We start from the raw sequence: 72,089 nt of genomic DNA, 5'->3' as shown, positions 1-72,089 counted from the left end.
TTATGTAAGAAAAGATGACCTTGAACTTCTCATCTCCCTTCTCCACCTTCTGTGAGTTGAGATTCTAGCTGTGCCCCCGCCATGCCCAGTTCATGTGGTGCTGGGAATTGAGTCCTGGGGCAGGCTGGCAGGCACACTCTCAATTGAGCTATCGTAATCCACCTTGGTCAGTATCCTTCATCCTGTTAAAACCAGTCAGGATGCATTTTCCGCTGTCCTTTGGCCCTGGGAAGTTGAGCCTGAACGTCTCAGAAGAGCCCTTACCCTCTGGCTTCTGGGAAATGCAGCCTCTGTGTGTCGGGGGGGGGGGTGAGGGGAGTGTTGGGGGACACAGTTGCTGCTTCAAGAGGGCAACATGAAGACACCTGCTTCAGTCTCTGTGAAGGCAGAGCTGTGAGGGCAGCTCCTTAGGGCTCAGCACTCTGGGCTCCCTTCGGCCCTTCAGCCCTAGGGAGCTAACAACTTCCTGTTTTTGCAAGACCCAGGGTGCTTTGACTCCCCAGCCACACCTCAGATAAACCATTTTCAATGTACCTTCTGTTTCCAGCTAGAACTAAGAATGTTGTTTTTTAAAAAATCATGTACAAAGTCTCTATTTGGCCTAAGCCAAAAAAATGAGGCCTTAATCATAGAATTTGGGGCAAAAGAGAGTCTGGAGAGAGAGACAAGTTATTTCGGAAAGGGGAGATGTGTGGGCGTCTCTCGATGCCTTGAAATCCAACATCAAGGGACGGGGAGTTAGCTTCTCCTTAATTTGATCCAGACACACAATGGGAACCTGCTGTGTTCCAGAAACACTGCTCTGGAGTATAGGAACCCAGGACCATCAAGAGCAGATCCGGAGTCTGAGGACCTCACACTCAGTGACACTCAGCCCATGGCAGGATGAAGGCCCTGCATTGCAATTGAACGTGACAGGCAGCCAAGCAAGGCACAGCCAGAAAGATAAGGGCCTAATCAGAGTGCAGACAGAGCAGTGGAAGGGCAGGCTCAGGCTCTCCCATCACTGGGGACCTGGGAGGACCTTGTAGGGTGGGGAAGAAGGTCCTATATGCCTCGAACTACAGCAGGCCCCCTCTACTTCTGGAACCCCCAGAAGTTATATTATATATTGTAATATATTATATATTATGTATAGTACCTGCTCTAGACTGGCATGCATAGTACTTCTCCATCCTACTCCCACTGGCTAGGAGTTGAACACATTCCTTTCCCAAATACACACATATAAACACAGACACAGACACACACAGAGAGAAAGAGAGAGAGAGAGAAAAGAAGAAGAAGAAGAAGAAGAAGAAGAAGAAGAAGAAGAAGAAGAAGAAGAAGAAGAAGAAGAAGAAGAAGAAGAAGAAGAAGAAAAAACTTTAAAAAAAATTTTTTTTGGTTCTTTTTTTAAATTAATAACTTTAGTCAGGCCTGGTGACACAGGCCTGTAATGCCAGCTACTAGCAGGTCATCATTCATCAGGCCTGACAGGATAACTGAGTAAAACTCTATTCTAAAATGAGAGGTTACAGAAAGAAAGGAAGGAAGGGAGGGGGGGACGGAGGGGGAGAGAGAGAGAGAGAGAGAGAGAGAGAGAGAGAGAGAGAGAGAGAGAGAGAGAGAGAGAGAGGAAGGAAGGAAGGAAGAAGAAAGAAAGAAAGAAAAGAAAGAAAGAAAGAAAGAAAGAAAGAAAGAAAGAAAGAAAGAAAGAAAAAAGAAAGGCGGGCTTTTTTCCGGTTTCCCTCGGCAGGAGCAGTCATGAGCAGCAAAGTCTCACGTGACATCCTCTATGAGGTGCGGGAAGTCCTGCACGGGAACCAGTGTAAGTGCCTCAAGTTTCTGGAGATGGTGGAGCTGCAGATCAGCCTGAAGAACTACGACCGACCGTCAGAAGGACAAATGCTTCTCGGGCACCCACAGTCAGGCTTAATTCAACCCATCGCCCCAAGTTCTCAGTGTGCATCCTGGGGGACCAGCAGCACTGTGACGAAGCCAAGGCTGTGGATATCCCCCACATGGACATCAAAGCGCTCAAGAAGCTTAATAAGAACAAGAAGTTTGTCAAAAAACTGGCCAAGAAGTACGATGCCTTTTTGGCCTCTGGGTCTCTGATCAAGCAGATTCCAGGTATCCTGGGCCCCCGGCCTAAACAAGGCTGGCAAGTTCCCCTCCCTGCTGACACACAATGAAAACATGGTGGCCAAAGTGGGTGAGGTGAAATCCACAATCAAGCTCCAGATGAAGAAGGTGCTGTGTCTGGCTGTTGCTGTCGACCACGTAAAGATGACCGATGACGAGCTGGTTTACAACATCCACCTGGCTGTCAATTTCTTGGTGTCCTTGCTCAAGAAAAACTGGCAGAACATCCCGGCTTTGTACATCAAGAGAACAATGGGGGAGCCCCAGCGTGTGTATTAGGATGCTCCAATAAACCTCAGTGCTGCAAAAAAAAAAAAAAAAGAAAGAAAGAAAGAAAGGGAAAGAACAAGAAAAGAAAAGAACAAGAACAAGAAGGGCTAAGAAGACAACCCAGAGGTACAGCATTTGTGTGAGGCGCTATGTTCAATTTCTAGTACTGAAAATAATTGAACCAAAAAAAGTAGCTTGGCCTGGTGTCATCAGTAATCTCCAGCACTTAAAGGCTAAGGCAGGAGGATTATGAGTTCAAGGCCAGTTTGAGTTTCACAGAGAGACTGTCTCAAAAGAGTAATAATAATTATAGCCATAATTATTATTATTAAAATCTTCTCCTCAAGGGATGTCAGAGCTGGGGGTATGAAAACATGAATTTGTTTCCTGGGCTTGGACCCTGGCATCCCTGCCTGTGGTTCCTTGGTGTTGGCTGTTGGTTCTTGGTGAGCTGTTCTTTTTCCTCCATAAGTGGGGGTGATACTGGGGCCTCCCCTGTGTGTGCACTATGAAATGTGCGAGGTGGGGAGACTCAAAACAGAGTGCTGAGTGTTCCCTCTGGCTGGTTGTAAATGCTGCTATTCTAATCAATTTAAAGTCAAGATATGTAAGTGCTTGGTGGTCGATCTGTAAGAGTTCTCATGTGGTTTCTACAAGCATCTGTGTATTTATCCTCAGAGAAGCTTAGACTGAGCCTCAGCTTAGCAATAACAGAGGAGGATGGATCAGGGCATGGATAGGCCTCTCTCTCTCTCTCTCTCTCTCTCTCTCTCTCTCTCTCTCTCTCTCTCTCTCTGTGTGTGCGTGTGTGTGTGTGTGAGTGTGAGTGTATGCGCGTGCGTGCCTGCTCTCTGTGTGTGCAGGAATGCACTTGAACATTCACACACACACACACACACACACACACACACACACACACAGGTTACAGGACAATTCTCAGGGGTCACTTCTCTCCTGCCACTCTGTGTTCTGGGGCTCAAACTCAGGTTGTCAAGCATGTATGGCAAGAGCGTTTACCACAGAGGCCTCTTGGCAGCCTTAAGTTATTAGGCTATTTGAGAATCATTTATTTGGGCTGAAGAGATGGACCAGTGGTTAAGAGCACTGACTGCTGTTCCAGAGGTCCTGAGTTCAATTCCCAGCAACCACATGGTGGCTCACAACCATCTGTAATGAGATCTGATGCCGTCTTCTGGTGTCTTGTACAGCTACAGAGTACTTATATATAATAAATAAAAAATCTGTTTTAAAAATTCATTTGTTTATTATTTCTATGTGTATGTGTGTGGGGGTATGTGCATGTGAGTGCAGGGGACAATCAGACCAGAAGAAGGCATCATATCCCCTAGAACTGGAGTTACAGTCAATTATGGACCATCTGATATGGTGTTGGACCCAAACTCATGAGAGCAGCAAGCACTCTTAACCACTGGTTCCATAAATTACGATTTTTAATAGGTTTCTTATGCAGAACATTTTAGATTTACAGAAGAATTACATACATACTAGATGTCCCAAGCCAAATGATGACATTCCCGTCTTATACTGATACATTTGCTAAGAGTTGTGTACCAAAGTTGATGTAGTATTATCATTCATCCGGATTTCCCAACTTCCTCACCTCCCTTGTGTTCTAGAATCAATCCATCATCATCCAGGTGCCTCATGGACATCGAATCGCTTTGCTCTCCTTGGATTCCTCTTAGCTGTGAAAACTGGTCAGAATGTCCTTATTTTTATTACCTGGACAATTATTGTAGTTTTAAATTAGGAAACTGTTAGTTGTCTTATTTGGTTTGCAGGGCTAGGGCGTTAATAAGAGTTGCACAGGTTGGGATTTAGCTCAGTGGTAGAGGCTTGCCCAGCAAGCGCAAGGCCCCTGGTTGGTCCCCAGCTCAAAAAAAAAAAAAAAAAAAAAAAAAGAGTTGCACAGAGGAGCATGTTTTCAGTAGCCCTGATGTTGAGCAGGAGGAACATGGGGGCTAACACGAGGCCTTTTTATATTGGTATGGGTAAGTGAGTGGAATTTGTTTGCTTCCTCAGGAGAGGTCATGGATGCTCCTGACGATCTGGTCAGTGAAGGCATTCTCCCAATATTGGGCCTGGCAAGGGGCTGTGGGACCTGATCTGATATATTGGAGATAGAGGGGAGCTATTCTTTCCTGTATTGGCGTGGATGAGCAAGGGGGAAAGTGGATTTTTATCTAATTTAATGAAAGAGTAGGCCAGGCATGGGAGCAAAGTAATGGCATAAACACTGTCTGAAAACAAGTTAAAGGATTCCTAACTTCTTCTAGGGCTAGGCAAATGTGTACATCTCTCTGTAGTGAGGGAAATGGTGGAGTAGATAGTCGGGGGTTCATTGTGGCAGTAGTAGATGACCACAAAAGCCCATCTCTTGCCCCCATGGGTATATATCAAGGGAGTTCTGTCGATAGGGTCTGTAGCAAAGAGCCAAGGAGGCAGGCATTGTAGTAGAGGCAAAACAGAGGTCCATTTTTCATTAGGGTAATGATTGTCAATCTGTTCCAGGACCCCCATCAGGCTGATGGAGAGAGGGGAGGGGGTTACAAGGATATCCTGTTCTTTGCCCAATGTATAGTGGGACCAACTCAGACAGACACCCCAGTGATATAAGTGATAACACGAAGGCTTATTAATATTTTAAAGCTAGGCCTTTTGCTAGGCATTCTCCAGACTCCTCTAAGCTGACTAATTCTGGGCCACATGGCCAGGCCTACCTCTCTGCTCCCCTCTGGTCTGCCCATTCACCTCTGTGTCTGCTGGCTGAATCCACCGCTTCTAATTTCTAATCCCAGAGTCCTTCTCTCTGCCCAGAAGTTCTGCCCCTACTTCCTGCCCAGCTATTGGCCGTCAGATCTTTATTACAGCCAATCAGATGAGACGGTCTCTGATACATTCCGAATTGCCTTTAGCCAAGTGAGGGGGAATGAATATTTACAAAATAGAAAACCTGGTGACAGGTCATAGAAACAGCAATACCAAGATCCTGCCAGTATTTAGCTTTCTCCCATAAAGAATTAATAATTGAATATACAGAGACACGGCTTTACACAATGGGCCCCAACATCAAGGTCTGTACGGCTGTATCCCTGACATTTTTTGATCATGGTGGCAAGTGCATCAACCTCAGTCAGGATCCTGGGGGTACTCTCCACAGGGTATGGAACCATTCTAATACTCCTCAGGGCTGATGTAGGGCTCCCTCAAGGGTAGGATAGGGAGGGTAGGGAGGAGATGAAAACAAGAAGTTGCTTGGGCATTGCTGGGTTATATCTAGCAAGTGTCATGGCTTTTAGGACTGTATTGTTGGTTTCTAAAGCTACCTCAGTGGAGATAGTTCATGGAGAGGATGGGTTTTGACTCCTTTTAGGTCAAAGAGGGACTGCAGGGTGGCTAGAATGGGTGAGAGCCAAGGTCAGGGCCAATTAAGGTTCACTAAGAAGCTCTGACAGGAGCCAAGAGTCAAGGCTAAATGGAAGGAAAGGGTAAGTTTAAGGAGGCATGTTGCGGTAAGAGAGATTTCTGTTCCTGGGAATGTAATGGGTAAAATATGCTGTGTTTGAGGGGAGGCTATCTTAAACACTAGGGAGGATAAAGTATCAATTGATCTTTAAGTTAGGAGGGGAATGGGGAGAAGTCTCCCCATACCAGGATGTCAGCCTTGTAATAGTAAATGTGGGGGCCTTTGTCTAAGTAGGGCCTTAATGCATGTAACACCCTCCTGGCAAACTGTTTGCCATCTCCTGCAGAGGGACTGTCCATCCATAATGTGAGGCCATCCCAGAGTTGTTCCTGAGGATGGAGAGGAACAGAAAAGGAATTTCAATATCTATTGCTAGGAGAGGGACGTTGGTGGGAATGGCTGAAGCGAGGGGTAGCCCCCTCTGCGGGGTTCCCAAACCTGCATGGAGTTTATTAATTGCCCTTAAATCTTCAAGTAGCTTCCATTCCTGGAACTCTTCCTCATGGAAAACATGGAGTATTCCATGGACTGTGGGTGTCGGGGGGCAGATATGGTGGAATTGGAGTTGTTCTTTTAATAGTTCTGTGAAGCTTCAGGTTCTCCCTTGACAAAGGCCATTGTTCAATCCAAATGGGATCATCAGAAGGCCGGTCAAGGCAGGGGCTAACAAATTTAACACTGGCCCTTGGAATTAGGGATAACCTGGAGGAGGTTATCTAGTTTTCTGAGTTCTGTGATCTCTACAGGCCCTTCCAGCTATTTTAATGTGGTCTCCTTCTGTCTGTCTAGCAAGTACAACTTCCAGGCTTCCAAAATATCTCTCCCTGGAATGTCGGTGGAAATCTTGGCTATGAGAGGACATATCATGCAAGGACATATCAGCACAGTAGACACTTCAGGTTCTTCCTATTTGTAGGCTTGTCTGGTGGTAAAGGTATGAGAGCAACATCCTACAAACAATAGTTGAGGCCTGGAGATTAGCTCCCAGTCTTTTGAGACCCCTTGATGCCTCAAAATACTCTTGTCTGCTCCTGTATCAATAAGGCATTTGCATGGTTTGCCACCTATGTTGATGATTTTTGGGTGAGATCTTTCTGAAATGTCAGAAACACATCGAGCTCTTATTGGGGTGTTCCTCCTTCTTACTGTCAGGACTGAGAGCTGCTTGGTTTTTATGTTTAAAGGCTCCAGCAGTTTGCCATCTTTGTCATAGCAGGAGCAACAATCTTTTCTCCAGTGGAAGCCCTTACAGCATCAGGGGCAGAGTGTCCTGGGGTAGCAGTATCCACGATGAGGGGATGACTTTAGGGCATTCATTTCTTGGGTGTGGGGAGCATAATCCACCTATCATAATGTTCATGTTTGAGACTTTGGCGGGCAAGCCTGTATTCAGAAGTCATACCCTCCCAAATGATATATTTTTTAAGAAGGATGTCCCTAGACAGCTGGATGGGGATTTTTCTTTCCAAGCTTGTTTTTGTCCTAAGAGTGAAATCAGAAAGGGTCTCTTCTGGTCTTTGGTGAAGGAAGATCAGGGAGGTGGTATTGTCCTAGAGGCCAGAGGTGGGGGTGTGATCCTATCCCAGGCGCACCTGGTCAAATCCTGTGGGAAATGCAGCCTGTTGACCCCAGTAGAGAAGGCTCCCTGGTCAAAATGTTCATCATAGCCCTGATGTCTTTTGTTGGTCATGATTTCACCTGACCTGTTAAAGGCATTCATCTCTATATAGAGCTTCCTACTGTAGAAAGAGTGGGCCAAAGAGGAACAGCAAAGAGGAGTATCCTCCCAATCCTTGGGAGTGTTTAAGATGGCAATTCAACTTAGGAGTCGAGATTTAGTCCATGGGTTATGAATTCCATCTCCTTGACTGCCTGCCTGACCTCCTTCAGGTCTCCAGCCTGATGGGGTGCTGATATAGGGGCCTAGCTCCAGTAGGGTACACACTGACTGGAAACTCCTGGAACTCTGGATTTCTTGCAGAGTTGTTGGGTGATAGAAGAAGGGGTGGAGGGAGCCGTAAATTTATGTGGCATCTTCCTAGGGGTCAAGGGAGGGTAAGGGGAAGTACACAGTGGTTTGAACAGGGTTAGAACATGTTGCAGAGACTGAGGGGACAATAGTCTTGTGTATGTCCTCAGTCACCTTGTTAAGGGCTGCAAGAGCTGCTAAAGGGTGGTCCACGGTGGGATCATCATCAGACTTGTCTGATGTGGAGCAAAGCATACTCTGTGGGTCCCCAGGGGCCCATACATTAATAGATGGCAGCAAGATAGACAGAGGATAGAGGGAAGGGGCTTCTCTTCCTAGGTTCCTTGGTGGTAGATGGGATAAGCAACCCAGGGCCATGTGTTGGGGTCATAAAGATCACCCAGGGGGCCTTTAGGGGACCTCTCTCTAAAAGAGGGGGCTTCCATTGGGTAAACTACATGCCATGTATCTTGAGCAGGGCCACAGCCCTCTAATTTGAGACTTTTGTTGATGTGACATATTGAGGTATTTCCCATGGTAGAGAAGGTACAGAAAAGGCAAGAGCAGAACATTCTGGGGCCTTTTGGCAAAATGGGACATTTCTCCAAAGTCCTAGATGCAAGCCTGCAAGCAGGTTGGTAAATTTCAGTTACATGCTCCCCACCCCTGTCCCCTGCCCCAGGAGAGAAAAAGATAGGTCATTGCCGAGACCTAAACAGACTGTTGGGGTCTGGGCAGAGGGCTGAGGACCTTCTACCAATGACAAGGAGTAGCTTTATCCAGAAGGCATCAGTTGCTCCTTGACTGTGCCCAGTCCCTCCAGACAGTGTAGCCAAAAGTAAAGAAAGAAGAAGAGTCTGCTAGCCCTCCGGATGGGAAAACAAGCTCAAGAAGGCTAATGTCCCTCCGGAGGAGTACTCACCCTCCCCCTAAGCATCACGGGGATCCCTTAGAGACCCACACTGGTTGCCAGATGCGGGCTTGAGTCCCACGTTGTCCTGGAAAAGTCAGACTCCTGCATACTAGATCGATCCCAGAGGGCAAACAGGCCCAGGCATGGCCGGGGATGAAGGGGGTCCTGAGCCGCAGTGATTATGATGGGAAAGAAAGCAGGAGACTGTGTCAGAGATCAGCTCATTTATTGGGAGGGGGCAGAGAATAAATATAACCTAGGGGAAATGGCTGGGTGGGCCCAGGTGGTGATGTTATTGGCTTGGGCAAGAACTTTGATGATGCCGTTTACATACTTGAGAGCAGCAGGGGCCTGGGGAAGGAACCTTATAAGGTCGTATAGAAGGGAAGTCCAGCCTGGGATGTTTCAGGCCTGTGGGTCAGATAAATAGCAACCAGCCCTTGTAACCCTGGAGATGCATGGACTTATCAGTTGCTACATGCACCAGGGTATGTCAGTGCCAGGGGAAATCTATCTGCTGGGGTTTGTTGGTGCCAGAGGGGGAGAGCAGCCAAACTCCTGCCCCTTTCAGGATGAGAAGTTCTGGGGTTTGGGACATGCTTCAACCCCTCCTCAGCTCCAGGCCAGCCCCACAGCCTTGGCTGGCTTGGAACTTGATATGTAGACCAGGCTGCCCTGGAACTCATAGAGATCCATTTGCCTCTGCTTCCTGAGTGTGGGATTAAAGACCTGTTCCACCATGCCTGGTTCTTTCTTTTTCTTAGGTAGGGTTTTTTTTTTTTTAACGTGTGTGTATGTGTGTGTGTGTAAACCAGAAGAGGACAGATCTCCTGGAGTTTTGAGCCATCTGACATTACTGAGCGCTGGTCCTCTGGGAGACTTTAAACACTGAGCCATCTCTCCAGCCCCACCCCTGTCACTTTAATGATATCGTCCTGCTTTGTAATCGACCTAGCTCTTCATACAATTGTGAACATATCCCATGTTGGGAAAGAATTGTATGTGATAACATTCTCAGAGCCAGACTCTGGGCAAATTCACCCATGCTGGCTTCCAACCCCTCCTTTTGCCTCACCCTCCACGAGGATAACCTCTTTTCTTCCTTTTTGTTTTAAATTTGTTTATTTTACAGGTGTGGGTGTTAAGTTCCATGTGTGTCTGAGAGGGCACCTAGACTGTCCGTAACAAGAGTTATAGACAGTTGTGAGTCACTATGTGGCTGCTGGGAATCGAACCCACGTCCTTTGGAAGGGCAGACGGTGCTCTTAACTGCTGAGCCCTTAGGATAATTAGGATAATTTCTATAAGTGGGTTAATTAGTAAGCACACCTATCAGGTTGGAGGAGGCATGGTCACAATGGCATGTGTTCCTACCTCATGTCCCTCTACAATACACAGGAGAATTGCTGGGGCCTTGTTCTTTCCAGCAGCACTCACTGAGCATGACTATGTAAAGTTAATTTAAAGGACATAAATGACCCAGAGCCTCAGTTGCAGTGGGCACATTTTAAGCTCAGTGAGCACACATAGCCAGTGCTTACAGGAACCGGTGGTCGAGAAAATACTCCGTTACCCCGGAAACTGGTCCAGAATAACGTTCACTTGATGTCAACCATCAGGAGAAATTTGAGGTGATTTCTGGGTTCTTTTCTGAGCGTTTATGGATTGTGGCTTAAAAACTGCTTTGAAAGCTTGTGTCTTATGCCTTCCGCCATCTGTAGACAAGCTTGACTGTGCGATTCTTTAGAGCCGTCACCGCGAACCTTGCATTTGAATCCGATTTCCTTCCCAAAGATAGTGCTCGACGAATGTGTATTCAACTCATCTCTAAATAGGGCTGGAGAGAACTGGAGAGAAGATTTAGCAGCTAAGAGTGCTTACAGTGCAAGCATGAAAACCAGAGTTCAGACCCAGCACTGGTATAAAAGCCAGATGTGGTCCTGCATGTGCCAATGGCTCTGGTACTGATACAGGTGGAGAGTGGATTGCTGGGCTTCTAGGCTGCCAGCCTAGGAGCTTAGGGAGAGACCCTGGCACAGAGAAACAGAGAGAGGATAATAAAGGAGGACACAGAGTATCTTCTTGCTTCTGTGCATGAGTGTGCTTGAACACCACACAGGCAACACACACACACACACACACACACACACACACCTCCATAAAAACCTGGCCTGGTGGTCTCCGATACTTCTGGGATTCACAACCCAGTACTTGGACCAAACCCAAAAGCTCCAGTTCAGGCCTTTATTGATGATGGACAGTGGGTGTGTCCAATCACTTTGAGGCCCAGAGGTGGGTCCATCCTCAGAGTCTCTCCCCTTGAGTCAGTGTTTGTCAGGGTGTTTTGTCCTCACTGTGACACAATGCCTAGGAGAAGCAAAGGGTAAAGACATACGCTGGCTCACAGTTCAAAGAGGATCCAGGACATCACGGTGGCAAAGGCTCCGTGGGAGCAGGAGCAAATCCCAGCAGTGAAAGCTTGAGGTGGGTGACTACCATAGCAGTTGGGAAGCAAGACACTGGGCCTAAATTGGATTGACCTATAACCCTCAAGACCCACATTTATAATCCTGGTCATCCACTTAGGCTCCATACCCAAAACAGTGCCACCAACTGGAGGTCCAGTGTTCAGATACCTGGGGTGGGACATTTTACACTCAGCTCTAACACAGGGGTAGGGATGTGGGGGTGATTATTGATGTGTACAGTTCTTTTTGGAGCAATGGGTGTCTGGAATTAGATGGCTATTCTGTACGTAGACTACAAACTACTGAGTCGTCCGCTTTAGAATAGAGTTTGGGATTTGGCCAGATAGCTCAGCAGTTAAGGGCGTCTACTGCTCTTACAGGACCTGGGTTTATACCTCATGTCCTGATTCCTACGGAAGTAAATTCCAGAACCTAATTCTTGAAGGCCTGATCTGAACGCTTCCACTTCTTCATAACAGACTTTATAACTCCTACTGAAATGCATTGTGGGAGGTGCAGGATTTGCCAGTCAACCTGAGTTCATTCACTCACACAGTAAAGACCACACTCTAAGGAGAGGAAGACGGAAGTTAAGAGCCTGCTGGGTAGCAGTAGGCAAATTCACTCTCCAGACAGCTCCGGGCACCCAGGGGGAGAACACAGGTGGGTCATGCTCTTTGGAACCCTAAGTAAAACTGCCATTGCTTGACATTAAGGGCTGGGCTCTTCCTGTGAAAAGTCACTGGGAATGCTGTTCTAGCCCTTTCCTGACACAGTCCTGGCCAGCCAGGTCAGGCCAGCCTTGCAAACGCCACTCCTTTATGGAGTGCTCTCAAGGTTTGTGACACATGAGAGACCCCCTGAGTGGCACACACAGTTCTGGGCGCTAGAATGACTGGCCAGCAGGTCTTGCTAGAATCATGGGTCCCCCTCCCTCAAGCCTTAGTAGGGAGTAATTGTCACCAAGAAGCAGGGCCAGGATTTCACTATTTCTTAGAATTTCTGGAGCTGGAGAAATGGCTCAGCACTTAGGAGGCACACTGTTCTTATAAAGGACTCAAGTTCAGTTCCCAGCACCCATGTTGGGGCAGCACATAACCTCCTGTAACTCCACACCCAGGGCACCCAACACTTCTGGCCTTTGTGGACACTGCACTCATATGCACACACAAACAACACACACAGTCAAAAGTAATGGAAATAAATCTTTTTTGTAGTTTTGTTTTGTTTTTGTTTCTTGAGACAGGGTCTCTCGGTGCAGCCCTGGCTGTCCTGGAACTTGCTGTGCAGATCAGGCTGGCCTCTAACTCAGAGATCTGCTTGCCTCTGCCTCTGCCTCTGCCTCTCTGCCTCTGCCTCTGCCTCTGCCTCTGCCTCTGCCTCTGCCTCTGCCTCTGCCTCTGCCTCTGCCTCTGCCTCTGCCTCTGCCTCTGCCTCTGCCTCCCAAGTGCTGGGATTAAAGGCTTGTGCCACCTCCACCCAGCCATGGAATTAAATCTTAACAAAAATAATAATTTCTTTGTCACCAGGATCTTGGTTCCTGGGTGCTCCTCCATGAAACATTCATAGCCACCATCGGCTTCTCGTGTCAAAAGAGCCCAGACAGATGGCATCAGCTCTGCCCTCAGTCCACACTAATTGATCGCACCCTAGTTTGTTTATTGCTACATAACGAGTCTATTTATCTCAAGACCCACACTCCCTCTTTCGCCTTTAGATTCATGGGCATCATTAAATGTTGTCCTTTTCGGGGAAACCTTACAAAGACACACTGGACCCTGACTATGCTCAACAGACCTTCACAGTTTCAGCAAATCAAAAGACACCCACCCTGCCCCCACCCAAGGAGATCACAGTAGCTAAAACCCAGGGAACCTTGGTGTTCTTAGGTCCCTTTGATGTGCAGAACTGGTCTCACCAGCCTCAACCGATGTGGCAAGACTTAAGACAGACATGGATCCCAGCTCTGTCATTCATTAGTTATGTGACCTTGGGCAATGCATCCACCCTTTCTGACTGTCAAAAACCCTTATCTAAACTGAAAAATCAAACAAAAGATACAAACCACAAGGAACGGATCCAAAGCTAGTGGCCAGAGTTTTGTGTGGTTATTGTAGAATAAGGGGGGATCAAAGGCATGCAGCTAGCACTTATTACGTACGCGTGCACACACACCCCTCCCGCCGCCTTCTGTGGATATTGACGCTGCAGAGACAAGAGCAGCCATGCGCTGGCTCCTCCTGAGGAGTCCTGTCTTTATTTCAACTTCCTTCAGAGAGCAGGAATAGACAGCTTGGACGAGAGAGCTGAGGGTGGTCACTGAAGGCACATCATGCAGGCTTCAGATGTAGCTCAGTTGGTAGACTGCTTGCTTGGTGTGCACAAAGCCCTTTAATCAACCCCCAGTGTGCTGTGACTAGTTATGGAAACCTGCGTTAGCAGTTTCAGAACTTGGGAAGTAGAGGTAGGAGGATCAGAAGTGGAAGTTATCTTTGGCTACATAGTGAGTTTGAGGCCAGCCTGGGCTACATGAGACCCTGTCTCAAAAGAAATAAATGTGTGAGGTGTGGCGGTGCGTGCCTTTAATTCAGCAATTGGAAGGCAAGGAGGGTGCATCTCTGTGAGTTCAAGGCCAGCCTGTTCTACATAGAGTTCTATCTTTTAAATACTGTGGTCTTGGCTCGCCCATGGGAAATATGTCGCAAGACCCACAGAGGAAGCCTAAAGCATCAGATAGCACCAAATCCTACATGTGTTTTTCCTATATGTCCTTATCGATTAAAAGGAATAATTTACGAGACTGATAATAACCATTAGTAAGACAGAACGACCTGTGCAGAACTGTGGCCTCCCTCAGAACATCTGCCAAGGGACCAGCAGGTAGGTAGCATATACATACAGCATAAACACACTGTGCAGAAGCGTGGGTCATGTGCCGGGTGGACAGAGTGGCATTGCATGACATTTTATCATGTTTCTCAGAATAGTACACAATGTAAACATTATAAATTGCCTATTTCTAGAACGTTCCATTTGATTTCTTTCACAGTTGACCTTTAACTGGCTACAGAAAGTGAGGTGGAGAACAGGCAGATAAGCGAGCTTGGTGGCAGGGTCTCTGTCCCAGTGTGGATTCTTAGAGACATTTCTCATCACTTCCCTACCGCGGCCCTGGTCACTCCACACTACATCACTTTCATCTTTGTATTTTCCACTTCCTACAGTTACCAGCGCTTGCGTGTCTCATCACCACATGCCTCCGGGTGCCAAGAACACAGCCTGGTGCACAGCAGGTACACAAGCCTGTCTGCTAATTGACCTACCCCTTCATCTTGCCATGGAAGCGAAAACCAATGACGTCAAGGTCAAAGTCTCGGTTCATCTTAGAGCTTCTAATATGTGAGTGTCTAGACAGTCCTTTTTATTTTTGGCATTTTTGGCAAAGTGACTTTCTGCTGGAATTTAACAAAACCAGACAACGCCTGTCTCCCTAGAACCTCCTCTTCAGACACAGGGCCACCTCTCCTGGAATCCACAGACACCCTGGTCGCCGGCTTCTGTGTGATAGAGAGACAGAGATAAGACAAAAGGCTTACAAACCCCTCTGGAATATCCTGATGCCTGAAAGAGAGGCATAGAGCCTTCACCCAGAGGCGGCCTTAGCTAGAAACGTGCCTAGACACATGGACTGATTCAGACAGGAGCCAAGCAGGATACACTGCCCCAACCAGTGCTAAGAATCTTAAAAAACAGACCGGAAAAAATCTAGGGTAGAATATAGAAGGACAGGAAGACCTTTCCTTATTTTCCTTAATCCAACAGTTTCTCTTTTTTTGTCCCCAAATTGGGACAGAATTCAGGGCCTTGTGCCTGTTGAGCTACACACTGCTGGCCTGTCACCCCAAAGAGTCCTAACCCTCAAGAAGTTGAATACTCAGTTTGTGGCACAGAGGGGAGAGAGAAGAGAGGACCCCTCCTTTCAAACAAGGTTTAATCATGTGTGCGTCAAAAGGTTAAGAACGGTGGTTAAGGAAGGCACGTAATTAGGCTAGCCAGTCACCATCCTAAACATGACCCAAAACTGCCACAATCACGAGAAAGGAAAAGTGTTTCATGCTCCAAAGAAAACAAAGCCACTTCCAACAGGAATTGGCTGTCATAGTCTCTGCACTCGGAAAAAAAAAAAGAAAGAAAGATCAACAGAGCATCCGCCCAGCCTGCCCAAGGCCCATCCCTTAAGCCCAGGTCTCCAGGGAAGGCAGTGTGCCTTTGTTTTCCAGTCTGTGGGCAACTGGCTGGGCATGGAGCCAGAGGTGAGGGACCTGTGTGGAAGAGAATCCTGCAGGGTGCTGAGCCTTGCAGGCTAGAACTGCTCACGGGTGGGCTCGGGCTTTGCCCGGACCGAGATACCCAGAACCCACAAAACAGGGGGGGACAATACTGCAGAGGCAGTGCCCTGGCCCGCTCTCTTCACGCAGCTCCTGCCAGGGATCTGGGCAACTTTCCTGCCCCCCACCCTACCCCCACCCCCACCCGGTGTTCCATCCAGCACCGCAGTCTTACTCATGGGCCTTGGTACTTTTAGAAGTCGTTTGGGGACCTTTCAAAATTGGCACGGCCATGTTTTCTCCCTGGGGCCCCCTCAGCTTTCAGAAGCTGCTTTGCTACGTTGGTATACAGGGACACTCCCTTCCTCTGACCCTTCTTGGCTTTGGAAGAGGAGGACCTGGGAGGTGGCAGATGTCCCAATAAATGCTGGAAAGAGCCCTGTGAGTGCTCAGGCGGAGGAGCCAGAGAGCTGCGCCAGCACTCGGGGTAACCTCCGGGGAGGGCGCAGTCCACACACATCCTGGCTTCTGAGAGCAGACTTTGGGTGTCTGCCCATTATCAGACTCTCCAGCTCAGCCCTAGGCCTTGAGCCCCACTGGGGTGTCCCTCAGCGTGGAGCTGCCCTTCTGTGCTTACATAAAGCTTCTCATTAATACACCCCCCAGGGATGCTTAGTCTCCAGCTCCCAGCTTCCTCATGATCATGAATGGCACCTTCATCACCAGGACTCATCATTGGAGCCCCAACTTACTGTGCACTGTTTAATTGGAAGGACCTTTCTAGACTCCATATCCAAAGTGCTTGCACCCCATGCACCAACTTCCTTTTATTAAAGTCGGCCTCTTTTAGGATCATGTTCTGTCTTCAGTGAACTCAGTGTGAAGTCACGAGGGGTTGGGACGCTACATGGTCTCTTTCTTCTTCACAGGGGCTTGGCAGCCTTCTCTCCTCCACTGGGTGCCTTGGGGAGTGGATGAATGGAGACACTGCCAATCGCCTCTGCAGCCACCAGACTCACGCATGCGCGGTTTGCACTGACGGACCCCATTGCCCAAGCTCCTGTCTCACTGGTGTTGTAATGGGAGGCACACAGAAGAGGGGCAGAGCAGAGGACAGGGTGCAGTAGAGAGCTTGCTCGATGTGGAAATCCCTCTTGGAAGCTCTCTCCCACAGTTCTTTCTGAAGATCACACCTTGCCCCTTTTCAGGTCTGGTGGCTGCCACCAACCCTGAACTGCTTCCTTATGCCTTGAGACCAATTTTCTCTACACTCTGTACTTGGTACCTTCATTAAACTGCCCTTTGAGTGATCCAGTTGTTACTTTCCAGGATCAGTTCGGGGGCCATGTCTGACTCAATGACCGCTGTTAGCCCAACAACACACTGGGCCGTCCTATCTTAGGTATTCAATATGCCTACTTTGATTGGGTGACTTCATTTTTATTTTAGTGAGGTACTGGGTCCTGAGCATCTTGGGTAAGCATGTCATCACTGAGCTGTATCCCAGTCTTGACGCATGAAAGGGAAGGATGCTGGAACCTGGAGAGACGAGATGGTTCAGCAGTTGAGAAGGCTTATTGTAACTGCAGCACCAGGAGACCCAATATTGTCTACCAGCCTCGTCAGGCACCCACACATGTGAGCATACCTGCACACAGACAACATACACAACATTAAATTGTCTTTGAAAAGAAGAATGCTAGCCTGGCGTGGTGGCACCCAACTTTAACCCCAGCACTCAGGAGGCAGAGGCAGGCAGAGCTCTGTGTGTTCAGGGCCAGCCTGGTCTACAGAATGAGTTCCAGGAAACCAGGGCTACATAGACAGACACTGTCTAAAAATAAAGTGCTGTGTTTCTATTTATATTTTATTAAAGTGTGATTTATATACCATAAAATTCACCCTTTTAATAATACAATTTAGGGCCTTTGCTATACTTACAAACAGCCATGACCATGACCACTAACTGAAGCCTTCGTCACCCTATACTCATAGCAATGTGTCCCTTCCATTCCTGGAAAGCCCAGTTTGCCCCAATCTGTGCCTGAACTTGACTATTCTGGACATGTCACCTAAGTTGGATCATACTGTATTGGATTTTTCTTTCGATGTCTGTTTCTTCTCTTTCTTAATGTCATGTTTTCAAAATTCATCCTATATCAGTTTCCTTAATTCTTATTGCTGGATAATTTTCCATTATGCACATGTACATGTGTGCACACACATGCTCACATGCATACACACTATATTTCCTCTCTGGGTATTTGAAAGTGCTACTGTGAATATTGTTGCATATACCTTATATGAACATGTATCTTCTTTATTATTCTTATTCTATGTGCATGAGTTTTTGCCTGCATGTGTCTATGTGCACCATGATCATGCCTGGTACCCACCAAGGTCAGAAGGGGTGTCTGATCCCTGGAGCTGGAGTTCTATATTGTTGTGAGCCATCATGTAGGCACTGGAAATTGAACCTGTGTTCTCTATAAGGACAACAAGTGAGGGGCTGACCATTTCTCCAGCCTCTTGCCACCCACCCCACACTGTTATTTTTGAGACAGGCTCTTGGTGTATAGTCTGGGCTGGCCTCTAACTCATGATCCTCCTGCCTCGGCCTCCTGAGCAATGCAGTTACAAGTATGTGCCACCAGGCCTTGCTAAACATGTTCTCAGTACTCACAGCATGTACGGAGGAGGGGAAATTCCTGGGTCGCACGATCTCTCTTCAGTTATTGTTTTCAGGAAGGATCCCGTGTTTTAGGTTTCTGTGTGTCCCACAACATGCATAGTGCATTCTTTCCCATGTGGCCACAGGTATTGATATCTGCATGATGCAATGCCCATACCAACCAGGGCATGGAACAAAGGACATCTTGACAATTGCAGACCCGCCTTTAGGCACACGTCAGCCGATCAGACTACACAAACAAGAATGCTCACAGTACCGTTGCTGGTTTACAAACTGGAAACAATCCAATGTCCATTGAACATAGATTGCATAAATACCTTGTGGACTGTCCAGCAAAGAAAACTAAGCGAACTGTCACTATTAGGAAGAGCCCAGGGGGACCTCACATAGTGTTGAAAGAACCAAGTCTCAAAAGAATACGTAAGGGGTGGTTTCACTCATGTGAACTTCCAAAACAAAGGAAACGGAATCATGTGGCTTAAGGTTATATGGGTAGGTGGAAAAACTATTAAAATGATTCTAACAAAAAATAAAAAACAAAAAAACCAGGATATCGGTTGTCCCTGGCAGCAAGAGGGAAACTCGTGTCAGGGAAGGGCTCAGGAAATTTCCGCAGATTGCAGACAGGTCTCTCTGAATAATCGCAGCTGGATGGCACCTGCCTCCTTCTCCTCTATTCCGAAGTTTGATTTGATGCCTCAAAGACCAGGCGGAACAGAACCTAGGTCCAGGTGTCGGAGGCCTGGATTCTAGACCAGGTTCACCATCTAGGAGCTATGTGACAGAAGTCGAATGACTTAACCTCTGTCTCAGATTCGGTGTCTCTAAAACAAGATGACAATGACATTAGCCATGACCGTCCTGAGGCTTCCTCTCTCTAGGTGCTACACTCAGGGAGGCTACTGGTGTTATCCAAGGCTGACTGAAGCCACCTTCAGGAGGAAAAAGGATGTTAGCAGCTAGAGCCTACCTAAGGGTACTACATCCAAGTAGGAATGGACCCTGGGACTCCACCTCTCAGTGGGATGTTGCCAATTCCAAAGGCAGTGTCCCCCCACTTCCCCCGCTGGGAATGGCTGTCGCACATCACCATCAAGGTGGGGGGAGCTAACCACAGCTCTCAGATTTGTATCTTCTCCATTTAAGACACCAGGCAACAGAGCCTAGCGTGTCTCAGTACAAACTGACCAGAGTCCCAGGGACAGGATTGGTACTGATCTAAGGTGGATCAAGTGTCCATTCCTGAGCAACTCAGTTGTGGCGAAGGAGCAGAATCATCTGCAAAACGGGACACGAACTGCGAGACCGAGTGGGAGCACAGAGCTGGCTGTGAGTGCACAGAGATCTAATTCTGTAGGGAGCGTGCATGGCCCCGAGTGGGTGGGGAAGGGAGCCCAGAGCCCAGAACAATGGACACCAACTCCTATTTAATCAAATCTCTGTAATACCCATCAAGGCAACGACGTAAGATCTGCCCATTTTACAAAGTGACTAAAAACCATGTGCAGTACCCAGGGTCCTTTTTATTGTTGTTTTTTTTTTTGAGACAGGGTTTCTTTGTATAGTCCTGGCTCTCCTGGAACTCACTCTGTAGAGCAGGCTAGCCTCAAACTCAGAGATCTGCCTGCCTCTGCCTCCTAAGTGCTGGGATTCAAGGCTTGCACCACCACCACCTGGCTGCCCACCGTTCTTTGAGAGCAGCACTGTGAATGTTTTGGGATCCACAATTATCTGTAAGGCAAGGGACCCTCATTTGCAACATGATATGGTTAGCAGCAGCCCTGGCCTCTCTTAACTAGATGTCATTGGCACTCCTCTGGCTGAAACAGTAAAAACGTCTCTAGTGGGGACTGCGGATGCATCAGCAGTGAAGAGCATTCAGGATTCAGTTCCCAGCACCCACATCAGACAGCCTGCAGCATCTTTAACTTCAGATCCAGGGACTCTGACGCCCTCTTCTGACCTTCTAAGGCACCTGCTCATATGGTGCACATTCAGAGAAGCAGACATATGCATAAAGTCAAAATACATAAATCTTCTTTTAAAGATTAGTTTATTTATTATATATGAGTACATTGTAGTTGTCTTCAGATACACCAGAAGAGGGCATCAGATCCCACTACAGATAGTTGTGAGCTTCCATGGGGTTGCTAGGATTCGAACTCAGGACCTCTGGAAGAGCAGTCAGTGCTCTTACCCACTGAGCCATCTCTCCAGCCCTACATAGAGCTTTTAAAGAAATATCTTCAGGGGGCTGGTTGTTCACCATCCTTGATATGTGTAAAGCCCTAAGTCTAATCCATCTGGATTATGTCAAATGTGCCGTGGGGTTGGGAACCACCGAAACAGGCCCTTGAATTGTAACAAAGCCTTTCCACTGCTATCACAGAGCCAGGATCCAAATCCTGGCTGGTCTGACCCCAAAGCCTGTTCTGAGTCATGGTCTCCCTCGTGGTAATGTCTAACTTGCCTCACACAGTTGCGATGCTATCGGTGTGAGCACACCTTGAAGAGTTAGGTGAGACACAGTTTGCCAAGTCTGCAAATTCCTCTCATGTGTCTCATGGGCAGCCGCTCAACAGGACAGGGCTCTCTGTCACCAACCAACCGCATTTCACACTGGGCTTCCTGATGTGGCTGCTTCCTAGGTCCTTTTCTTCATGGGGATTGAGACTTTTTTTTTTAAAAAAAAAAATCATTTACAGTTCATTTACTTCTCTGTGTAACATCTGTGTGTATGGGTGTCCGTGCGTGAGGATACATGTGTACCGTGTTGTGTGTGTACAAATCAAAAGGCAACTTTGAGGAGTCGTTTCTCGACGTCTATCAAGTGGGTCCCAGGAATCGAGCTTGGATTGTCAATGTTGCCTGTAGGTTCCTTTGAGGTGAGCCATCCTGCCAGCCTCTCTCATGATGGCTGCTATATCAGGTTCTTGTCTTTCTGCGTCTCATTCTAACTCTCTATGCTCTGCCTTACTACAGCTGCTCGTGCTAGACTTTCTCCAGAAGAGTTAGAGCTATCTGCAGATAACCTGTTCCTGTACCAGTTCTTTTCTATTACTGTGATGAGACACCATTACCAAGGCAAATTATAAAAGAAGAGTTTCATTGGGCATATGGTCCCACAGAATTAGGATTCACATGGCGGGGCAAAGGGACGGTGGCAGGTGGCTGGAGCAACCTCTGAGAGTTCACGTCTTCATCTACAAGCTGGGCACAGCAGGAATGCACGAGTCTGGAAATCTCATAACCCACCCCCAGTGGCACGCCTCCTCCAAGACCACACCCCCTAATCCTCCCCAAACCAGTCCACTAACTGTATTCAAATATAGGAGCGAGTATTCAGATATGGTTGCTTCCTAGGTCCTTTCTTCTCTGTCCTAATGGGGCTGTTCTCATTCAAACAACAGTCCCCAAAGGCTACTGACAAAATAAATTACACCTCTTCCTTCATGAAAAGGGGCTGCTTTCCTCTAAAGTCCTGTTTCCTTGGAGTGAACTCATCATAACTAAAGCTCCTCCCTGAAACTCCTGCTGGGGAAAAAAAGCCCTCCATGAAGTCTTTAATCTGCTGGGTTTTATTCAGGTTTTTAATTAGTTGTGGCTCAATTCTAGAAACCACGGGGTCCTTCCTGAGGTTTTCCCATCTAAGCCAGAAGGGGAAGCTTCCACAGCTAAGAAAAGGGAGTTGGCACTGCACGACTGACAGGGAACCTGCATCGAGAGCTTTTGGGAGTTTACAGACAAAAGCATATCCTGGGCTGGCAAGATGGCTGACAGCTAAAGGGTTTGCTGCCAAGCTTGACAACCTGAGTTCCATCCGTGGGTCCATGGTGGAAGGGCAGAACACACACACACACACACACACACACACACACACACACACACACACACACACACTTTCCTACTCCCTATTCATAAATAAATGCGATCAAATTTTAAATTTTATTTTATTATTTTTAATTACTGTTCACTGATTTTAGTTATTTTTAATTTTATTTTTTTAATTTTTAAATTTTAATTATTTTTTATTTTAATTCTGTGGGTTTGTGCATATGAGCACTGGTGCCCTTGGAAGCCAGAGGCATTGGATCCACCTGTAAATGTAATAAGCATTTTTTAAATTAAAAAAAAAGAGCCTAGCATGCACAAGGCCCTAGTTTCAGTCCCCAGCTCCGGAAAAAAAAAAAAAAAGAAAGGAAGAAAACAAAAACATATTCCTAGGTTCATGTGACTATCTGGTAAAATGACCATGACCCACCATCCATAGCCTTCCAGTCAAGATCTGAAAATCGAGAAAAATACATAGCCCTTGAGTGTACAGCTCAATGAATTTGCCCAAAGTAAACACCCTCACAAAACACCACCCCAGTCAAGAGATGACTAACATTCCAGAAGCCCCTCTCAGGCCCCCTCCTAGTCAGTCCCCACCCTCTCCCCAAAGGCAGCTACTATAATTTTAATCCTCTGACCTCCATATTTTTATATATCTGATGGCCCAGATAATTATCTCTAGAGGCCAGAGTTAATCAGAAGCTGGGAGCATTCTTTTCCCATGAGTCATTTCTCTTCGGCATAGTTTATCAGTGAGGATGCTTCCAGCTGTAAGCAACAGAGCCCTCAAACAAACAGCCCCGACAACAGGAACATGTATGCCCTCTCCAGCAGTGGAAGCCTGGCTGTACGGCGAGCTTGAGGGTAAGCTGCAGGAACCTACTTGGCCAGCCTCAGCTTCTGTGGATTTCACAAGATGTTCACATTAGTTCTTTCTTGGGGCTTTCTCTTTTAGACAGGAGACAGCTCCCAGATGTCCCCCTCACATCCCAAGAGAGAGAACTGGGTCGCATGTGCAGCCCACCAGACCGGTGGATGGACTCATTTACTCCAGCTGGCTTTGACTTAGCACTTGGGCCGGCGTGGACATTGAGATGTCTACTCCATGGTGCTGTATAAAGAGGAACCACGTCACGAAACTGAAGACGTCTGCTTTGAATTTATCAGCAGGATTCCTATTGCTAAATGGTAACGAGGGCTATAAACAGTGGATTTGTGGCTGAACAGACTGTTGGAGATTCAAGGTTAGGGTAAGTGACTATGAGGAAAGAACAAATTGACCATGACAAAGTAAACACGGCAGCCCTTGCCCTCTCTCTCCTCAGAATGCTAATGATCCCAACTCTCTGAGCTGCCTGTTTAGGCACTGAGTCATGAAGAGATTTTCTGAAACCTATTGGAATGGCGTCTGTTACCAGTTATGCTAAACACGGGACAGAATGTCTCGGTCTACGCTCAGGACAAATTCTACCTCTTTCAAGTCACATGCTGGCCTGACGCACACAAGAGGTATGCCATTTAAATGCTACAAGGTACACCAAAAACAGTCATGCCCCCCTCCAAAGCATTATCGATATGTTCTAGAATATTCTGTCATGCTAAAAAAAAAAAAACAAAAAAAAAACAAAATCCCAACATATTCCTTGAAGAAATTATTAGGAGTCATCTATGACCGTATTTATATTTATTTTTTATATTTATGGGGTGTGTGTGTGTGTGTGTGTGTGTGTGTGTGTGTGTGCGTATGCAGTGCCTTCACAGGTTAGAATGAGACATCGGATCTGTGGAAATTGGATGCTTGTGAGCTGCCATGTTGGTACTAGGAACTGAACTTAGGTCAGCTGCGAGAGCAAGCGTTAACTGCTGAGCCATCTTTCCAGCACCATCGATACTTCTTTTAAAGAGGTAACTGGGAGTTCATTATGTTTTTTCAATTTTAGAGTCATAATCTTATTAAAACAGTGAATGAACCAAGTGTGGTAGCACGTGCCTTTAACCCCAGCACTTGAGGCAGAGGCCAGTGGATCTCTGTGAGTTCAAGGCCAGCCTGGTCTACTGAGGGAGTTCCAGGATAACTAGGGCTACAGAGAGAAACCCTGTCTTGGGGGGAAAAACCCCAAAATAAAAACATAAGCAAACAAACAAATAAAATGCCGAACAAACCTAACTGGAAGATCTGTCACTGAAGATGTGAATGATTGCCATACCCTCGTCAGAAACTAGTAATCAAACGAATGGCAAAGGCAATAGTGATATTTTTGTATTAACCGGCAAAGTTTGGGTATCTATGAATGCGAGTATAAACAGCACATAACTTTTATTGGTGAGGTACTGTGTTATATACATATGTAAGTTTATACAGATGTGTGCATACACACACACACACGGACTGTCTAAGAACCCAGGAGTTGTTCAGTCCACAAGGCTGGATGTCTCAGCTGGTCTTCACTACACCCCAGAATCCTGAAGAAGTAGGCTCTGATGCCAGTGAACGAATGGACATGGCCAAGAGAGTGAGGACGAGCAGGCCAAGAGCAAAAGCTTCCTTCTCCCATGTCCTTTACACAGGCGGCCAGCAGACCATGTGGCCCAGATGGGTGGGTCTTCCCACTTCAGATGATTTGATACAGAAAAACTCCTCAGAGATGTATCCAGCTGACTGGGTTTTAGTTAACTGCATGTGTAGTCAGTCTGACAGCAAGAACAGCCACTGTAGCACATATGTGCTACGTTGTTACATTTGGTTTAAAAAGCTCTAAGGGGCTGGGAAGGCAGTAAACTCTTTCCTGAGCCATCTCCCCAGGCCCAGTCACAAATGTTTTTTAATATTTTTGTTTTTAATTGTACCCCATTTGTAAGGTACCATCAGCACATGTAGCCACTCTGTTCTGTAATATTACCATTATAAGAAAATACATTGATAGCATGCTTTATTTAAGTGTCTATTGTTTCTACTAAAGTGAAAAAGAAAACTGTGGACCTGGAGAGACGCCTCCGTGGTTAAGAGCACTGCCTGCTCTTCCAAAGGACCAGGGTCCAGTTCCCAGCACCACAGACAGCACCACATAAAGGCAGTCTAGGGGGTCAAACACCCCTCTTCTGACCTCCTTGGGCACCAGGCATGTACTGTGGTGCACAGATGTACATGCAGGCAAAACATCTGTGCATAAAAGTAATAAATTTTAAAGGCAAAAAGCATATAAGCATAATGTGATGGCCTTCCTTGTACTCTTACGGTAGCTGCCATTTGAGAGCCTCTGGATGTTTGAATTTGCGTTCTTGTTAGGAGTCTACTCCCTGCTCAGAGTGACCTGAGTCATGTCTTCAATCTTGTGTCAGCTGGGATGTGCCTTTTATTCAGACCTCCAGTCCACCTCCACTTTGCAGTCTCAGGTAAAAGAAGTGAATGATTTCATTTCAAGATGCCCCGCTCCCTTGCAGGAGCCAGAGAGATGATGGTTCAGTGGTTAAGAATATTGGCTGCTCTTGCACAAGTCCCAGCAGCCACATGGTGGCTCACATCCATCTGCCACTCGGGTCCTCTCTTCTCACCTCCACAGGCACTGGGCACACGTGTATGTGCACACAGAAACACTCATACACATAAAAATAAAATACTTCAGTGTAGTCAAGGTTGCTTCTTAAGAACATTCAGGATCCTCTTTACAGTTAAGGAAATGTCATTCGAAAACTCCAAAAGGTCAGGTCAAGGTTGTAGACTTTAACAGGAGTGCTCTTGCCCACCCTGTCAGGAGAGGGTGTATCCTCTGTTTCCGGTTTGGATTTTTAGTTGTTTTGTTTTGTTTTGTTTGTTTTGTTTTGTAGTAAATACCCCATCAACACAACACAACACAATTCCATATTGCCACTAGTCTAGGCACTGGCCTGGGTCTAGCGAGGGAACTCAGAAGAGGAACCCCTGCCAACTTCTGCCCTCAGTGAAACTCCAGTGTAGACGGGAAAACAGAACACACGGCAAGGATGAAAGATGAAGAACTCAGTCAACCTGGACTGGAGTCATTTGAGGTTTCTTGAAGATTGAGAGACTGACGCCAGGGAATACTCAAGTGGGAATAGACTCGGAATCTCCCACTTCTCTCTTCCTGTCTCTGGCAGACATTGCTAATCAATGCTCACACGGATCCACCCGCCATCAGACCCAATACATCTCGACTGGAGGCAGAACTAGCAACAAAATCCATCAGGAGGCAGGTGTAGGGTGTATTGGCTTGCCAGAGAGATCTCTCAAGGAGAAAGAATGAGGAGAAAAAACAGAAGTAGCTGGTGAAACCTGAGAGGAATTTTCCTGCATTCTGCTAATGAACAGCGAGATTTACCCCTAATGACGGACAGGGCGGGAAGACTTTGGCCTCCTGGAGCGGCTTCTTGTCTCCGCACAGCTTCTGCACAGACAGGCAGCTGGGACTGAGCAAAGTCACCCCCATTGCCCATTCAGGTCAGACTTAAACCAGAGACCTCGCTTCGGCCAGTGTTTCACGTAGCCGCTTACAGACTGGGAAAGCACCAGTCATGTGTCTGTCAAAGAAAATCCAAGGTTAGAGAGATGGTTCGGGGTTCACAGCACTTATTGCTCTTGGCAGAGGACCTGGGTTCAGTTTCCAGCACCCACATCAGATCCCCTGGAACTGGAGTTACTGACGACCTCTTCTGACCTCTGTGGGAGCCAGGCATGTACATAATGTGGACAAAATGCTCATACAGATAAAATAAACAAATCTTTAAAAATTAAAAATAACATTTTAGGGCTGGAGAGAAGGCTCAGCGGTTAAGAGCACTGGCTGCTCTTCCAGAGGTCCTGAGTTCAATTCCCAGCAAGCACAAGATGGCTCACAACCATCTGTAATGGGATCTGATGCCCTCTTCTGGTGTGTCTGAAGCCAGAGAGTGTACTCATATACATAAATAAATAAAATTGTAAAAAATAACATTTTAGAAAAAATCTAAATGAAAATATTATTATTATTGACAGGATTTCTTTCTCCGTGAAGGGTTTCTTTTCCTGGCTGTCCTGGATTTTACTATGTAGACCAGGCTAGCCTCAAACTCAGAGATCTGCCTGCCTCTCAAATGCTGGGATTAAAGGGTGTGCACCACCACCCGGCTTTAAACGATGTTTTTACGAAGGAAATGCAGAGCTTTTAAGAAGGCTCTCCAGCTCTGTTAACCTTTGTCTGCTGGGAAGCATGCTGGCTGAGGTCACTGAGAATGCAGATGGTGCTCACAGATAAAGAACGCGCTGGATAAACAACGCTTTTCCTGGGGTTCAGCAGTTAAGACCATGTCCTGCTCTTCCGAGGACTCAGAGGACTCTCAGGACTCGTGTGGAGTGGCTTGCAATCCCCTGTAATTCAAGCTCCGGGGATCTGACACTGTTACAGTAAATGTCAATTGGGACTTTCTACCCCACCTTGATCACTTAGTTCCCAAATAAAAAACACAAAACCTCTATGTTTGTAGTAAGCCTTAAAGCGCTAGGGCTGAGCAGACATCAGTCCTCCGTGCTATTTTATCCACTTCCCTGTCCGTAACCCAGAGGTATCACTGGCCTTGTCCTGCTTAGGCTTCTCCGGCTCCACCAGGCAGGCCCTCATGGCCATGCGTTCAAGATCCACTACCCTGTGGGGACTTCTGCTCTCTCCCTCCTGGTCTCTGACTCTGACCCCAAGCCAGGGAACCATGCCTACTTCTCTTCTGCCAAGCTACAGGCTGTGGGCATTTTTATTCAACCAATACTTTTAAATTAAGGAGCAAGGTTTGCACAACAAAAAGCTGGCATTCGTGAGAATTCACTCTAACACGTGCACTCACTTGCACAATCCCCGACACACACATACATAAGTATGTGCGTACGCAATCAAAAATAATAAACAAAAATCTTAAAGAAAAATAGTTTTCTTGCCCAGCATGTATAGGGCCCTAGCACCACTAAGTAATCAATATGTAAATAATAAAATTAAATAAAAATAGACTGGAAGGAACAAGTCAAAAATGCAAACAGTTATCTAAGTATACTTTCCATTACACTTCTATGCTGTGTACCTGCAGTGTGTGTGCCCCAGCGTGCGGAGACCAGGGGACAAGAAAATTCCCTCCTTCTACCATGAGAGTTCCAGGGGTCAATCTCTGGGTGACAGGTGCCTTCATCTACCAAGCCATTAAAACCATTCATCAATGATTGGGGACACAGATCAGGTGGTAGACTACAGGAAGCCATGGGTTCAGTCCTTAGCACCACACAAATTGGGCGTGGTGGTGCACACCTGGAATTTGCCCAGTCAGATGGCAGAGGCAGGAGGATATTCATTTAAGCTCTCTTTGGCTACACAAGGAGTTTGAAGCCAGCCTGCGCTATAGGACATCCTGTCTCCAAAAAGAAACAAAACAGAGCAAAAAATCACACACTGGAACAGAGAAATATATATATATTATATTATATTATATATATTAATATATTATATATATTATATAAATATATATATTTTTTTTTCTCCTTTGAAGCAGGGTCTCCTTATGTAGCCTAGACTGGCCTTGAACTCATGACTCCCAGACTTCTGAGTGCTATGACTTTTACTATACATCATTCCCTCCTGGCTGCCCTAACTGGTAATTCTTAATTCTTGCGAATAAAGGATGTTTAAAGTTTTATTATATTAATCGATTAGGTTTTGAAAGTGTCTCCATCCACAGCTCTGACAAGCCTGAACTTGTTATACAGAAAAGAGTGCCTCAAATGTGCTGTGACCTTCCTGCCTCTGCCTCCCAGAACTGGGGCTACAGAATTGCCACTACCCCCTGCTTGCACAAAGTGTTCCTTGATAAACTTAGTCTGAAATTCATTTGAAAACAGTGATGCTTCAGAATGATTTTTGCACCGCGGAGTCACAAACATGCGTTGTCAGTACACACCCTCTAAGCTCGGGGTAGCAGCCTCTGCCTCCTAAGGTCTATTAATAACGATATTCAGACACAAATGAAGCACTCAACATAAACGAGACAATACCATATGTGGTACAGGTTGTAGTGCCAAAGCAAGGCGGCCCGGGTGAAGATTCTGACCCATAATTCCCCTTGTAAATGTAAGTCATGTAACCTTTTATACCTGTTTCTCTTTCTATAAGCAGGGGACGATAAAAGAACTTTAGTAGGATTGTTAAAGAGAACCAAATGACGTAATGTGTAGGGTGTCTCATAAGCACTGTGCAAGTGGGAACTTGATTTTAAACAGAGAATTATCACAGCTAATTGTCAATTCAGATGTAGGCCAGACTCCAGTGCGCTGTATACTAAGACAGAAAAGTGGCAAACTGAACTTGACAGATTTTTTTCATTATTTTCATTAATTGTGTGTGTGTGTGTGTGTGTGTGTGTGTGTGTGTGTGTGTGTGTGTGTTTCGAGATTGTATCTCATATAGCTTAGGCTGCCCTCAAACTCACAATGTAGCTCAGAATGGCCTTGAACTTCTCATTCTCTTCTCTCTACCTCCCCAATGATACGACTACAGGCGTGCACCACCATGCCCGGTGTCTTAGTCAGGGCTACCATTGCTGTGATGAAACACCACGGCCGAAGTAACTTGGGGGAGAAAAAAGTTTATTTGGCTTACACTTCCACATCACAGTTCATCATCAAAGGAAGTCAGGGCAGGAACCTGGAGGCAGGGCCTGATGCAGAGGCTGTGGGAGGTGCTGCTTACTGTCTGACTCCTTAAGGCTTGCTCTGCCTATTTTCTTATAGAACCCAGGGCCACCAGCCCAGAGGTGGCCCCCTCCACAACAGTCTGAGACCTCCCCATCAATCACTAATTAAGAAAATGCCCTGCAGGACTGCCTACAGCCTGAACTTATAGAAGCATTTTCTCTTCTAGCTTGTGTCAAATTGACGTAAAACTAGCCAGCCCGCCCGGCTAATGCAACACATGTACATATTTCTAAAGGCTAAATAGTGTCACAGTCTCCTGCTAGAGCAGAATGGCTCTTCAGGCTTTCACATGGACAGCTACACACGAACCTGCCACAAACCCTCTCGCAAACAGCAGGGATTAGAGGATGCGGCACAAGGCTTTTTCGTTTGTTGGTTTGTTTGCTTGCTTCTTTTTAAAAAATTATTTTATTAACAGGCAGTGGTGGTGCATGCCTTTAATCCCAGCACTTGGAAAACAGAGGCAGGTGGATCTCTCTAAATCAGAGGCCAGCCTGGTCTACACAGTGAGTGTCAGGACAGTTAGGGCTACACAGAAAAACCCTGTCTTGAGAAAAAAATTATTATGATTTTATATATGTGAGTATGGCCCTGCACAGGTGTGGGGATTGGAAATTTCCAGAGTCCTTTCTCTCTTTCCACTTTAACATGGGCTTTGGGGATTGAATACATCCTGTCAGACTTGTGTAGCATGGACTTCTGCCCACTAAGCCATTTTTAAAAAGTATTATTATTTTATGTGTATGGGTGTTTTGCTCGCATGCATGTATGTGCACCATGTATGTGCTTGGTGCCCTCGGAGGGTGTCAGAACCCTGGGATTGGAGTTAGATTTGAGCTGCCATGTGTGTGCTGGAAGCTTAAGCTGGTCCCTTGTGAAGAAGGGCCAGTGCTCTCAAACACCCAGCCATCTCTCCTCTCCAGCCCCAAGTTTTCCTTTTCTGAAATGATATATCACATAGACCAGGCTGAACTCCAACATGTTAGACAGCTAGGGATGATCTGCAGCTTTTTTTTTAAGAAGTATTTATTTATTATATATAAGTACACTGTAGCTGTCTTCAGACACACCAGAAGAGGGCATCGGATCTCATTACAGATGGCTGTGAGCCACCATGTGGTTGCTGGGAATTGAACTCAAGACCTCTGGAAGAGCAGTCAGTGCTCTTAACCGCTGGGCCATCTCTCCAGTCCCGATCTTCACCTTTTTATCCTCCAGCCTCCACCTCCTAAATGCTGGGAGTAAAGAGGTGTGACGTCACACCTATGCTACCTCATAGGGAGATGTGATTTTGTGTCAAGTTCACAAGGGTCTGACTTGTGGCTATTGTTGGTGTCAATCTGACTACATCTGGAATTAACTAAAGCAACTGGGTTCATCTGTGGGGGATTTTTTCTGAATTAAATAATTTGAAGTGGGAAGACTCACCTAAATCAAAATCTTTTGCAGTGGGAAGACCCATGTTTAATCTGGGCCTCATCATCTGCTGGCAGCCTATATAAAGGACATGGAAGGAGGAAACTAGCAAGTTCATTCCTTCACTGGCATAGAGCATACTGCCTCAGGATTCTGGTGTACTGAAAACAGCTGAGACATCCAACCTCAAGGACTGAACTACTGGCTTCTTAGACTTTCTGTTAGTAGAAAGCCATTGTGGGATGAGCTGAACCACAGCCTGTAAGCCATTCTAATAAATCCCCATTATATACGTAAAATATATATTCATTCTATCAGTTCTGTCCCTATAGAGAACCTTGACTAATATATTATTTTTTTTCTTTTCTTTTCTTTTTTTTTTTTTTTTTCCGGAGCTGGGGACTGAACCCAGGGCCTTGCGCTCACTAGGCAAGTGCTCTACCGCTGGGCTAAATCCCCAACCCCTTCTTTTCCTTTTTAAAGGCTGGGTCTCACTATGTAGCCCTGGTTGGCCTATTACTTAATATGTAGACCAGGGTAGTCTCAAACTCAACTCCCAGAGATCTGCCTGCTTCTGCCTCCCAGTGCAGGGACCCAGTGACACCACACTCAGCTCTCCTCCCTGCAACCGTTGAGGTACAGCAAAGTTCCTCAGCTGTTAGAGATCCTTCTAATACTTAACTCCTTCTTGAAAAACATGTGGTTTTGTTGTTCTTGTCACCACTTCCTGACATTCTCATTCTAAATAATGAGAATTTAATAATAATAGTTTGCACATTCACACACGGCAATCCCACATGGGCTTCTATAGGTTTTCCTTGAGCGTTTACATTAGGACTATTCTAAGTATAGTTCTAGAGCATATATCCTCCTTTTCTTTTACTTTCCTTTTTTTTTTTTTTTAAATTTCTGGGCTGGCCTCAAAATTCAAGATCTACTTGCCTCAACCCCCCAAGCCCTAAGATTAGATCTTTCACCTGGATAGCCAGAAAGCATTTCCCTGATAGCCGTGTACCTGAATACTTTTTAATCATACACTTGTAAGTATGTGACATTTGGAAGGCTGGGGTAGGAAAGTGGAGTTCTAAGTCAGCCTAAGTACACAGCAGGATTCTCTTAAATAATAAACGTTTTGCAGTGCTACAAATGAAACTGAGTATACAAGACTAGCTTACCATGTATGAACGCCCTGGATGGGATGCCCAGCACCACAAAAAATAAAATAAAATGTTATGCAAGAAAACTGAGCCATCTCAAGCCTATTAGCACTACAGAGCCATGTGGTGGCATCAAGTTATAACCCAGCATCGGGGAAGCTGAGGAAGATGGTGCTTCAGAAAGAATGGAGTTGTCATTTGTCTGTTTTTCTATTCTTATGGGTATGGGCGTTTTGCCTGCATGTGTGTATGCATCACTTATGAACAGTGACCATAGAGGCTAGAAGAGGACGTCAGATTGTTAGTCGTCATATAGGTACTGAGACTTGAACCCAGGTCCATTAGAAGAGCAGTCAGTGCTCTTAGTTTCTAAGTCATCTCTCCAGCCTCAAGAACCAACTTTTCAAAATGCATCTAAACACCTTAGCCAAGCAGCTCTGACTACACAGACTGCGTCTAGCTAAATGCTGTCAGATGGATGCTACCAGATACTTAAACTCTCGTAAGTGGAGTCACGGACCTCCAGATTATTATGAATCAAGATTTGTCACGCAACTATCAAACAGCAGGAAGAGTGCCTTGATAATGAATTCCTATTAGCATCAGAGATTAAACATTAGATTCAAATGCTGGCGTTAAGAATGGGGCTATCCCTTCCTGTGACTAATCCTCGATTCCTGTGGTAGTGGAATCGCCGGGGCCTAATGAGTGATCTACTCTGACCTAATGCTGGTCATGCTAAAAGGCTATCAGTGTGTGATAGAGGTAATTATAAAATGGCCTATTTCCCTTGCTTCACACAATCACTGGACCCTCACCCTCTGTGTATAAATTTCCCCAACAGTTTAGCTAGTTCCAAGAAAAACAATCAGTTGAGGCCCAGCACCATAGACAATAAAACATTATCTCATATAGGCTTTTCTTTACTGATAGAAATAGAACTTCAAACTGTTTTCTGGTTCCTACTTCATATCCCTTAGCTTGGCCAAACCTGATGGCTCTCTCCCAACTACCAAGTGAGAAATCCACTTCCAACAAAGAGCCCTGAGGAGCCACCCCACAGCCTAACTTCGGTTACGAATGTTAGCACTGATGCCGAAGAACGTGGTGCACCCTGTCTTCATCCAGAGCACCTAAGAAGCACAGCACCAACATTTCCTTAAAAACAAGTCTTTTTTTTTTTTTTTTTTTTTAAAGCAACCGTAGTCAGGACGAGAAAAGGAAGGAAAACAGTGTCTTTATTGTGTAGTTCTAGCAAACATTCACTGTGTGCACATTCCAGTAGAAAGAGACAAAGATCTTTGTTCAAAATAAGCTGAAACCACGTAGGTAAACAAACCCCATCGTTGAATTCACAAAAGGAATGTAGTATTAGCCACTCAGTTGAGGGCGCAGGAAAAGGAACTGGAAGGATGTTCTACCCGAGCAGCTGACCTAGACAGCGCGGGCGTGGGCAAGGGGCGGCCCCTGTGAGTAAGACACTGGGCGTAAGGCAGGTGACCGACACATCCCTGCTTCTTCAGCCTCCCTCCTGGACCACTCCCACTGATCCCAAAGCTGGCCAAACGTGACAGAGCTCCCCGTTACTTCTGGATATTTGGCAACTGAATCTCACAGCTTCACCACTTCAGTTTCTTGTTGAGACACGACATGTCTGAGTCCACTTCCCCTGGGGTAGGAGGCAAAGAACAAATTTCTCTTTCATTTCTCACCAGTCACTACCTATATATGTGGCAGCAGCTGGTCACCTCAAGAATAAACAACCAAATCTGCACCTCACCTCCAGGTCAGGAGCTGCTGTCAGTGGACAGGAACTGGCTCCTCTTGGTCTTAATAATGGTTTTCATGACCTTCAAATGTCAAAGCTTCTTTGACAAGTTCAGACTTTTAAAAATGCATTAGTGCACATGTTGTATGCTCTATGCTTCAGTCATCTCAGGTCAACGGCAGCCAGGCGGGGATCACCTGAGACAAGCACTGCCGCCTGTGATGACACACCTGGCTTGTACCTCACTTCTCACTGCTCACCATCAGCACTAAATGAGCCCCGATGGCAACTGCTGGAAGAGCCAGCCAGCTCAAATGACGGCATGGACAGACTTGTCTCTGCCTACGTAACCACACAAGGAGACAGGAACCGTCCTACGCTGTCCTGGTGCTTTCTTTACAAAGGGTGCATCGCCAGCTCCCAGGGCCGGGTAGAGACTTAGAGAATGGGTGTTAACACCGTGTCTGGGTAGCACAAATTTCTCTTTCATTTCTCACCAGTCACTACCTATATATGTGGCAGCAGCTGGTCACCTCAAGAATAAACAACCAAATCTGCACCTCACCTCCAGGTCAGGAGCTGCTGTCAGTGGACAGGAACTGGCTCCTCTTGGTCTTAATAATGGTTTTCATGACCTTCAAATGTCAAAGCTTCTTTGACAAGTTCAGACTTTTAAAAATGCATTAGTGCACATGTTGTATTGCTCTGTTGTTTAGGAAAAGCTTTGACAAACTTCCGCCTAAAACCCACCTTTCGCCTAGCTGTTTATGTAGGCAACAGAATTACAGCAAATAGACCTGAAAGGTTTGGGGTTCTGTTCTGAGACAGAGACTCCTTATGTAGCTTTGGCTGGCCTGGAGCTTGCTCTAAACCAGGCCGGCTGACAACTCAGGATAAATGTCTGCTCTGCCTCCCAAGTGCTGGGGTTAAAGATAAAAAAAAGCAGCATCATTTTCTATAACATAAAATGATATCACATTATCAGTAGTTCAAAAGAGGCCCTGGGTATTGATGGATTTCATGGATAACAAAGGCAGAAGTATGAAATCTTTTCCTCCTGGCTCCCAGGGGAGGAAAAGCTTGGCTATAATAAGCAGGAAAAGAACAAATGTAAAACAGAAAAAATGTTTTTTGTATTGATGTTTATGGTAGAAATATCAAAACACCAATTTTACTTGAAATAGAGTTCTTTTATTTGGTGGAGTGGTTGTGACATGGTCTCTCCATGTAGCCCTGACTGTCCTAGAACTTGCTATGTAGAGCAGGCTGGCAATAACTCAAGAGATTTTCCAGCCCCTGCTTCTCTTATACTGGGATTAAAGGTGTGCATCAACATGCCCAGCCAAAAATGTAGTTCTTCACCTAATTTCCTATGCCAGATGTTTTCACTAGGTACACCATCAGGTTTGGTATTGGCTGGAACGCCCCCGTCCCACACTCAGTGTGTCTTCATCCTTTCCTCTTACCCAGCATACTCCATGTGACTTGGCTATCCTCAAAAGTGGGTCCCAGCCTCCCTGCATACAAGCCTTCCCTGCCTTTAAGTGGAGGTGCGCTGGGCGTGCCACTGCTGTTACAGAGTAACTACGCTGTCAATAAGTGACACAGTATTACAGACGTTTCTAAAGATGAAAGTTAAGTCTTCATCTTCGATGTATAAAAGTCACCTAGAAATCACTCTAAAATATCATATCCAAGTATGCAAGGAAAAGGCTAATGTTATTTTGATAACCTCTGAATTCATTCAACTGCTAAAATCACAGGATACAAGTCCTGGGCTGAACTTTTTTAAAAACGGTTTGCTTGGGCAAACTGGTGTACTGTGTAAGTGTCCTCTCTTGTCAAGCCCCTGGCATGGTAGAAGGGAAGCAGGAGGACACTTCCCAATATCTCTGGTCCCGCTGGGATTCCATGGCTTCCTACTGGATGTGACACCAACTCAGAAGCTGACTAGCAATGAACAAACATGTGAAGGAAAATCATAGAAACTAAGAAACAGCTGGGTACTGTCAGGCACTGCCACAGGGAGAGAGAATACAGTCAGAGATGCCAGGAAAATGCCTGGACCAGTAAGAAAAGGAATTTTAAATGACTGCCTACTTTCCAATGAAATTCATATCCAAGGGGGAAAAAAGCTTCCAGATTTATCATTATCCTCAAAAGTAGGACAAAATCACCAAGCTGGAGCCATGGAGGTAAAGCCCAAATGAAAACAGAAGTCTCTTGGCATGGTCTCCCGATCAGAAATGGTGTGTGGACAATGACATTTACATGTGAGTTATTTACTGAGAGAAACGGAAGATCAAACTTGAGTCTCTTACTTTCAAACAGGGAAACAGAAACTTGCTAATCAGTAAACAGAAAAGCAGCAAGCCTCTTGTGAAGCCCCACGGACCGGACCGGACAGAAGTCCCATGGATACCCACACCTTCAACTTCCACCAGTAAAGACAGCCAGGACGGAAGACGGTCAGGGACCAAGGGCAGACCAGAGAGTGCATGCCAGTCACTTTTTAGACTGCTAGCCTATAAGTAGTGTTTGGTTCTTTTTGTAAACGAGATTATTCTCAAGTTGGCCCTTCTTCAGCTCTTATACCCCTAAGAAATCAAAGGGATGCACAGTTTGGTGACATACTCATGGGAAAAAAGACAGGAGGGGCCATCAGCTACACTATCTGGGAGGAAGACAACCACTGTTGTATTCTATTTTTAAAATTTACATCTGGGGTGTGTGTGTGTGTGTGTGTGTGTGTGTGTGTGTGTGTGTGTGTACACAAAGACCACAGCACACATGTGGAAGTCAGAGGACAACTTTTGGGAACTGGTTCTCTTCCTTCTACCCTGTGGGTACAGGGACTCAAACACAGGTCATTGGTTTTTCTGCAATTGCTTTTATCCAGTGAGCCATTTTGCTGGCCCCTTACTTCTAACAATCATAAGTAAGATCATTTGGCAGCTGTGTTTGAAACAAGAGCTACACAACTTCATGAATTAAATCCCTTATGATGAATGACAAAATTAAATCAGAATTAAAAAAAAAATTTACTTAAAAGAAAAATGGGGAAAGACTCAAAACTAGACCGCTGTTCCCTTAACTATGTCTACTGTGAATTCAAAGTATCAGAAATCATGTACTGTCCCCAAAGGCCATGTCACAACAAAGGAACTCTAAGTCATTGGCATCAACTGTTGAAATGAAGGGAATGAGTGGGAACCGGTGAGAAGAAGCCCTGACAAGGACACAACGTGAGCAGGTGCTTTGGGCGTCAGGCTCAGGCTGATGGACAGACTCTGGTCCTGCATTGAAGGAGGATAGATATCTGGTCAACCATCTTGGCTCCAAGGGGAAAGAAAACAAGTGGCAGGATCCACGGAAGGAGCACCCTGCAGCCTCCACACAAGTCTCCACCTCTCACTCCCAGGACATGTGCTCCCACACTTCAACGTGGCCTCCTCAGGAGGATCTGCTGTCAGCCCAGAAGTGACGATACAGGAGACCTACAAGAATAGCGCCCACGATGGGGACAATCCAATATGCCCAGGAACTAGAAAAGGAGGAAGAAAAAGCAATATGTTAAGAATATTTTATCCCAGTAATTGAATGTTTTTCAGCACTCATGTTTAATACACTTGAGAAAGGAGTCTTGATTTATCTTGATTTCTCTCTTAATTAAAATTGCTTTTACCATACAGTGTTTGAAAGGGAAAACAAACAAACAAAGTCAACTCTACATTTATTTGTGTTTGTGCACACATGTGCCCAGGCATGGCATGATGTACATGTGGAGGTCAGAGGACAACATGTGGGAGTCGGATTCTCTCCTTTCACCACATGAGAGCTTGAACCATCAGACTTGGCGGTGTCTTTTCTTGTTAAGCTAACTTGCAGGGCCCGAAAGACCCCCTTTAAAAAAAAAAAAAGGGTGTAGCTTAGTGGTAGAATACTTATCTACAAAAAGGGGACACACACACACACACACACACACACACACACACACACACACAGCCCATAATCATAGAATTTGGATACTGAGGCAGGAAGATCAAGAATTTTAGGACTAGGAAATAGTTATTTAAAGTTCTTGTTCAGGAAATTAAGTGTGATCCCAGGACTCAAATAAAAATAAAGGGCACAGTGACTATGCCTGAAATGTCAGTACTGGGGGACTAAAGAGGGGCGGATCCCATGTATTTGCCAGTATAGCTAAGCTGGTTGGTGTACTTACTACAGGACAGTGATATACACCCCATTCACACACATGCAGGCAAAGACACATGCATTAAAAAAAGTTTATAGCCACTCTGGTGTTTCAAAAGATAAATAGAATATAAATACATACCATTCTAGTATATAGACATTGTTATTTCTGGGTTATGGAATTATAGCTATTAAAGTTTGCCTTTGTGATTTTTAATCAAATTATCACACTACAATATTGTTATGTGTACAGGGGCAGGACCTTATGAGGAAAATAATCATTCCATATAGATTTTTGTATTATCTATCCTATTACAAGCTCAGGAGCAATAGTGTCGATCATGAACAATCTCTCTTTCCCATCCAGGAAGCACAACGTAATCAATCTCTGCGTCCCAAGTAAGAAGCTGGTAATGGGAATCAGGTGGCCAGACTCTCCATGTCCAGTTTTGTCTTGTTTTAAAATGTATTATTTACTTTATGTCTGAGTGTTTTGCCTGCATGCATTATGTACACCATATGGGTTCATGGTACCCTCAGAGGTCAAATGAGGGAACTGGCGCTGTGGCTGACTATGAGCCACTAGGTGGGTGTTAGGAACTGAACACGGGTCCTCTGTAAGAGCAGCAGTGCTCTGACCACCGAGCCACCTCTCTAGCCCCTTAGTAACATTTTACTATTACACTAGAACTCATAGTGAATAATTGAAATTTTCCCAATGTTTGCATGTGCTGACTAACACTACTATAAACATTCTTTTTGGCATGGTTGTTTTGAGACATGGTCTCACTATGTAGACAAGCTGATCTTGAGCTGATATACACGTCCACCCGCCTCTGCCTCCCACATTCTGGGACTAAAGGCGTGTGCCACCACACTTGAAGATAAACTTAAGAGTTTTGACAACTGATTTAATGTGTATGGATGTTTTGCCTAAATGTATGCATGTGCACCACATGGGTGCCTGGTGCTCTCAAAGGTCAGAAGGTGTTGATTCCCTAGAACTGGAATTACAGCTGACTGTGGGCCGTCATGTGGGTGCCAGAACTAAACCTGAGTCCTCCGTGAGAACAGCCCGAGTTCCTTACCACAGAGCCATCTCCAGCCCGGCTATAAACACTCATATATGTTCCCTTGTGCTTTTCTGTTGGGCAATAGTCTTACTATGTTGCCAAGGTTAGTCTCAAAACTCCTGGGCCAAACAATCCTTTACAGCAACTGAAACCACGAGGCAGGCACACTGTGCCCTGGTTTTTGACGTTTCTATAACAGGTCCCACAGAAATGGAACTGTTAGGTCAACAGCTATTCATATTGTTCATTTTACAAGACAGAGCCAAAATGTTCTCAAAGTGAATGTTCCCATTAACACCCCCGAGGAAGGGTTACGAGTCTTGATAACTCACTTCTTAATAAGTAAGTCTCAGGTGTAGAAATTGTAGTTTTGCCCACCCAGGTGTAAAATAGACCCCTGATTTAATGATAAAGGCATTAAATCTTTTTCCATTTGCTTGTATTTGTATAAAGCATTTAAATGAAAATCTTTGTGCATATCCTATTGAGATATTTTTAATCTCTATGTATTTTGGATAATAATTCTTTTTAAAACACACTGATTCTTGAATATTCATAACTCATATATTTGATGATGCCCTCCATCACCATCCTCCTCCAGCTCTACCTGTCTTTCAGCTTCACATCTTCTGTGTCAAAGGAGTTACTACCTTCCTCCCCCAACCAATCAGTGCCGCCCATATCTGCACAGAAATTCTCTGCTTTGGTTTTCCTTCCCAAAATCTTAGTTACATGGGCACACACCTTTAATCCCAGCACTCTGGAGGCAGAGGCAGGAGGATGTCTGAATCTGAGGGCAGCCAGGGCTACACAGAGAAACCTTGTCTCAAAATAAACAAACAAACATTTATGTGTATGTATATTTTGCCGATATGATATGTCCGTTTGTCTACCACATGCATACCTAGTGCCCACAGAGACTACAAGACGACATAAGACACCCCCCCCACACTCACACACTCACACACTCACCCACTCACACACCCACTCACCCACTCACACACTCACCCACTCACACACCCACTCACACACTCACACACCCACTCACCCACTCACACACCCACCCACTAACCCACACACACACTCACCCACTCACACACTCACACACTCACCCACTCACACACTCACACACCCGTCCCATGCTGAAGTTACCAGGTCCTCTAGAAAAACAGCCAGTGCTCTTCACTGCTGAGCCATCTCTCCAGCCCTGAGACGTGTTTCAAAAGAACCTCTTGCCCGACATTATGTAGGGTATAAGGAAGACCATTAGGGAGATACTAACCTTTGGCATGAATTGTTTTTTGAAGGGTCCTGAAGAAGTCACATGTTCAAAAATAATAAAAAGAAAATATTAGTACAGTGCATGTAAGTCTTCTTGGCTATCTTAGAGAAACTATAGATGGTAACAGAATGTCCTTCATGCATTGATGCCTACCACCTCTAGGCAATGGGTAGACTTGGAATCTTTCACTGCTTATAGCAATTGGTACTTCTTAGTAAAGTCACTAACGGGAACGTTGGAATGACGTGCATGCCAATGGTAAGACTGCTGGAGTGGACTAACACTCTAAGTCACAGTGGCAGGCCTATTAACTTGGCCTGCCATCAGAGAGCTATGCTCCATTGTCTGAAAACATTATAAAGGCCCTCAGCAGTCTTCTCTTGCACAACTATCTGTTGGCTGTCAAAGGCTCCCGGACATGTAGACGGCTGCTTCCTGGCTTACAGTAGTGGCCCAGCTTATTCTTTGAAATTGAAACTAGCGACTTTGGGGATTATTTAACACTTTTTTTTCTTTTTAAGATTTATTTAATGTTATGAGTATAAGTGTTTGCCTTGATGTTTGTTTGCATGTACACCAGGAAAGGGTGTTGGACACCCAGGAACTGGACATAAATACTTATAAATTACGGGTGCTAGGAATCAAGCCTGGTCCTCTTCATGAGCAGGCAATGAGCCATCTCTCCAACCTGGAGAGATGAAACTATGAAAGGGGAAGAGAAAGTAAGGGAAAGAGAATAGCAAGTGAATCTATTTTTTCCAAGACAGATTCACTCTGTCAAGGGTAGCCTGAACTCAAGATCCTTATGCTTGAGCCTTCTAAGTGCTGGGATTGCAAGTATATATCACCATAGCTGCCTCAAAATAATCTTTAAAATCAGAGTCGCGGGATGGGCAGCTGACTTAGCAGGTAAAAGCACTGGCTGCTCTTCTAGAGGATCTGGGTTCAATTCCTAGCACCCGATAGTAGCTCCAATTTTTAACTGCAGTCCCACAGGAATCTGACGCCCTGCCCTCTTCTGACCTCCACAAGCACCAGTGTGCACATGGGGCACTGATATGAAAGCAAACAAAACATCTAAACCCATACACAACATTGGGAATAAAAAGCAATGAATTACTGATCTATGTGACAAGATGGATGAACCTTCAAAACATTACCTAGGCTAGTGAGAAGGGGCAGACAACACAAGACCACCAGTTCTAAGTCCCTTCGTGTGGACAGAGAGTGAGACAGAAAGCTGGGTGACAGGCACAGGGAATATGGCTGCTAAGAGGTCTGGGGTTCTTTGTGGAGAGATCGAGTTGTTCTAAAATTGACTATCTTACAGCACCATGAACTAGAAACACGACCATGCAGATGAATACCTTTCTCAAGCCTAAGAACAGACAGCCGCTACATTTCACCTCCTTTATACCCTTTACAACCGAAGTTCTGAACTCGGACGAGCTGCAGTGAGCCTGGGGCTGCGTCCTCAGGGAAGAGCAGAGCGAAGCCTGCAGTATGCGGACGGCAGTCAACTCTCACAAATAAGAAATCATGGGAAATGCCCTGGCTGCTTGTTTGATTTTTAACTAAGTACCTAAAAAGTACCCCTGTTTTAAGAGCAATTCATTCCTGGAAGGAGTAAAGAAGAAAAACTTGCATAGCACATCGGAAGGAGAAGCGAAAGCACGCACTCCTTCAGGACACTGACAGCACAGCACGTGCTAAGCTGCGGCCCTGTTTTAGTCAGACATAGTGAGTGACAGTTAAGGCACAGCCAGTGACAGTTGTCATTCAGTCAGTTTAGAAAGAAACCACCTAGGTTAAGTTTAATTTTGTTGTTCAATTCTTCCTTAATTTTATAAAACTAAAAAGAAAAAACAATAATTTTTTTTGCCACCTCACACACTTTCCACAGTCTTCATTTCCATGTCTGAACACTGACGAATCTAGTGTGTACTTCAGTGACATTCCCACAGGCTACGATGGACTTAGTTTACCCCTTGGTACTCAGGCACATCAGGCACATGAGAAGTCCATGCCCATGTTAGTGCTCTTCACTAAGGCTTTAGTAGTGGAGGTCAGATCAGATCATACACTCTTCCAGCCAAAACACATAACCAGTGTGCACATTTCTTTTTTTCCAAGGAATACACTTGCAAACACAATGTCTGAGTCTGCTATGATCTTAGTCCAATATTATCAATAACCAAAATCAACTGCTTAGCTGAGCATGGTGACACACCTGTAATTCCAGCACTAGGGAGGTAGAAGTAGGAGGATCAGGAGCATTGGATCTCCTGGAACTGGAGCTACAGATGGTTATGAGCTGCCATGTGGGTTCTGGGAACTGAACCCAGGTCCTCTGAAGGAACAGCCAGCGCTCTTAACCAATCCCAAGTCAACTGTTTCTAAAGCTGCCCATAACTGAAAATATGTGTAGTATCTTCCAGCTCAAGGCTAACTCAGCTTCCTTGTTTGTAGAATGAAGATTCAGATGAACCTGAATTCTAAATCATTATCCCAGCACAACTTTCTGAGTCCGGGCATCTTAGCAAGACCTTTAAGATGGGCATTCTAAAGGGCAGGAGAGGAAACAACATTCGCATATGCCTAGGAAGACTGCAGCTCACTGCCCCACACCATCTCTTTCTCTTTCACTAGCTCCATAAGAGACCATTTCCCCAGACACTTTCTCTAGCAGCACTGTACACTGAATACTGACTTAATCTGAAAATGGAATAAGAAAGAAACGTTAGTCTGGCAGTCACAGGCAAGGATGCTGGGGTCAGCGAGGGAGCACTGCACGACGAACTTTTGTTTACAAAGCATAAAAGAGAACACACACTTAAGGGATGTGGTAAACTTCATCACCAGAACATGAGGCAGGAAAGAGAAAGCCAAATGCATGACTATAAGGTATGACAGTAGAGACAGGGTTCTGTATCTTTGGCTAATCAGAGATTATAAGGAGGTTTTCAAAAGCATAAATAACAGATAAATAAAGTATATAAGGAGCTTTCATTTAATTCCTAAGATGGGCATTTGCTATTCCAAAAGGATTCCAAATATTTAAAATTTAAGCCTTAAGACAGCTTCAACAAAACGGTTCCCTCAGCTTTTTACTCAGTGGCATTTCTGTGGCCACCAACTAAGGAAAACAAGCCGGGGAATTTTTATTTAAAATACTTCTGGAAAGGACTCCCCTCCCACCCCCCCCATCATATCATGGCTCTTATATCATAAGGTACTGCTGTATGAATTTTATTAGGTGCATATTACTTAAAAAGCTAGAGGATAGAAGACTTAAGATTTATATATTTTATTAATCCAGTTTATAAGGTCATGTAGTATATAATCTTTGGAACAACCTTCTCATGAAGTTCCAGCATACTAAAATATATCAGTCACTACAAATAATTTTTTTCAATAAAAACTTTATTTTTTACTGTTGATTTTGAGTACATTATATCCATATGAGTATGTATATATGAGTAGAGCCCTGGGAGGCTAAAAGAGGGTGGGGGTCCCTTGGAGCTGGAGTTACAGGCTTTTGTGAGCTACCTAATATGGATGCTGGAAATCAAACTTCAGTTCTCTGAAAGAACAGCACACACTCTTAACTGCTGAGCCATCTCTCCAATCCCAAATAATTTTTCTAGCTGAAAACACAGTTCAATAATTCCTGCCTCATAAAGTCTATGTCCCTGTAGTTAGTATAGCTGTATATAATAATACTTTCACAAGAAAAACTCCCTAATACAATTTTCTAAATTCTCTTAAATATACTATCTGATTCATATTGAAAAACTGTCTCAAAATAACAACAAAAAGAACCCACTGTGGCAATACACATAACACATCGCTGGAAGGAAAAGGCCTGGGAGTGCCCTGCAGTGGTGAGAATGGCTGCCTAGCATGTATGAAGGGCTAGGTTTGATCACAGTACCCAGGTATGGCTGCCCACACAAGTGCCCCAGAGCTTGGGAGGCAGCGAAAGGAGAGCCAAAGGTCATCATCTGCTAAGTGGTGAGCTTCAGGCCAGCCTGGTCTACATGAGATTTTTGTCTCAAGAAAAATCCCTCCCCAGGTGAACATCCCTGTTTGGACCTAAAGGGGAAATGTGTGACTGAGAAACTCTAGCTGGGAAGTACAGAAGAGCACTGTCTGGCTTCTCATGCTCGGTTTGTTCCTAGAATTTCCTAAGAGACATTAATGCCTGACACTGCTCAGAAAACAGCAGCTTGTTGTTTAAGAGTGACTGGGCCAGGATGTTTTATGCTTAATTCCCAAAGACCATAGCTGTCTGGCAAACCACATCACCAGACAGAAGTCCGTGGTCAGTGGCAGTTACTATTGATCCTATGAGGCCTCCTTGCAAACTCCAGTAAGTTAAGTAGTTAAGACAAGAACAGCAAAGAACTGTTTTTTATTTTTCTGAAACAGGTTCTCATGTGGACCAGGGTGTAGCTTAGGAGGTCTGGAAGTATTGACTCTCTTATCCTCTTCTATCAAGTACAAGTCTCTTTTTATTATTTTTTATTTTTAAAGATACCATATGGCATCAGCACACCCCAAAGAGTGAAATTATTTTAATTCTAATTAGTGATTACTGACTAAAGCAGACGCCATGGCACACCTTGTATCTCAGCACTTGGGAGGCAAAGGCTGGCAGATCTGAGTTCCAAGCCAGCCAAGGCTACAGAGAGAAGCTGAATCAAAGAGAAAAATAACTTGTCAGATTTACAAATTAAAAATCTTTAAACGTTTTATATTGCAGAATGTCCGCCATCCATTAGGGTATTACCAATCTACAATGAAACAGTGGTGATCATTATCTCGAACTAGGAAATGAAGACTGGGCCCAGTGGCCCGTGCCTATCACCCAGGGCTCCAGAAGTGAAGGCAGGAGGATCGGGAGTTCAAGGTCATCCTCGGCAGACACAGCAGACCCCTGGCAGGAAACTGCCTTTCCCTGGGAAGAAGGCAGAGGCTGTCTGAAGGGGAGAAGTGGAGCAGACGAAAGGAAGGGAGGAGGAAGATGAAAGCGATCTGTCAAGCTGAAGGCTGTGCTTAATGAAGCTTTACAATCATCTTTACAGATGCAGAAGCCCTGAGGCAGAGGAAAGGAAACTAATTAATAAATGAGCTTTGCTCCCACTTCGGGAAGGAGAGCAATCTCTGCATCCTAGGATACAAGTGTGTTTCAGCGTCTGTGAGAAGCCAGATCACCTCTCAGCCTTTTGGCTAACATCAAGCACAGAGATAAACCTGAGGGATCAAGAATTTCTTCCTGGAAAAGAAATCAGTTTGGAATTAATTCTATGAAAACCTGGTAGGTAGTCTTGAAATTTTTCCAAAAGACTGTCTTTGCCTAGTCTGCCTGGAAGGTAAGAGACAGGGTTTCTGACTGGAAACAAACAGCCAGAATCATCCTAATGGAGACAGGTCCCTTGGGAACACGTAACTGGAGAAAAACAGGCTTGAGAGCGCAGCTCTTGGTCTCTCCCTAACCTGGGATGGGGCTATCCTCCATTCCAGATCTAAATTACCATTCCACTTGGTGTGCTCAGGGGCTTTTCCTATACTTCTTGCAGGGGGAAAAGAAATCCAGGGCCAATCCGTTTTATTTCAGCTGATCAATCTCTAATTAATCGTTTGGCTTACAGAAGGCAGGCAATGCTTGCACAGGAGCAAATTCAGTATCCCTGGGTTTTCATCTGCAGTGACAGGCAGACAGGCACGTCATTCAGCAGAAAGTATGGTGTTTGGCTTCCTTCCTATCATCTACGCTACTTAAAATGCAAACCCAGGGGGCTGGAGAGACAGCTCAGTGGTTAAGAGCACTGGCTGCTCTTCCAGAGGTCCTGAGTTCATGTCTCAGCACCTGCATGGCAGCCCTCAGCTGTCTGGAACTCCTGTTCACACCAATGTACTTAAAATACAACTAAATAAATTATTTTTTTAAAAATGCAAAGCCAGTTCCACTCCAGAGATTCTAAACAGGACTAGTAGAAGCCCTGGAAAAGAATAATGGTGCAAGGAACAGGATTTCTGAAACACTGCTGTCCACTCCTCACAAATGTGTTCCTCCTGTGTTAGCAATAAGAAAACCAACAACAAACAACTGACAGATTCCTGGACACTGTAACTGCAAAAGTATCGTTCTGTCTTAACATAAAGAGTGCTTTAATGATTGCCTTGGAGAGCTGAGTGAAGACTACCAGGTTCAAGGTGAGTCGCCTGTGAAACTGGAGAGTATCCTTGAAATGAAATGTTGAACTCAGGGTGGCATTTTCTAGACATGTTCAATTAAGATCATATTAGCTCAAATTTTACCTTAATGTCACAAGATGATTCAAAACTGGGTAAGCTGTGAGGAGGGAAAGGGAAAACCAACCGCCAGAGCTCACAAACATTGAAAGAGCCATTTCATCTCCTTCACAGCATACCAGTTCAAGCAGTAGAGGAGGTAGAAGAGTTAATGATATGTTCGCCCTGGACTGATTCAGGGCACCAGAAGGCACACACTGCCAACAAGCAGCCTCTTGAATTGAAAGAATTCTTGTGCCCAGGCCAACCTGAATCACTGTGTCAAACCTGCTCATTATTCCCTGGCTCAATGAAGAAAGAGAATCTAGAAGGAAGAAGTGGGAGACCATTGTGTCCATTGTAGGGAACCATATTGGATACAATTAAGATTACTGCCATAAAGTCATGGGATTGTTGGACAGAGGCCTCTCCCATGTATTTACGGCACAGGAAGAAAAGACCAAGTAGTAACACCCGGTGTCTCTACTGCATGACCTCTGCTGAGCCCGGCTGATGCATGTGGAACCGACACACCTGGACCACACCTGGATGGTGGTCAATTTACTTCTGCCTTTTGCTTCCTCAGCCTTTATCCTTGAGATTTAGGCTGGTCTTCACGTTAATATGCTAATGAGGGATTCATGCTCCGCCAATCCCTGAAGGACAATTAGCACAGCCTCAGCCTGCTGTGTATATAAGGCGAGCGCTTTTGCCGCTCGAGGTCCCCGTATCAGCAATGAGGTGGTCCTGCAGTAAAGGCTGTTGAGAAGGATCCGACCGTGTTCCGTCTTCCTTGCCGGCCGAGGTGGGCGCGACAGTCCATGATGAGCTAGGAAACACCTAGACTGCTATCCCTTTACTCAGAGGGCATGTAACAACCTCCTCAAAGACAGAAGTCAAGAAAACCGTCAGTGAACATGAGGGGTGGTGCTGCCCTGCTTGTAGGAAGTAGAAAAGGCTTCTGTGCTTTCTTCTTGGTCCGTAAGTAAGGCAAAGCACATTGAGGTTTTCAAATATTCAAATACTAACCCTTTTGTTTTGGCTGCACTGTGAGTAAACTGGGAAGGGTGTGGAACAATCTGAGCATACAGGATTTTAAAAATTAATTTGAGGAAATGAGGACCGAAAGAAAGGCCTTTATATTATATTATAGATAAATAAGTTATCTTGTAGAAAAAAATAATTAGAGTATCCGTCATCTGTTTTATATAAGAATAAGATGTCTCCCCAAACTGAACCCATAAACTAATTTCTTTCAAAACCACAGTAAACATACTTTGTAGTCTCAATAAGAAAAGCTTACAGAGCATTAATAAAATATTTCCTACTAGGCTGAAAAGATGTCTCAGCCATTAAAGGCTGGGCTCACAACAGAAATGTTACAATGATTCCTTATGTTTAAGATGTAGCTTTTCCTTTTTCCTGACTGGTAGAAAGTCCAGATTCCTTAAAAATAAAATTTTGGGAGCCAAGCAGGGTAACACAAACTTCAATCCCAGATTTGGGAGCCAGAAGCAAGGTGGATCTCTGTGGGTTTGAGGTCAGCCTGATCTATAAAGCACAGGACAGTCAGAACTGTTACACAGAGAAACTATCATGAAAAACAAAAACAAACAACAAAAGCCCAGACTTTTTGTCTGGATAAAAGTGAGATGAGCTCACAGAGACCCATCTGCCTTTCCCTCCCAAGTGCTGGGATTAAAAGCCTGGGTCGCAGACTCTGGCCCTTCTTTTAGCCTTAATGTTAATTTATGGGAATGAGTGTTCTGCCTATAGAAATGTCACTTGTGCAGCATATGCACCAAGCAGAAGCCAGAGGAGGATGTTGGATCCCTGGGACTAGAATTATAAACGGTTCTGAGCTACTATGAAGGTGCTAGGATCAAACCCTGGTCTTCTGGAAGAGCAAACTGTGTTCTTAACCACTGAGCCATCTCTCCAAAGAATTTTTTGTTGTTGTCAATTTGGTTTTTTGCTTGTTTGTTCTTTTGTTTTGTTTTTTGTTTGTTTTTGTTTTGTTTTGTTTTTGAGAGTTCTGTGTAGCTCTGGCTGTCCTGGAACTCACCCTGTAGACCAGGCTGGCCTCAAACTCAGAGATCTGCCTGCCTCTGCCTCCTGAGTGCTGAGATTAAAGGTGTGTTCCACAACCACCTGGCTTCTCCAGCCAATTTTAACTTCTCTTATGCAATTTTACTCAAGTTAATAGAAATACTTGAAATACACAAGACAAAGTAGTAACTTCTTACCTTGTCACCATCTTTAGGTTTAAGGTCATTCTGTTTAAAAAGAGAAAGAGAGAACAATGTTCGAGATGCATCTAAATGAGGTCTATCGATGTGTTAGCTTCTTCAGAGACTTCACGGTCTAAAGGAGGTGCACAAGTCCACTCTTTAGCACACCAGGATCCCCTATTAAATGCAAAGCCCAAAGGACTCGCAGGTACATAATAAATAACTTTAGCAAGATACTTGCAAGAATAACCAAACCGCTATTTTGGGAACAGGTGTTATTAATTACAAGAATCAATCAATAAAAGACAAAAACCAGTTCCCTTGGCTTTTCAGATACTGTGTACAACACAGGATGGCTTGATGATTCTGGAGAAAACCCGGCCTGAGAGCTAGGCTGAATGAATTTTTACTCTAAATAATTCATTCTCTCATCCTGTTAGTGGCTATCAAGTAGTTTTCTCTGCATTAGCATCTGAGTGCTACAACGGTTCTTACCGGATGGACATCACCAATGTAGTACTGCTTTAGCATCTCCCTGGCATCAGGGGAGTGGCCGACATCTTCAAAGCTTTCAGTTGCATCGGCACCAGCTTGTTCCAGTAGAACCTCTTCTCCACCAGGATGCTATCAAGAAATACATTTGCTTACTAGAGGGCTCTCTGAAAAGCAAACTGAAGTTTTTACTTTCCATCCCCTTTCTCCCTTTAGTGGAACAAATTGTGTACCACCTGTGAGGGCATATCAGGAAGAAGAAAGCAGCATTTTCTACAATATTCTGGCCCAAACCGTGTAATACATGTATTAGCTGATTTCCTTTGTCAACATTAAAAGTGCAACCAAACGGGGTTGGGGATTTAGCTCAGTGGCAGAGCGCTTGCCTAGGAAGGCATAAGGCCCTGGGTTGGTCCCCAGCTCGGAAAAAAAAAAAAAAAAAAAAAAAAAAAAGTGCAACCAAACACACAAGTGAGAACTCCAAAATTTCTGGAACTCTTTATTCTACTCTTGAATTTTTTTTTCTTCCTCCTCCTCCCTTCCCCTACTTCTTTTTGGAGATGGGATCTCATGTGGTGCAGTCAATCTGGAATAAATAGCCCACAATGAGCTTAACTGCCAGATCTTCCTGTCCGGTTGGATTGCAGGTGTGGACGACAGCATCCTAATTAATGAGGTGCTGGGGACTGACCTCAGGCGTGCCAGGCAGGGACTCTTCCAGCTGAGCTATGTTCTTGCCCACTTCCTTATTTTTTTTTTCTTCTTCTTTTTTTTTTTTTTTCTTTTTCTTTCTTTTTCTTTTTTTTTTTTTTCAGAGCTGGGGACCAAACCCAGTGCCTTGCGCTTGCTAGGCAAGCACTCTACAACTGAGCTAAATCCCCAACCCCTTTTTTTCCTTCTTTTAAAAATACTTATCTATTCTCTTGTGTGTGTGCACATGTATTAATTCCTCCTGCCTCAGCTTCCTGGATGGTTAATCTCAAAACTTTTTCTAAGTTTGAAATTCTTTTCTTTCTTCCTTTTTTTCCCCTCTGTGTATCATTGACTGGCTCTCTAGACCAGGCTGAACTCAAATTCACAGAGATCCACCTGCCACTGTCTCCTTGAATGCTAGAATTAAAGATATGCACCACCTTCACCAAACTTAAAATTGTTTTCAAATCATAAGAAGTATGTAGGGGAGGGGAGGGGAAATAGGTTCTGTAGTTACATTGCTAAGTACTGAGATGGCTTGGTGCCCCTATCTGTAAACTAAGAAGAACGAGAGCACCTATCCTAACAGCTAGTGCTAACATGGGATACGACAGGAACACTTGGCACTGGGGATGGCCGACACCTGATTTTGATCCCTGAAACCTCTGAAGAGAACCAAATACCAAAAGTTGTCCTGTCTCCCTCCACACTCTGAAGCAGCTCGCACACACGTGTACACGAGAAACTAATAAACAAAGTAAATTTTTAAAAACTTGGCACCTGCCAAGTTGTGGGAGGTAGAAGCAAGCAGATCTCTGAGTGCCAGGCCAGCCTGGCAAACACAGTGAGTTCTAAAGTCATCCAGGGCTGCAGAAAGGCCCTGCTACAAACAGACAGACAAACAGACAAAAAGTAGATACCCGAAAAGCCAAAAGGAACTCTGGTGGCTGCACAAAGTGAACACTGTGTCTTTTGAAGCTGTATTCACCAGGTATCGCCTATTTAACAACTTTATTTTCTAAAGTAACACACAGCAGTGCCTGACTTCAATACTCAGCAGACATTTGCTTATTAGCAAATCTAGAATTTTCATAAACACACTGCAACCTGTGTGGCTGAAACACTAGTGTCTTTTTAATTAGTTACTTTCTATAACAACCACTTAGACAGCACTAATATTTTAAAGATTAATTCAAGAGAAATGCAAAGTCTTCCCAAGTCACCTACCAATCACAGGCACTCACTTGTCAGCCCGAGTGGCACAACAGCCTACCAATCACAGCCACTTACTGGTCGGCTCCCCGAGGATCACAACAGCTGCTATTTTGGTCCCCTGAAAGGTGTCCGCCCAGGAGAGCCCAGGGTTTAACCATGCTATTTTAGTGCAGGAGTGAGACTGTCACCATTCAGCTGTTCTGTCTTGAGAGAAAAATGAAGTCACTGCCTAGGGAACCACATCCCAATTTGCTTTATGTCTAAACTATGGAAAATATTTTCCCTTTATCCTATCCCAACAAATAGGCTTTCATAGTCAGAGGACATGCCAAGCCTGGTGGCACAGGCCCCATAATCCCAGCATCTCAAGAGGTTGAGGCAGGGCATCCCAAACTGAAGCCAGCTGGGGCAACTTTGTCAGCTCCAGTATCAAAATGAAAAGCAAGCTGGACATGACAGCGCACACCTTTAGCTCCCAGCACTCAGGAGACAGAGCCAGAAGAAGCAGGCGGGTTTCTGTGAGGACGTAAGAGCTGCCCTTAACAAATGAGTAAACTGGGAGTGAGAGACATGGTCCTCCCAAGGGAAGAGCACACCAGTTGGCTATCTACTGCCAAATGGTCGGCCCTAAAAACATATACATGCACACATACATACATACAGGAAACATCCCACAGATTTGACAGGTTATAATAATATAATAACGACTGCTTTTTTAAAAGGCCACAAACATAAAGGAGAGGAGGAAGGGTATTTGAAAGGGTTTGGAGAGAGAACTATTTATTTAAAATATAACCTCAAAAATTAACAACAAAATTTTGAAAAATAAATAATAATTAAAAAAAAAAAAAAAGAAGGTGTCTCTAACCTGGTAACTACTGTTTGGAAGTCTCCCTCAATAAAAGGGAAGCTGTACAATATATGGACATGAAACAGGACCACTCTTTCCTGAGCCTTAAAATTAGAAAGGAAAGGAAATAATAAATGTGTGGTTGGTAATTCACAAGGAAAAAGCCAGCTTAAAAATGTTTAGGGACTCGGCAGTTTAGGGGCTCTTGCACAGGACCCAGGTTCGGTTCCCAGCACCCACACGGTGACTCACAACCGTCTGACTCCAACTACAGGGAATCCGATGCCTTCTTCTGACCTCTGTAAGCACCAAAGCACACATACATAAAGGTATACACTGAGGATTTCATCTATATAAAATGAATGAATAAATAACAAAAATAATATCATGTAAAAAAATCGTTTTTGGTGAGGGGTGGGGTGAGACAGGATCTCATTATGTAGTCTGGCTGTCTAGAAACTCACTATTTAGTCCTTGAACTCACAGAGATCCACCTGCCTCTGACTGCCAAGTGCTGCAATTAAAAGTAACCAGCTTGGGGTTGGGGATTTAGCTCAGTGGTAGAGTGCTTGCCTAGGAAGTGCAAGGCCCTGGGTTCGGTCCCCAGCTCCGAAAAAAAGAACAAAAAAAAAAAAAAGTAACCAACTTAAAAAACATCTTTAAAAAAGTAAAAATGAAATGTTTTAGGGCAGAGAGCTGGCTCAGTGAATACATGCATGAAAACCAGAAGTCATATAAAAGCCAGGTCCCCGTAATTCCAGAGCTGGGGAAGTACAAATAAGGGATCCCTGGAGCACGTTGGCTAGCTAGACCAGCCATATCGGTGAGCTTTGAATTCAGCTGAGATCCTGCCTCAAATTAGAGAAGACTCTCAATGTCAACGTATGCCTCCACACACGTTTACCTCACACAAAGAGCACACACAGACACACACACACACATTGCACACATAGATACATGGAAATGTTTTAACTTTTTTCTTCTGCTAACTCTAGAAATAGGAGGTAGGGAAAGGGGAAACTTGAGCTACTGATAAAACTTTTAAAACCTTTGGAAATGCATTATTAATTATAGCTAAATATGATGTGCAATCAGTCCTAACTTTAAGCATGTTATTTTTATGGATAAACATCTTATCTATATTTTGGTTGGTATTTTTATCATTTTCTTTACAAAGTTCATAATTTTCCTTACTGAAGACTTATCAACTACAGATGAGCAAATGAAACTTCTCTCTTCATTTCAATCAACACAAAGAACAACTGAGTCAAAGTTTTATTCACAAAAATTCTTTCAGCATGAATACCTAGTGTCAGGACAGACTCAATGAATCTCTGAATACTGCGGAAGGAAAATAAATAACTCTAATTTATTACTATATTCTCGAGTGCTTTCAGGATCAAAGAGGGGTTATATCACAAAAGTTCTTGCCTTGGAGTTAAGAATCTATCAACCTGGGGCTGAAAAGATGGCCAAGTACTTAAAAACACTGGCTGCTCTTCCAGAGGACCTGGATTCTGTCCCCAGCACTCACATGGGGGCTCACAACTGTCTGTAATTTCAGTTCCAGACCTGATTTCTTCTTCTGGCCTCCTTAGGCGCCAAGCACACATATAGTGCATAGACATACATGCATGCAAACACCCCATACACATAAAATAGAGTTTAATAAATTACATAGAACATATGAAGTCCACAGAAAGATGAATGCTGCCACACAGGGGGCATGTCGTTCAGCTGAACTACAGGCCTAGTTGTCCTGCTTAAGCTGGTTCCACCCTGTTGGAAAGAGACAGCAGAGGACAATGTCTGCAGACAGAGACATGAGCTGCCCTGGGATAGTCTACCTGGATTAAATGTCCCAGAGAAGTGACAGAGTGACATTTCTGTCAAGAAGTAGATGTGGGCCCTGAGATGGTTTATCTTGCATTGAGGTACAAACCTGACAAACTTGAGTTCACTAGAACTCATGGTGAAAAGAATAAACCAACGAGAAAGGTATATGCATAAATATCTTAAGATACATGCAGATGTGTATTTTACAAACTAGAAAAGTAGTGCATATTATGAAACAGAATTAAGAATGATAGTTATTTTGAGGTCGGGCAAAAGATAAGATAATGGGTGACAGCTTATTTGTTTTTTGTTTTGTTTTGAGATGGGGTCTGCCTATGTAGCTCTGGCTGTTCTAGATTCTCAATGTAGACTAGGCTGGCCTCAAACTCACAAGAGGTCCACCCACCTCTGCCTCTCCACTACCGAGATTAGGGTGAGGCACCATGCTTCACATGTGAAAGCTTGTTTGATTGACAGTTAAGGTTCTAACTCTTGGTTTTGGCAGTAATCACCCTATTAGCTACTTTTTTTATCAGTGTGACCAGAAAAATAACAGAAATATCAGGGATGAGGAGGAGAGACTTCTTTTGGGTCGGTTTCAGAGGATTTCTGGTCCGTGCACAGAAGGCATGGTAGCAGGAACACGAGACACAGAGAGTAGGATTAGAACCCACAGTTGGTGTCAGTTTCAAAAGGTCGGCTCCAAGTGACTTATTTTTGTCAGCTTAGGCCCCACCTCCTAAAAGTTCCACAGCCTCCCAAAATAGTGTCAGCATTTGGCAGACAAGTGGGAGTAAGACTGTAGGGGGCATTTTGAAGTCAATTCATAGTAACTAATATTTATAAGAGTGCATAAAAGGAGTGCTTTATAACAGTATATTATGCAAAAGCTAGACATCAGCACAGAGGTCACTTCAGGGAGTAGGAGGAGTACTAGTAGGAAGAAACACCAGAACTTGGAACACAATTCCACAGAAGTACAAACTTAGGGAAAACTCACTAAGCATGCTTCTAGCCTTTGTGCATTCTTGTGTTACAGTTTTTAAAATATGTCTTCAGAACTATGCGGCTGACATCAGAGAAGAGGAAACACCTGGACATGTTTACTGATTAGACACAGGCTGAGAGTTTTGAATGTTTTTCACTGCATAGCACTTTCTTCAGGCAGTATTTTAGGTGGAAGCCCAGCATATAAATCGAGTACAAGTGCGGTGTTCAGCAACCTTCGAGAATCAATCTAAAAACCACCCACACATACAAAGGGACAAATAAGACTAAATGACAAATCAAGCAGCACCAGTAGCAGGCACGGCAGCCTTAGATAATACCAAGAGCTACAACTCCCTAATTGTAGCGTCACAGGACTTGGAGAGCTTGGAGACTGGCAGAACTTAAATGAGCTGCTGTGCTATTTTCAGAGGTCAAATAAGGAAAAGGAATTGAGAATAGTTCACAAGGCGCTCCACTCCCCCGACTCAAAGGCTGTAAGTCCTATGGTTGATAAGAGTACATTCTAGACCTAGCCCAGAAGTTACAAGAGATGGGACCAAGCTCAATTTTAGCCCGAACAGCTCCTGTCTGCCAGTTTTTGTGTTGGTTAATGTTCACTATCAATTTACCAATTAACAAGATTTAGAATCACCTAGCGAACACAGCTATAGATGTCTATGAGGACACTTCTAGAATGTTCCTAGGACAGCCCTTGAATGTGGGTGACTGCAAACATGTGGCCAAACATTGACTGGCCATCTCTCACTTCAGTCATCATGCTTTCCCTACCACGATGGGCTGGCCATATTCCCTCAAACTGTGAGTCAACATAAATCCCTCCTTAATGTCAACTATTTTGTCACAGCAAGAAAAAAGTAACTAATACAGTAGTGATAAATACTGTCTTGGCTAGAATAATAAGAAATAAAAGCCAGGCACAGTAGCACATGACTGCAAATCAGCACTTGGAAGGCAGAAATAAAATCATCAGAAATAAGACTGAACTCAGGGCTGGAATATGTACTGGTCTTGAAAAGGGCCAGAGGTCAGTTCCAGAACCCATATTGTGTGGCCCACTACCTGCGGTAGCTCCATCTCCAGGGGACTCTAGAATCTGCAGACACCTGCACGCACACATGCACATATCCACACACAAACATATACATATACACATAATAAAAATACACATTTTAAATATACTACAAGACAAGTTCAGATGAAGTGACTTACATAGAGTGCTTCTGCCCTACTCCCTAATTAAGGGCAGAAAGGAAATAAATCTAAAACACTGCCATAAAAAAGCATAGTAGGTAGTCACTGAGCTGAGATTGAAGGAGGGGCCCATCACACAGGAAGACATTTGCATCATGGTGGAGCTTGGTTTCCGTGGCCTCTTCTAATACTTTCTACTACCACAGGGGCCGAAACCAGGAGTGGAGCCAATGAAGCGGTTGACTCGGGTTGAACAATAGCGTAGAAAACTTGAGGTGGCCACCACATCTATGCAGTACCCTGGTGCTGCACTTCCATTTCTTTCTAATGTATATGTGTGCTATGCCTACATATGTCTATGTGTCATAGCACGAGTGCTTCATGCCTGCAGGGACCAGAGGAAGGGATCAGATTCTCTGGGGTAGAGCTATAGGTGGTTGTAAAACACCGTCTAGGAATCAAACTCGGGTCTTCTGAAGGAACAGCAAATTTGGCTGAGCCATCTCTCCAGCCTACTGCTGTCTTTTCTCATAGAAACTTCTGTTTTTCTTCACAAAAAAAATTTATTACATTTACTTTGTGTGTGTGTGTGTGTGTGTGTGTGTGTGTGTGTGTATGTGTGTGTGTCTGGGTGTGTGTGTATGTGTGTGTGTGTATGTGTACACCTCAAGTCACGTGTACGGAACTCCAAGGACAAGTTTCAAAAGTCAGTTCTCTCCTACCATATGGATTCTGGAAACTGAAGTCAACCTTTGCAGCAAGCACACACTTACCCAATAAACCACCTGGCCACCCCAGTGTTCATTTTTCTTCAGCAGAGAAGAGCAGGCAGTGGGAAGAGGGAAAGGGAGGAATAGGAACTACTACTCCTAGGGAAAGGTTACAGTTAGAGAGCACAGTGGCAGAATGCTTATGTGGTAAGGGAAGACCCTAGGTTTGATCCCAACACTTCATGTATACCACCCACACTCATTCCAAATGAAAAAAATGAGAGAATCAGCATGTCACTAACTGTAAAATGCATTACATTTACAAAAATTATAGTTGAAAGTATGCTTCATTTAATTTAATTTAGAAGAAAAATTTAACACTCTAAACATAACATTTTACTCTCCTTGTTTCTAAAAAAAAGTTCCACCATAAGCAAAGTAGAAGACTGTTTATAAAACACAAATCACTATAATAGCTAATAAATACAGAATAAGCAGAGTTTTTGTGCTCCCAAATCAGGAAGGAATTTGTTTGTTTTGTTTGTTTTAAGATAGGGTCTTTTAAGATAGAGTCTATTTTGCAGCCTTGACTATTCTGGAACTCACTACATAGACTAGGCTGGCTCTGAACTCACAGAGACCCACCTACCTCTGCTTCCAAGTGCTGGGATGAAAGGCATGGGGCACTATGCACAGCTTAGGAAGCCATTTATAGCACCTTTTACCCCTGAGCCATCTTGTTCACCCAAGTGATTTGTACTATGAGGCGATTTATTAATCCCCATCTCAAATCTTCATGTAGAAAGCATCCACACTTAAATGTCTGCCTTCATTCTTGGACTTTCTAATGTTGAGAAATTGATATGCATACTTCAAATGCTACTTTCCAATTGGCCATCCAATCATGAGGGCAAACAACCAAAATTGTTTATATATAATTATATATAAATTGTAGTATAATTTGTAATATACTACACAGTACCCAACAAATTATAAAAGATACCCAGTGCTTATTATTTTTTAAAAGCTTTGGTAACCAAACCCAATGGTACACACATGCAACCCAGATACTTGTAATGCCAGTGTAGGACCTGGAATTCAGAGTCCTCCTCAGAGCAAGTATGAGAGCTGCTTGGGTTACATACATTACATATGAAATTTCTCACTGAGACTGAAGTAGGAAGATTATTGCTTGAGCTTAGTAAACCAAGCCTAGCTTGGGTGTTAGTAACACACTGAGACTTGACTATCTTTTATAAAGCAAACATCTCAGTACTCAGGGAGACATAGGCAGCCTAAGTTCCAGTCCAGCCTGATCTACATAGAGTTCAAGAACAGCTGGAGCTACACAGTGAGACCCTGTCTCAGAAATAAAACAAAAATGCCACTACTCACTTTTTTTATTTGTGGAATCAACAAAGAAAATCAGATCTCAACTTAAGGAGGGGAGGAAGGTCTCCTTCTCAGCCATTCTAAATAAAACTGATGATGCTCTGTGGGAGCCACAAATTGTCTAATAACATATTCAGCTCAAGAGCAAACCAAAGCAAGGCTTAAGACTTTTTTATTACTCAATATTTGCCCCATAGGTGAGCTGTAGCATTTAAAACTCTTTAAAGCTTGTAATATGATGCCCAAAACAAAAGTTGTATTTACCCTGCTCCTAGGAAAGCCAATGAAGACTGTTCAGAGTCAAAAGCTCAACTTTCTATAGGTAACATCAGGCAAATAATGCTAATACTAATAGGTTAGAAATCCCAAGTTTAACAACCTTACACTTAAGGCTCAGGGAACATCCTAGAAAGGGGCCAGAAAGACTGTAAGAGCCAGAGAACCAGGATGCCGCCTGCTGTGAGACAGGGGCTTTGCACATATGAAATCTCAACAACAGGGTTGCCTGGGCTAGATCATATAATAACCACACCAGTTGGGATACCAACGTGACTGGGGGAAATTTCACAAGCCCCAACTCCTGGATGAAGAGATACAGCTAATTAATGGCTGCTAAGAGCAGTCATTCTTCTCCAGGGAGAATCCTCCTGAAAAGTTATCCAGTCCCAAGTGGTCAGTCCTAAACACATGTATATATAATAGAGGGGAATATGGCAGGAGTTGGAGGAAGAGAGTGAGGAATAGAAATGATATGGATTACTCATGTATACGTTTATTAAAATCTTTTTTAAAAAGAAAAAAGGAATCTTTTGGTTTTTGTTCTTTTAAGAGAGGTTTGTATCTTAAAAAAAAAAATTATTTATTCTATCTGCAGGTATATTTGCATGCCAGAAGAGGGCATCAGACCCCATTAAAGATGGTTGTGAGCCTCCATGGGTTGCTGGGAATTGAACTCAGATCTCTGGAGGAGCTGCCAGTGCTCTTAACTGCTGAGCCGTCTCTCCAGTCCCATACCTGTTTTGTTTTGTTTTTGTTTTGTTTTTGAGACAGGGTTTCTCTGTGTGGCTCCGGGTGTCCTTAAACTCAGAGATGTGCCTGCCTCTGTTTCCTGAGTGATGTGCATGTCCACCACCCAGCAAGAGTGGATGGATGGATGGATGGATGGATGGATGGATGGATGGATGGATGGATGGGTAAATGAACAGATACATTTGTTTTGTTTTTGAGGCAAAGTCTCTCTACATAACTCTGCTATCCTGGAACTCACTACATAGACCAGGCTGGCCTAGAACTCACAAAGATCTACCTGCCTTTACTTCCTGAGTACTGGGATTAAAGGTGCATGCCCTATTTTCTGGGGTTTTTTTTTCTATGATCAGTAAGGATGGGAAAATTCTTAGTCAGTAAAGTGCTTTTCGCACAAGCATAAAGACCTGAGTCCATTCCCCATGAGCCACATGGTAGAGGGAGAGAACAAGAACAGATTCCTAAAAGTCGTCTACTGACTTCCACATGTGTTACGACATACACATGTGTGCACACACATGCACAGACCCCCCCACACTTTGAATAAATAAATGTTTAATCATAATAAAATTTAGGAAAAAATAAGAAAAATAAAATGTGTCAATGTATCAGATCACATTAACTAGAAGAAGGGAAAAACAACTCAATCATCTCAGTGACAGAGAAAAGCATCTGATGAAGTTCAAAATCCTGTAATCTTAGAAAATTAGAAACAAAAAACAAAAAAAAACATAAAAAAAAAGAAAAAGAAAGAAAATTAGAAACAAGGAAATTTCAGCAATACTGAGCACTTACTTATGAAAAACATACAATAGAAAGTAAAAGACTGTTCCTTAGATCAATGACAAAATCAGACACCAGTTCTGAGGACTGCTGTTCAGTACTGTAATCAAAGTTCTAGCCAAGACACTTACACAAATATAAAAAGAAGAAGAAAAAGAAGAGGAGGAGGAGGAGGAGGAGGAGGAGGAGGAGGAGGAAGGAAGGAAGGAAGGAAGGAAGGAAGGAAGGAAGAAAGAAAGAAAGAAAGAAAGAAAGAAAGAAAGAAAGAAAGAAGGGGGGAGGCAGGGAGATAGGGAAAAACAGAAGAAAATCTACCAAGAATTTGCAAGAAACATATTAACAGCTCACAAACTAAGTCAACAAAGTAGGGAACAAGCTTAAAACAAAATATGTGTTACCATAAACCATCAATGAATGACCCAAAAAGAAGAGGAGGAAAAGGAGGAGGAAAAACAAAGAAAGCAATTCTACTCAAAATAGCATCTAGAAGAATTACCACCTGAGTTCAACCATAGCCAAGGAAGCCCAGGCTGGCCCCACACTTACATCAATCTTCCTGCCTCAGCCTCCTGATCGAGGATCACAGGCATGAACCGCCATGCTGACTTACATGATTCCATTTCTTTTTTTTTTTTTGCTTTTTCTTTTTTTTTTGGGAGCTGGGGGCCAAACCCAGGGCCTTGCGTTTCCTAGGCAAGCGCTCTAATACTGAGCTAAATCCCCAACCCCCATGATTCCATTTCTATGGGTGCCTGCTGTAGTTCAATTAGAGGAACAGAAATCAGAACCGTGGTCTCCGAGGCCGGGAGCCCTGGGAGCTGGGATGTGTTGTTTAGTGAGCGGCATTTCAGTTTGGAGTGAGAAGCTCTGAGGATGGGAGGTGAGAGCATGGAATGTACTTCATGCCAAACCGCGTGTCTAAAAGCAGTGCACACAGCGAAGGGCAGGCTTAAAACAGTGTGATAAAGATGCTTTTCATCTAAAAAGTCCAGTGAAGGGCTGATGAGGTGGCTCAGTAGGTCATGGTCCCTGCTGGCAAACTTAGTGCCTGAGTTTGATCACCAGAACCTACAAGGTGGAAGAAAGGAAGTGACTCCAGAACCTTTTCCTACACAATACTGTAAATGAAGGGAGTGCCACTGAATTGCACAAGTAAAAATGGTTAAAATTGACAGCTAAGGGTATACAGCTGGGTCAATCCTCAACACTGAAAAAGTAAAAAAGGTTGAAATAGCTTTATACACACACATACACACACACATAAATATGCACACATATATGTGTGTAAATAAATGCATATGTATTTACATGTGTGTGTGTTTGCTTTTAAATCACAACCAAACAAGAAAAGAGTGTGGGATTATTCTCAGTAACCTAGATCGGTTGTCTATACTAATTAAAAATACTAGGCAACAAAAGATTTCTTTTTTGGCCTAGGGTGCAGCTCAGAGGCAATGGGCTCAGCAAACATGCAGAAGCCCAGCGTCTGACGCTTAGCGTGGCAATACACAGCACAATGACAGCAAAGCCCACAAAAGCTGGAGAGCGCTCACTGCTCTTGAGGAGCGCTCGAATTTAGTTCCCAGTACCACACCGGGCACCACTGCAGCCTCCACAAGCACAGGCACTCAGGCAGAGATCCACATACACACACAGAATTAAAAATAAATCTGAACAAAACAGATCACACAATCAGGAAAGAGACATAGTTCATTCATAGAGTGATTGCCTAGAAAGCCCCAAGGTCCCCTGTTCGACCTCTATACCAAAATAAACCAAAGCTCACCTAGTTGAGGTAAAACATAGCGCCACGGTCTTGAGCACCGACTTTGCATATAAATCTATGTGTTTGGTCTTGGGTTCTTATTACAGCTCAGACAGTTCCCAACTCAAGATCTTCCCAACTCAGCATAATAGGTACAGGGATTTCAGCTAAGAGACAGCACAGCTGACTTGCATCTAAACCTCAGGAAAGCTACCACATAAACTAGTAAAAGAGAAGAAACAACTGACTGCGTGGTCTATTTATTTCTAACTCCCTCAACAAAAGTAGCCAAGTAAAACACTACAGCTAGTAGAAGGCTTTGTCCTCTTGTGAAGGATCTCAGTCAATTCGACGACCATCTAAAGAATACATGACAGGGAGCAAAATTAGTCTTAAATTCAATTACTGTACTTAATACTACTGATGGGACAGAAAAGTCTCTGCTTTATAAGAATGAAAGGACAAGGGGTTGGGGACTTAGCTCAGTGGTAGAGCACTTGCCTAGGAAGCGCAAGGCCCTGGGTTGGTCCCAGCTCCAAAAAAAAAAAAAAAAAAAAAAAAAAAAAGAAAGGACAAACTACTAATGGGAACCATTCCCGATTACTAAGTCTATGGAAAGAACAGAGGACTGGGGAGCTGACAAGAGAATGTGAGGAATGACAACTGCAGTTTAAAATTCTAGCTGGAAAAAAATTATTCAAGTTTCCTGTGGATGGAAATTCCATACAGCGGCAGTAAAAATGTGACAGTGGAACGCTACTGAAGCCCACCTGACGTGGAAAATGGAACTGAGAGCCATCAGCTTGAGGAAGCTGCAGAAACAGACTGAAGGATAAAGAGCAATCTCTGGCCAAATACATTCTATCACCAAAGCCAACCGCGAAGATTAGAGTATGGCAGGGCAGAGAAAGATAAGAGAACGAGTGGGTCACAGGAGGAAATGATGCCATTTGCTTTGGGTTAAGGGTGAGCCTGGGAAGACAAGGGTGTTGCCTAGGAAACAAGTCTGATGCCAAAGGGTGTAACCTGGCAAGGTCACCAAACTACCCTACGTCCCAAATTCAGGTCTAGGAATTCCAACATAACCTGATAACCTTAACTACTCCAGGCCCCGCTGCTACAGATTCTCACAAGTTTATGTATCTTCATAAACAATCACAATATTAATTAATTAATATGGTGGGTGAGGCACACACATGCCAAAGCACATATGTGGAGATCAGAGAACAACACTGTGAAGTAAAGCAGGTTCATCTTTCCCCTTATGTAGGTCCCAGGAATCAAATTCAAGTAGTCAGACTTGAACAAATGCTCTACCAGCTAAGCCATCTAGAACCTACAATTGTTATTTTTATTTAATGTCTTTCTTTCTCATTAGACTATAAACTCTTAGGAATAGGGACCACAGTGTGACTGAGAACAGAGCATGACACCTAAGACACAGAAAGATTGGGAGCTCTCACTGTTCTCATAGGTGCATATATGCACACATGAGTAGGCACTGATTGGGTAACTTTGCCTGCACAAGGCCAGGGATTAACCTTTGCCTCATCGTATTCCAAGTCTTCTCTAGGTCGACTCGCATGAACACTGAGGGAACACAGAGTGCCTTCTGTATATGCCTACTTACCGCCTATGTAACAATTGGACTGTAGGTTTAGAGGGAGGGGATGTTTGGTTTGTTGCTTTTATCATCCTTGGGAAAATCCACAGCAAATGATTAGTCAAACTCAAGATTTCAGGGGATCCCTGGGGACTGATCGCACTACATAGAGCCTGCATTCTCTGCCTTCCTTCAGACAATGCCACTGTCTTCTAAGATGACAATAATACTGCCAGCTCCTCCCTGCTATTCCTAGGCATCTAATTCACCTTTAACTATTTCAAAGCACCTGTCAGCATTCCAAAGATGTGGCTGGAATCTGTTAATCCTGGGTTTGATCTCCACCACTAATAAATAAATGTTACTGGAAACAACATAGTCCTTGAGATATGTGGTGGTTTAAATGAGAATGCTCTCTTTACACCGCCCTCCCAAATATTTGCATGCTTGATCCCCAGTTAGTAGAATTGTTTGGGAAGGATTGGGGGGTATGGCCTTGTTGGAGTGGGTGTAGCCTTTGTTGGAGATGTGACTGCAAGTGGGTTTTGAGATCTTAAAAGCCACACCAGGCCCTAGTCTGTCTCTGTCTCTGTCTCTCTGTCTGTCTCTGTCTGTCTGTCTGTCTGTCTCTCTGTCTGTCTTCCTACCTCTCTCCTTCCTTTTCCCTCTCTCCCTCACTCCCCCTCTTTCCTCCCTCTCCCTTTCCCTCTCTCTGTTGGCAACTTGTGGATCAGCTCCTGATCCAATTCTTTCCTATCTTTATATTCATGGACTGACCCTCTGAAACTATAAGCAAATCCCCAATTAAAGGTTTCCTTGTATAGTTGCCTTGGTCATGGTATATTTTCACAGCAATAGAATAGTAACTAAAACAGATACATAGGTTAAAAAGAGAAATACAGGGCTAGAGAGATGGCTCAGTGGTTGAGAGCACTGCCTGCTTTTCCAGAGGACCCTAGTTTGACTCCCAGCACCCACATGGCAGCTTACATAGTAATTCCAATTCCAGGGGATCTGACACCCTCAAGCAGACACACATACAGGCAGAACACCTATGCATTTGAAATTTAAAAACAGAAAGAAAAAAAAAAAAAAAAAAGAAACGCAGGGGCCAGGCTGGTGGTGTACACCTTTAATCCCAGCATTAGAAGGGCAGAAAAAGAAGGATTTCTATGTGTTCAAGGCCAGCCTGATCCACATAGTGGGTTCCAGATCAGACAAGTTTTCATAGTGGAAGCCTGTTTCAAAAAACAAAATTAGGGGTTGGGGATTTAGCTCAGTGGTAGAGCGCTTGCCTAGTAAGTGCAAGGCCCTGGGTTCGGTCCCCAGCTCCGAAAAAAAAAAAAAAAATTAAACAAAAAACAAACAACAAAAAACCAATGCAGGGGCTGAAGAAATTGGCTCAGTGATTAAAAGTGCTTACAGAGAATTCAAGTTTGGCACGCAGCACCTACATCAGGTAGCTCACAGCTGCCTGTAACTCTAGTTTAAGAGGCGCTAACACCTAGCCTCCACAGGCCCCTAGCATGAGTTATCTACAAAGCCACACATTTCCAGGCCTCTGCATAGTTCTCTGGCCAAAGGAAGTCATCTTCTCATGAAGGCTTTTCCAGAGCAGTTTGTTTCCCTAGTACTGGAAGTTAAATTTAAGGTCTTATGCACACTGTTAAGTGCTTCGTCGATGAACTATATGTTTTTTTGGTTTGTTTTCTTTGGTCTTCCCTAGAATAGAAAGAGGGCAGAATACAGTCTGAAGTGAGTCCCTGCTCAGCTTAAATCACTTTTCTGAGAAAGCCACTCACACACAAGCCACACACACATATACAAGCCACTCACACATACACAAGCCACTTACGTGTGTGCGCGCGCACACACACACACACACACACACACACACACAAATCCACGCACGCACACACGCGCACATGCACACACACAAACCCACCAAGCGATGATACATACTGTTTTCATTTCTAAGTTTTAATACATAAACCAAGGGCCTTTTTTAATGCAAAAGTAATCAGGTAGGAGAAAAACATTACCAGTTCTAAGTCATCACAAACTCTAGTCATATCCTAATCCAACCACAGTCATTAACAACAAAAATGGCAAACCTATAGATTCAAGATAGTCAATCAAGAAGCCCTCGCTAATCCCCAAATGATTTCAGACTGGAAAATGACGCAGGTCTTTCCGTCTTATCTAGCAGCAACCTGCCTGCTGTGTCCTGGGAGTCCAGAACACTGGCTCATCCTCAGCAGCCTGTCTTTCACGTCTAGAGTCCAGTGCATCACATACCATCAGAGCACACATCGGCAGTTCTTACTGCGCTCGTCGATTCCATTCTGGTCCACGCCACTCTTCCTTGCCTTCGCTACATCTTCCTTAACTGTGCTCTTCAATTCCACCTTAGTTCTCTAGTGCTGCTTTCTCAATAGTGCTGCCAGAACCACCCAATTAATCATTAAATCATAGTACCCCATGCTTTGTCTCCAAAGATTTTCCATCTGAGCACAAAAACTCAACCTAAAGCAAGTTCATCCTAGGACAAGATCATCCCTCTGATCACTCTGTCTCATGATCCAACCACTGAAGCCTCCCTGACTGTCTCCAAACATAACATACTCCTGCCTCAAGTCCTCTGGTGCCTTTCCCAGGAATGCTCTGTGTGGACATCCACATGGATAGCTCCCTCACTTTCCTCCTGGCCTTTAGTCATCTTCATGACACCACCTCTGGCCTTCATACCAAAAAATGCCAACCCTCCTCTTCATGATCTCCCCACATACACAGATTACACCATGCTCTTAGCACCTATCTACTATCTAATCACAGAGCACAAGTCACTCATTTACTGTTTACTGTCTGCTTCCTACTCTAGATGGCACAGGTGTTCACTCCACTGTATCTTTATACCTCAAACAGTATCTGGCACCAAGCAAGGACCCGATAGTCAATTAAGCAGATGACTGAATAAGCGTGGACAGGGTCAGAGAGCAGGGAGCAAGTTAACATGGGACAGCTAACTGCAAGCTCAGCGTGGTGACGATTCAAGCGTGTCCCCTCAGCACTGAGGAAGGTGACACAGGAGGACTGCCACAAATTCAAGGCCAGTCTGGGCACCGAAAATACGGGTAAGGCCCTGTTTAAATAATAATAATGACAACAATAAAAGAAATAGCTAATTACAGATAAAGATCTGTATCTCAAGGAAAGCCTTGCCTACAAGATACAAGGTGAAATAGCTGGCAGTATTTCCTTATCTGGGCCCTTCCAAACTCACTCTCTATGCTCAACCAATCAAGAAATTCTGGGACGTGGACTGTCTATATAGCATATACCATGCTTTAACAGAAAATGTATTGAAAGGCAAATACCAGAAGACAGAGTTAAGACTAGTATTGTGAAGTAATACTGTATGGACAAGGGATCTGCCCAGACAGGCTCCTTCACTCATCAGACAATTAAATACGATCAGAATTTCACAGCAACTGATTCTGGTCTCCATATTAACACAATAGTTACTTCCATCCATGTTGCTCTCAACCAGTTGTTTTAAAATGAAGCTGGGTCAACTTTAATCTCAGCACTCAAGAGGCAGAGGCAGGCAGATCTCTGTGAGTTCAAGGCCAATCTAGGCTACATTGTGAGTTCCAGGACAGCCCAGGGCTACATAGAAAGATACAGTTTCAAAAAAAAAAAAAAAAAGTTAGCCCAGGAGTAGTATTTATTACACAGCTGTAATTCTAGTACTTGGGAGGGAGAGGAAAGAGAATCAGGAGTTCTAGGTTATATCATATATTTGAGCCTATCTCAAAATAACACTCGATAAAGCAGACAGCCGGGCTGGAGTATGGGGGTTTGGTTCAATGTACAGTGCTTGCCCTGTACTAATCTAAGGCCCTGGGTTCAAGCCAAAGAACCATTTTTTTTTTTTTTTGGTTCTTTTTTTCGGAGCTGGGGATCGAACCCAGGGCCTTGCGCTTCCTAGGCAAGCGCTCTACCACTGAGCTAAATCCCCAACCCCCATTTTTTTTTTAAAGGAGGAAAAACAAACCTGCGAGTCAGATGTGGTGGCATAAAGTTGAAATCCCAGCTCTAACGAGGTTAAACTAGGAGACCTACAGAAAATTTAATGTCTAGCCTGGGCTACGGAGTAAAATCATGTCTCAAGCATCGATGCTCAGGGATAGAGTACTTCAGCTGCCTGGCATGTGCAAGGATCCTGATCATTCCCTGACCTTGGGTAGGGAGAGAGTCATCCACTACACAAACCAAAATCACCAACTCTTGACTTTTTCTCATTGCCTACTAGAAAAAAATTATTAGCATAATATCCTCTTTGTAAAACTTCACACTGAGACTCTGAAGGGAAGATGTGACTCTGAAAAACTAGCTCAGAAGTAGTGTTTGCCTGGCATGTGCAAAGCCTTCATATACAACATCCTATACCACACACACACAAAGAAATTAGTTTTTCTCAGAACAAAGCTGTGTTATAAGATGTCAGCCATAAGGGTAGTATTCTATAACAAAATAAAATGATCATACAAATCCAACCTTCAAACTAATCTTCAGTGACTGTTCCACATTGGTTCCCTGGGTTAAGAATGACAGCAAAGCTGGAGAGATGGCTCAGCAGTTAAAAGCACTGACTGGGGTTGGGATTTGGCTCAGTGGTAGGCGCTTGCCTAGAAGCCCAAAGGCCCTGGGTTCGATCCCCAGCTCAAAAAAAAAAAAAAAAAAAAAAAAAAAAAAAGCACTGACTGGTCTTCGAGAGGTCCTGAGTTCAATTCCCAGCAACCACATGGTGGCTCACAACCGTCTGCAGTGGGATCCAATGCCCCCTTCTGGTCTGTCTGAAAACAGCTACAGTGTACTTATATATAATAAATAAATCTTTCAAAAAAAAATGACAGACAGCAAAGGAACAAGAGGGAGCGAAAATGTTCTATTTCTTTACTGAGGTGACCACATGGCCAAATACACAAATGGCCTCCTGTCAAACCCCAGGATAGACCGTGACAGTGTTTGCCTAATAAGCACGAGGGACTGGATCCCTAGAAAGGCACACTTGGGAAGATTAGAAGTTCAAGTTCTATAGAGACTATGTAATCGAGATGAAGATCAGACCCTGTCACAAGAAGGGGCGAAAATTACCTGTTGCCCAACAGTCTCCAAGAGATCCTGGGTAATGAGATTTGATTTGAAGAGCTAACAAAAGGGTTGAAAGCCAGGTGCTGGTGGCCCATGCCTGGTCTACATAAAAGTTCCAGGACAGAAGATACATTCAGAAGGCAGAGGCAGAAGGATCTCTGAGTTCCAGGCCAGCCTGGTCTACATAAAAAAGTTCCAGGACAGAAGATAGGGCTACATAACTAGGCTGTCTTTCTTTCTTTCTCTTTCTCTCTCTCTCTCTCTCTCTCTCTCTCTCTCTCTCTCTCTCTCTCTCTAGGCTGTCTTTATAAAACTCTCTCACTAGTCTGTTTTTATAAAACTCTCTCTCTAGGCTGTCTTTATAAAATTCTCTCGCTCTCTCTAGGCTGTCTTTATAAAACTCTCTCTCTCTCACTAGTCTGTTTTTATAAAACTCTCTCTCTCTCTAGGCTGTCTTTATAAAACTAACTCTCTCTCTCTCTCTCTCTCTCTCTCTCTCTCTCTCTCTCTCTCTCTCTCTCTCTCTCTCTCTCTCTCTCTCTCCCTTCCTCCTTCCCCCGCTCCCTCCCTCCCCCTCCTGCCTAACCAGGAACAGGGTGGGAGGAATCTCACCTCATTGGTTAAGAGCACATACTGTTCTCTCAGAAGATTCAAGCTCAGTACCCAACACCCACATCAGGAGGCTCACAACCTTCTCTTACTCCAGCTCCTAGCATTCTGACCTCTGGCTTCTCTAAATGCATATGCCCCGGCACACATACATAATTTAACTGTTTTTAATTAAAAAAAAAAAAAAAGTCCTGCCTTCTCCTCAAGAAAATAAAAGCCCCAAAAGCATTGCTTTCTAAGGCATACTTCCTGGAAAGTAAGGAGCAGTTCTGAATTGGGTTCGAGTGGATTAGGTCGTTAAGTGTGTGTGCCCTTGAGAGTTCTCAGCGTCTGCGAGCCTCAGTTTCTCTTTATGGAAAACGGGTTGATGGTGTAGCGTGTGGTCTAGCATACTTCAAGTGCTCCGTGCATTAAGAAACGCACGTTGTCACCCGAGGCAGAGACTGCAGTCCCTCAGAGGATCACGGACCCTTCCGGGCGCCGGACCGCTACGCGTGGCCTCCTCCCCTCACCCGGGCAGCGCGCGGGGACCTCCCGCCACCCAGGCCCGCACCTCGCTGAGGAAGCGGGTGACATCATAGACTCGCCCGTGGATCACCATCCACGTCTCCTCCGCAGTATTTCGCTTCGCCACCTCCTCCAGCCGGTAGTAGGTGACGGCGGGGTCGGAGCCCTCGCCACTCCTGCCGCTGCCGCAGGCCTCTGGGGTCGCCATTGGATCCGAGTCCCTCTCGGCCGCTATCTGGGATTCTGTGGCTAACTTCCTTCACGCCGGGCCCGCGCTTGGTCCTCGTCGGCTTCCGTAACCGGGTAAAACCTGGTCTGACGTCCAACTGACCAATCAGAGTCGTCCAGCCCCTTCAATCTTGCCAATCAGGTACAGTGATTTTGGACCGGCACCTAAACGTGGCCGGGTGACAGGTGTCACCTCAGGAGAGCATTCTCTTTGCTCGGCCCATGAGAAGGCAGGGGCCTAAAAGAACAGAGTGTCTTTTCACCTTCTGCCACCCAGGTTCCCCAAGTCACCGGAAGCGCTTTTTCCCCCTTTATCTTCCCAACCAGAATTGCAACCCCCCGTGTTACAAGCTTTACTGTCCCACCCCCCCATTCCCCCTCCCTGATTTGGGTGACTGGTTCCCTTTAGGCTCCAAAAGACTCACCAATTAAAACAGGCGTGGTGACCTCTACCTTCCTTGCCCAGAGGCTTGGCAGGCTGAATGAGAGTGTGTTAAGAGAGGACTAAGCTCAGCAATTGCTGAGTGCTGGACTCCAGGGCTCCTAGGCACAAGGCCGTAGACAGCAGTTGGGGTGAGGGTAGATGTCCCAAGTTTCTTCCACTACAGACAAAATATTCTCTAATCGAATTCTTCAGTGATCAGGGCCTATCTACACCGTTTTAGTTTCTAATGGCCTAAAATAGGATTTACTTCAGATGACCCTTGCTAAAAGTCTAGGGCATTTGGAATTCTAAGTTAATGTGCAAGGTTGTGAGGCTTTATCTTTAATTGCCATAAAAACTAGTAGGCTGATCATCCTAAAATCATGGCGCTACTTCACAGCCTAGCACTCATGACTCTGTAAACTATTTGCAACCTCTTTCACTAATTGTATGTATGTATGTATGTATGTATGTATGTATGTATGTATTTAGAAACATGTGTCAGTATGTAAGTCTGGCAGGCCTGGAACTCACAGAGATCCATATGCCTCTGCCTCCCAAGCGCTGGGTTAAAAGTGCACCACCATGTCCACTTTCTGTATCCTACGTCCCTAATTACACAAATTATATACTGTAGTTTGCGCTGATGGTTGTCATAAAATACTGATGAAAACTAGCTTGAGGAGTACAGGATTTATTTGGCTTGCTGGTTCTAAGCTGTCGTCTCCACAGAAGCCAAGGCCAGAACTCAAGGAAGGAACTGAAGCAGAGACTACAGGAGAGCTGCTGATTGGCTCACTTTTCAGGCTCCTGTTGAGCTACCTTTCCAATACAGCCCACATGCCTAGGGATGGTGCAGCCCATGGTGGCCTGGGTCCTCCTACATCAATTAGCAATCAAGAAAATGAGCTACAGACATGCCCACAGGCCAATCTGAGGGAGGCAATTCTTTTGAGGTTCTGTTACTATGAAGGCAAACCCTTACAGTTCTTAGGATTTCCCACAACCCCTAAATTCAACCATGTATATTAATTTCCAGAATTTCTTCTTTCTGAAAACTTACTGCATCACAAGTTTCATAGCAGAGTCTGAGGGAGAACAGCAATACAAGAAGCAGGCTCTTTGTCGTGTTTTTTACTTTCATTGTTTTGTGAGGATAGGAGATTTAGAAATCTGTGTGCACACTCATACATGCAGAAGGAAGCTAGAGGAGTGTGTCAGGTGTCTTCCTCTGTCATTCCTCCTCCGGTTACCTGAGAGAAAGTCTCTCACTGAACTTGGAGTTTGCTGTTTTCAGCTATGCCGGATGGCCAGCAAGCTCCCAGGATCTGCCTTTCTCTATCACCACCCCAGAACTTGAATTACAGA

At 44.5% G+C, this 72,089-nt stretch overlaps 1 protein-coding gene and 1 pseudogene across 1 annotated transcript; one reads left to right on the top strand and one right to left on the bottom strand.

The window, feature by feature from the left end:
- Positions 1 to 1,746: 1,746 nt before the first annotated feature.
- On the top strand, positions 1,747 to 2,406 carry LOC116886662 (annotated as a pseudogene).
- A 32,912-nt stretch (positions 2,407 to 35,318) lies between these two features.
- LOC116886082 (cytochrome b5 type B) lies at positions 35,319 to 70,371 on the bottom strand. Its single transcript, XM_032887402.1, has 5 exons — positions 70,116 to 70,371; positions 49,725 to 49,853; positions 49,245 to 49,274; positions 40,702 to 40,730; positions 35,319 to 37,693 (listed from the first exon to the last, which is right to left on the bottom strand). Exons 1-5 carry the CDS (start codon positions 70,275 to 70,277, stop codon positions 37,603 to 37,605), a joined length of 441 nt encoding a protein of 146 aa, XP_032743293.1. The 5' UTR covers positions 70,278 to 70,371; the 3' UTR covers positions 35,319 to 37,602.
- Positions 70,372 to 72,089: the final 1,718 nt, after the last annotated feature.

The sequence above is a fragment of the Rattus rattus genome, chromosome 17 (genome assembly GCF_011064425.1).
Source record: "Rattus rattus isolate New Zealand chromosome 17, Rrattus_CSIRO_v1, whole genome shotgun sequence".
Classification (NCBI taxonomy): Eukaryota; Metazoa; Chordata; class Mammalia; order Rodentia; family Muridae; genus Rattus; species Rattus rattus.
This window is presented reverse-complemented; position numbering and strand designations above follow the sequence as displayed.

What these genes read in the sequence shown, in the direction of transcription:
- LOC116886082 (XM_032887402.1), bottom strand. Translation starts at nt 70,277, where the DNA reads ATGGCGACCCCAGAGGCCTGCGGCAGCGGCAGGAGTGGCGAGGGCTCC. An exon ending in ACATTGGTGATGTCCATCCG is followed by an intron (nt 49,275 to 49,724) that starts GTAAGAACCGTT and finishes CTTTTTAAACAG; the next exon opens with AATGACCTTAAACCTAAAGA. An exon ending in AACCTAAAGATGGTGACAAG is followed by an intron (nt 40,731 to 49,244) that starts GTAAGAAGTTAC and finishes TGACTTCTTCAG; the next exon opens with GACCCTTCAAAAAACAATTC.